Source organism: Gopherus evgoodei, chromosome 10 (assembly GCF_007399415.2).
Source record: "Gopherus evgoodei ecotype Sinaloan lineage chromosome 10, rGopEvg1_v1.p, whole genome shotgun sequence".
NCBI lineage: Eukaryota > Metazoa > Chordata > Testudines > Testudinidae > Gopherus > Gopherus evgoodei.
Genome location: NC_044331.1, coordinates 17,415,779 through 17,487,867, shown reverse-complemented (window position 1 = coordinate 17,487,867; position 72,089 = coordinate 17,415,779).

Genomic DNA, 72,089 nt, shown 5'->3' with positions numbered 1-72,089 from the left:
ACCAAAGAGAAGATGAAACAGTTGTACAATTTGTAGTAACTTTAAAAAGACTTGCGGCACACTGTGAATTTAAGGAGATATTAAATGGTGCCCTACGTGACAGTTTAGTGTGTGGCCTACACAGTGAAGCTACATGGAAGCGCCTATTGACAGAAGCTCAGCTTGCCTTACAGAAGGCTGTTGATATTGCAGTCTCCGTGGAACTGGCTACAAAGGAGGCGCAATACATCAGTGCATCCCGTAAGATGCATAAGGTGTCACAAGAACCTACCCACAAAACTATGCGGAGTCAGGAATGTTACCGCTGTGGTAAGCCGGGTCACCATGCATCAGAATGCTGGTGTAAGGACCTGGTGTGTTGACACTGTGGCAAAAAGGGACCCATTGAGTGTGTCTGTAACCAAAAGAAGAGAGGCCTGTGGTCTGGCCGACCAAAAATACCCTAGAGCAGACCCAGGATGACCAAGGAGACACCTCATTGCAAGAAGTGCCACTGTACGTTTTGTCTTTGGCAGTGGGCTCACATGAATACTGGGTAACCCCGTTGTTGGATGGCAAATCTGTACGCATGGAACTGGACACTGGTGCAGCCATCTCACTGGTCTCCAAGACTGTGTATAAAGAAAAGCTACAGCATCTTCTGCTTAAGGCAACAAAAACTGTTCTGAAGACGTATATGAGAGAAGCTGTGCCAATGTTGGGCACTATTGATGTTAAGGTGCAGCTCAGTGAACAGGCTGCTAAATTGCCACTGTTTGTGGTGAGAGGTAATTACCCAGTCTTAATGGGTAGGTCTTGGTTTAGGAAGATTCAGCTGAACTGGGCAGAAGTGCATCGAATGACTAAGGAAGAAACCAGTCTGACTGCTATACTAAGGAAACATGCTGCTGTTTTTGGAGAGGATCTGGGAAGTATGAAGGGAATCACTGTGACATTGAACATTAAACCTGACAGTCAGCCAAAATCTCTGAAAGCCAGAACTGTGCCATATGTCATCAGTCTGAAAGTAGAAGTGGACCTGGAGCCCCTGGTCACAAACGGAGTCCTAATGCCAGTTACCCATAGCCCATGGGTAATTCCTATCATTCCAATAGTGAAGAAAGATGGCTTCCTCTGGATTTACAGTGATTTTTAAAGTCACTGTCAACCTGGTGTTGTGTGCAGAACAATACTTGCTTCCCCACATAGATGACCTCTTCACGAGCCTGGCTGGGGGGCAAAAGTTCAGTAAAATCAATCTGAGTCAAGCATATTTACAGATGCATGTCGATTAAAAGTCCCAAGAGCTGTTGACCATTGTGATGCATAAAGGGCTTTATTGATACTGTTGCCTACCCTTCAGAATAACGTCTGCTCCCGCCCTGTTCCAGAGGGCTATGGACCCAATCTTGGGTGGCTTGTCAGGAGTCCAGTGCTATCTGGACAATATCCTGGTCACTGGAAGGAATGAGGAGGATCACCTAAAGAATTTAGAGGCTACCCTACAAAGACTGGAAGAGTATGGCCTACGAGTCCGCAAAGACAAGTGTGAATTCTTCCAACCCTCTTTTGAATATTTAGAACATATCATTGATACTATGGGTCTTCGTAAGGCCCTTGCAAAAGTTAAGGCTATTGTGGAGGCACCCCCTTCTCAAAATGTTACCCAGCTTCACTCATTTCTAGGACTATTGAACTATTATGGAAAGTTGATCTCACAGTTAGTCACACTACTAAAACCACTTCACAAAGTCCTTGGGCATAACAAGGCCTGGAAGTAGTCCGAAGCCTGTGATGTTGCATTTAACAAAGCTAAGGGTGCATTGCTAAATTCTGAAGTTCTGACACACTTTGATACCCTACAGTTGGCCTGCGATGCCTCCCCTTATGGAATGGGAGCGGTCATGTCACACATTATGCCTTTGGGAGAAGAGAGACCTATTGCTTTTGCTTCATTCACTCTAAGCAATGCAGAAACTAACTATGCCCAAATCGAACGTGAGGCACTGGGCATTGTTTTCGGAATTTGGAAGTTTCATCAGTACCTGTTCTGGCGGAAGTTTACTCTTCTCACAGACCATCGACCTCTGACTTTAATTTTTGGACTCCACACAGGCATTCCCCCATTAGCGGCTAGATATATGCAATGTTGGGCATTGTTGCTTTCAGCACACACACATGAAATCAAATATCGGAAATCCACTCTGCATGGCAATGCGGATGGTATCTCAAGGTTGCCTTTGCCAGTCAAACATCATGATGTTGCTCAGAAGGAAATCTTTTACTTTGAACAGGTAGAGAATACATCCATCACTGCTATTCAGGTAAAGAAGGCAACTTGCATTGACCCAGTATTGTCCCAAGTTATGGACCTGGTGATGCATAGGACATCTTGACAAACCTCTCTGGTGTCACTCAACCTTGTTACCTACATGTCCAGTAGGACAAAGTTATTGATCCAATCTGGTTGGTTGTTGTGGGGGAGCTGTGTCATTATCCTGCCACCACTGAGATCACAGATGTTAGAACAGCTATATTCCGGTCACTGTGGAATTGGGCACATGAAAGAAATTGCGCAAAGCAATTTTTGGTGGCCTGGATTGGACAGTGCTATTGAAGAGAAGGCAATGTCAGGGTGTGAGGAATGCATCCCAGTAGGCACCCCTACACCTATGGGACTGGCCTGAAAACCCGTGGCAACATATTCACGTTGACTTCGCTGGCCCCCTTGAAGGAAATATGTTCTTGGTGGTGGTAGATGCCCATTCTAAATGGCCAGAAGTCTCTCTAATGCAGTCTACTACTGCAGAGAGTACTATCCAAAAACTACGGGGACTCTTTAGTCATTTTGGTCTGCCAGAGCAACTTGTGACAATGGACTGCAGTTCGGTTTTTCAGGACTTTCAAATTTTATGAAGACAAATGGGATACACCACATCACTTGAGCACCATATCATCCATCCACCAATGAATTAGTTGAAAGACTTGTGCAGACAACAAAACAAGGTTTGAAATTGGCAAGGGGACAATTATCCATTCAAAAGCATTTGGACACCTTCTTTCTATCCTACAGAAACACACATTATGCTATGACCAAGGCATCCCTGGCCTTTCTAATGATGGGAGAGCAGCGCACACTTGCTTTGATCTGCTGAAACCTTCTGAACCCCAACAAACTGTGCAACATCAGCAGCAAGATCAAGTCATCAGGCGTGCACCCAGAGCAAAAGACTGAACCTTTAGCTCGGGACAGCCAGTTTTGGCTCAGAGTTATACTTCTGGAGCTAAATGGGTCCTGCCACTGTCATCGCTCAAACAAGACATGTTTCCTACACAGGCCGGACTACACAGGCCAGACAAGATCTACATGTCACCGGACTGGTGGTGACATGTAGATCAGCTGTTGCCAAGTCATACCAGGACACATCCTCATCCTCAGGACACATCTTCAGTTGAGTTGCCTGACTTCACCATTTCTGTCGAGACACCAAATCAAGAGTCACCTGTTCCAGACTGTCCCCCTCCATTACTGCAAGCGGCTGAGATACCCCCCTGCCCGGAATGAGCTGATACCACATCCTCCCCCATTTGCACTACAAACCCTGAGCCATTATCAGCCTGCGCCCAAGACAGTTTCAGGTGCAACAACACCAGAAGTCCACAGTAAAACACTTAGAGACAGAGGGCCTCTGGCTGGAACTTTAGCTACAGCAAGCCCATTGTTATGGGGCAAAATAATCCCCAGGGTTTAGCTAGGAACGGAGGCAGTCTACCCTCCTTCTCTAGTTAAGCGTTTGTTTTATTTAGGGGATGTTCTTATTAAGAGGGGAGGAATACGCTGTGTATTTGGTTGTCATGGTAATAGAACCTTGTTGTTGCTATGGCAACTAAATTAGATTATTAGGGGATAGCCCAGCCAGTTTTGGCTGGTTTGATTAGTTCATTGTTGCTGCTTTTAACGTTTACAGTTCTCTGTGTCTCAAGTGATTTTTTCCTAAAACTGCGGCCCCCAAGGATACAACAGGAAAAAACTACGTTGTTGGTGTCCCTTTAAGACAAGCATAAGGAAATTTCAGTTCATTTTCTGGCTAGGAGATGTCATTTTATGAAATCCAACTAACGAAAATAAATATAGGTGAATGGATGGAGGTTATCTTCCCAAAACACTTGGATTAGGGCTAGCTCAGATGAAACTGTGCTGGTTACACGAGTTATAATCTGTTTCTAAATTAAATAGAAAATGTTGTTTAGCACAGAGGAGATAAGGCTTCATTTATGTGGAAAATAAAATCTAGAGATGGCCCAGATGTAAATTGTATTATATTTCAACAAAGTTCAAGGTGGGAATTGTTAGATAGAAGGTTCTGGATTGGGTACATATCTAGAAGAAAGATTAACAAGAAATTCAAACAAGTGTACCGAGTCAGTTCAAAGCAAGTAAAATAAAATCTCTCCCAGCAGTCTTGACTGTAGATAGTTATTGAGATTAGATATTGCTGTAGTTTGCAGCAGTCATACCCATGGTGATGTTTTCAAAGACTTTGGCCTTACTATCTCAGTTGTCTATATTATGTGTTTCTCACAGGTGCAGCAAAAGTAGTGTAGCACAATTTGTTTAGGTGGTACAGAAAGCAAAAACTCTTAAATGTTTGTTTAGATGATATCTCTAATTTTAAAATTGTCTTCACTGCTACGAATTAAATTGTTTTTCTTAACAAACTAACAGAGAAATCTTGGCATCATACTAAACCACAACACTTAACATAATTAAACTCAGTGGATTAGCAAAATGGTGTAGTTAGCACAGCATAAATATGTAATTTGGCCTGGGCTGTGCAAAGGAGTATAGTATAAAGAATCCTTCTCTCCTCCCCCGAGCAAAACAGCAACAAAAAGAGAGTGTGTCTCAAAAGTACATTTTGTATAGTTTGAACAAAAATTGCTGATTGATAGATGAAATTTAATATTCCCAGTTTTTGGCTCACTATCTTTGTAGTAAAGCCAAGCTCTTAGAAATAGTTAATTATAGGTTCAATAAAAATATTTAGATGACAGCTGCAAGCATTCATCATTTCCATGCATAATATGTTACAGAATTCTTTTGTTGTTTCAGTATGTATAAAGGAAAAAGTTAAGATGAACAAGTAGGAACAGACCTGAAATCTTTTAAAGTTTCTATCAGCAAAAGCTCTTGAAATATAGGACACTTTTTTCTTTTAAATTTAACGATCAAATGTGAATTAGGGCTTCATTGCACATCGGTCAGCATTAATTTCTACAAAGCGGCACTAATTTTGTGTGTGGGGATCATCTGAGGTATGATTAAGAGTAGAAAATGTATCTTCCTTGCTTTACTTAGCAACCAAATCTGGCTATTGATTAAGTTTTTAAATATTTTTGAACTACACTGCAGTATAATTGACAGTGTTTTATCAGAAAAATCCAGATTTTTATTTAACCACAAAAAGGTATTTCATGGATTAGAATTCAGACACTAAAATTAACATTAGGCCCTGTGTGACTGACTATTCCAGATGTTTAAGCTTGCAACAAATCATTACCATGTTGTCTGTGAGCAGCATGTTGCAAAATCACTTTTGAATCTGCTTGCCACAATTAACTAAATATTATCAGTATCCCGCAGGTGCTTTGCAAACCTTCAAATCAGAATTTATCTTTACAGCTTCTCAGGTAGCTTCTCAGTTGCCACATGTTAGTGCGTGCTGAGATACTGATGTGGCTGGCTTCAGACGGAAACAGCTGGCGAGGATTACCTTCCTCCAGGCTGTCACGCAGGCTTTTACAATTGATTTCTGGCAGGGTGAGGGACTGTGTTACACTGTGCAGTGAGGAAAGATGCTGACATGGCTAATTCCTTTCCTTTTGTGGCTTTGCTCGCTCAGTGCCAAATGGCTGGAGTTGTAAAGAGCTGCACTGTATGTAGAGGAAATTATTCCATTCAAGCCTACGGGTTGCTGGGGATTTCTAGGGACAGTAGATACTTATTGAGCAGTGGTGGAAGGCAGGTTCTGTTTGGAAGTATAATTTAACATGTTTATTTTCATAAGATGTGTTAACAGATGTGCATTTGGGAAAACAGGCAAGAAAATAACTTGCCCTCAGCTATCAAAAATGACCCATTTCTTGACAATGCTTTAGATTTTTCTTATCCAAGAATTTTTAGCTCACATGTTTGCAGCCCAGGCCTGTTACTGTCCACCAAAAATATTGTTTTGGCAGAGCTCTTGCTCTATATACTTTGTCAGCAATATAATAATGGAGTACTGCAAACAATTTCAAAGAGGTTAAAGCATGTGATTGGGCCATCTACATATGTTGTAGAATGAAAAAATATGGGCTACCAATTGGGGAATTTTAAGGAATTTTCCTTGAGAATATTGATATGATTCCAATCTACCCCTATGCATCAGGTATGTATAAGAGATTGTGTACGTAGGATGGAAATTTGAGTATTTGAGTGCCCAACTGTCAACATTTATCATCTCAATGCATACTAGTCATAGTCATTTTGTTCCTAATCTTCTTATAGGGTATAATTTTGCAGCATTTGCCATAAAGAGGTGTTTAAAGTAGATCTGGAGAAATGGTTACAAACACTTGTGAAGAGATGTCTCAAAATGTATCAGCATACTGTATGGTGAGGAGGAAGTAACCTTGTATGGAATTTATATGATGAGGTGGAAGTTGGGATCTCCGCCACAACCTGGACTCAAACACACAGCTCCAACTTTGGGGACATTCTGATCTTATCTGGTAAAAAAAGGATAGTCAAAAGTCTCAGATCTCATTGTGTTCAGAAAAAAGTATATAACTCCTTCTAATTTACCTTAGGCTAAAGAATGTATTTTCTGGAAAACTACTTGCGTTTCTCCTGTTGACCCATATCCCCTAAAAAAATGACTCTGGCCTGCTGTTCCCTTATGTTTTGGGCTCAGCTGACCCAGAATTTCCTAATTTGGAAATCAGAACTGATGATACATAAACCCACTCTTCTCTCTTCCCCCACCCTTCAGTCCATGATTGCTGCAATCCTGACTCATTTAGGATTAGAGCTGGTCATGAATTTTTCAATGAAATGTTTTTTGGTTGGGAAAGTCCAGTTTTAATTAAACTTTCCTCAGGTCCAAGATTTGCGGTGGTGGAGGTTGAAAGAGAGACAAATCTGCTGTGGGGGTTAAGGCTCTCATATGAGATATAGGAGACCTCTGGGGGGAGGGATAGCTCAGTGGTTTGAGCATTGGCTCGCTAAACCCAGGGTTGTGAGGTCAGCCCTTGAGGGGGCCACTTAGGAATATGGGGCAAAAATTGGTCCTGCTAGTGAAGGCAGGGGACTGGACTCAATGACCTTTCAAGGTCCCTTCCAGTTCTAGGAGATTGGTATATCTCCAATTATTATAAGTCTCTGCTCTGAATCAGGACAGGGAACATGCAAGACTCTGCAGGCACCTCAGTTCCAAGCAAAAGAGCAGGAATTCTATGTTTCTATATATTGATTGCCATTTGCCTGCTAGGCTCATTCTTTAGCCCATGCTTGGATGTGCTTGTTTGGCTCAGAGTTAAAAGCAAGCATTAAAATAAATAATATGAAAACACCCCAAAAGCATACACTGACACATTAGTAGTAAATTTAAAGTGCACCCAGTGTGAGAGCCAGGGAGTTGCTGGAATGAAAGGTAACGTTCGAAACAGGAGTCTAGCTTCATGATTTCATCCTAAACATAACTTTGGGTTTGTGTGTGTGTGTGATTCAAGCCTGGGGCTGGCTGGATGACATGCTTCAGTGAGGGGAGACTGAGAAAGGAAGAGAAATGGGGGAAGGAACATGCACTGAACATCAAGCCACTTAAAAATTCCTTTGATCTGGAGGGGTGGGGGAAGAGCACTTATGAGAGTGTGAGGTGGGGAGAACAACTACATCTTATAACCCCAAATAACCAACTCTTTCAAACTTTGTGGTTATGGTTACCTAAGAACATACATTTTCCAAGTGTTCTACAAATATAAATTATTTTTACTATTAATTTACCACACTTTGTTTTATAAGCCTTCAAATTAGCACTTGTAAGTTATATTTCTCCTCTCCACTTTCATTAGTTATCTTAAGTGTGATGAATTTGGAAATCTTTAAAAGAAATCAGTTATAAAACCAATCTTGGTTATTAAGGTGAGTTTTCACTGCCCTAGATAATTCCCTCATTAAAAGATACAAGCTACCCTTTACCAAAGTATTTGGATTCATTTCAACACATTTTTCAGAAAACCTCCATTTCTTTTATGCTTTTAGATCCTTTGCAACAATAGGTTGTGTCACCCAACCCATATCATGTATAATGGCATATTACTTAGTGTGACAAGGCCAACATAATACAAAGGAACATGCCACCGTATGGTATGTTGCAGAGGAAATGCGGGGAAACTTACTGTTCACTGTCAAAATAACTCCGGGTTCCTTCCTGAAACCTGTACTTATTGAGGTTCTGGCACTATATGAACATTGCACTTTTTAAAGGGTAAAAAGTGTTACAGTGGAACAACATTTATTTCAGTTAACAGGCTCTTTTTAAAAATACAAATGATTAAATTAGGTGCTGCCTATTTTGTCCATGCAAATCAAGCAGTTATATGTCCGATGGCATGATTTGTGCATAGCAGTGCCTGTTTATTTGTGTATATGCTTCTAGAGGATCAATCAGTAGCGCACACAAAAGTGAGTGTGCAAAGCCTGAAAATGTGACTTAAAAAGTTAGCATAAATCTTCATTTAACTGCAGATAAATGATTTAATCCAATTAGCCATAAAAAGGGGCCTGGTTGTGTAATAGATTCTGTGTTACTGTAGGACTAAATGTAGGTCTACTGTGGGTATAAATGTGACTAAGATCATTCACAAGCAAAATGAATTAGGTTACCTCAGCCTAATGGATTTTTGCCCACCCATAAAGGCATCAGGCATGTTAGCAGAATTGAAAGTTTCTGCTGAGGAGAATCCTGGAAGTGGCATGGTGTTGCAAATAAACTGCCGTTATAAACGCTGTGCTTGGCAACTTGAGGTATGCTTCCCTCATTACTGTTTGTCTGGCAGTACCAGTCTCTCTTGCTTTCTAGATTAGTAACAATGTATTCAAATCACTAAATAAAAAAAAAATCAATAATCAGGCTCTGGATTAGACTTTGCAATAATTTTTTTCTAATTCGCTCAGAAAATATTTTCAGTTACTTAAATGTCCATTAAGATCATAGAGTGCTTTCAACAGAGGGCATATGTACATTCTCGCTCCTCTTCCTAGTCCTTTCTTCACACTGTATGGATGCTGTGGAGTAAGAGAAGACTGCATATCAAAGTTGTGAAAGAGACTGAGCCTCTCTTGGCTCTATGCAAAATGTTATCCTGTGACATTTGAGCACAACATAGTGCATCTTGTTGTCATTAAGCTGCAGGTTTGGTTCAATGGTCCTATCTAAATATACATCTCTCTCCCTAGAAAATTAACTGGGTTGGGCCCAGATGGGGATAGGTGTTTATTTAAATAGCTCCAGACTATAATGTATATTGTATTCTCTCTGGAAGACTTGGCTTTGATCCCAAGAAGTGTACAGTTTTCACATTTGGAGAGAGGAACAGAATTTGGCTACAGGAACTGTTAAAAATGAAAAGCAACCTAACCATTATTTATAACTAAAGATAATTATTTTGTGTAACTGTAGCGGCAAAGCATATGAAGGTAGTCTCCCTTGTGCTATGGCTTGATCACAAGCATCTGCCTCGCTCAGTCAATGACTTCCAGTGTGCTGAGCCAACTTGTTTGGATTTCACCTATTGCTTTATTCTGGCCTATCATTTTATTTCTTCATCATGTTCTGTTCCTTTGGAGCAGCTGTAATTGTGCACATTCTGCTACTAGGGGATGCACGACACTGCTGCTCTATGCCTCGAGACTGAGAGCATTCCTGGTACAATTTGCACACCCTCTGAAGAGAGCCACAGCTCGCTTTGAACCCAGCGACGCTTCTCAATGATGCTGCTTCTCGGCAGCATTTCGGTGGCTGGTCATCTGGCGCCCGCCACACTCTTCTGGGAATGTGAATATGCTATTGCAACAGAAAAGTTGGGGACCACTGCTCTAGTGCCTATCGACAACCACCACAAATGCATTCTTGATGTGATGAGGACATAAGATCGTAAGAGGAAATGCTGACTGATGAAAATTCTGTTTTATAACTGTTACATTTTTTATTACAGGATTTTTTTGTTTAAAAACAAAACAAAACAACTCCTTATTACAAAAGCAATTATCACTGAGAAGAATTAGGGCTATTTCAAGAATATTATTTCAGTGCTGCTTGCTAGTGGGTGACTTAGGGAGGGGCTTGGGAGCATACAGTGGCTAGACAGGCCATTAAATTGGTACTGAACACTTTTCCATATGAAGGAAGTCCCCTTCTGCCAAAATCCAGGAGCAGGGGGATCAATTTCCATGCAAATGCAGCTAGGATAGTGCTAGATAAACTTTGAAAAATTGAAAGGTCACTGGGGTCAGGGTGCAGGCTTCAGAACTTGTCTGGCTCGCTTCCTTGTAGACTCATGGAGAGTTGGCACACTATAGCTGCATGACGTCCTGCATAAACATTCAATCCTACTGACCATTTTTTTCCATAGCACTAACTCACTTAACAGGAAAATATATAAAATGGACCAAAGCTGTTTTATATCACTTTTCATCATACAGAGCTGCAAAAGGATTCCTGTAGTGTATTTTAAAAAGAGGGGAAAGAGGGTGATGGCTGATTGCCAAAGTACTTGCATAGACTCTAATTTCAGTTTATTTCCTAAAATAGTGTTGAACACAATTAGGTACACCTCTGAGTCTTGATAAAGCACAATACACTGCGTTTATTTTCAGCTGGGTGATCTCATGGAAAAAATAAATAATGTGAATCCTCCAAATCTGGTAGAGATGGAAAGAAATGTTAAAGGATTGACTTAAAACCCCAAATCAAAGAAATATTAAAGGGCTGGCTAAGCCCCCAAAGCAAAGAAAGTCTGAATTAAATAGGACTGTCAAGTTGGAGATGATTGGTGTAGAATCTCAGTAACACTGGTGCTTGGCTGAGCTAGAGGGAGAGCACATAGCCACTTTTCCACACTCCATGACTCCCCTCTTGGTGTCACTGGTCCATTTCAGGTTCCAGAAAAACTTAGAGCAACCTCAGGACTGCTTTAAACTGCATATGGCTGCAAAAACCACCGTGGATATATTCTGTCTGTTGGGGATTGCTGGAGCACAACAGCATTCCAGCCACGCCCCCTACCTTATTGGCTGGGAATCGGGGGGAGGGCATAAGGGTGGCTATATCTTCTCCAAACCACCCTGGGATTTCCCTGTGGTGGCAGAAGTCCCAGCTGGTTGGATGCTGTAGCTCTTTGCTTGCTGAATTAAATAGTGACCAAATTCTATATACGGTAGCTGTTGTAAGTCTCTTCACCTCCGTTTCACATACGTAAGGTATTGTATTTAGGTTTGGTTTTTATTTTTATTTTATTTTTTTGGTCTTGTTTAGTACAGATCCTAAACTAAGGAGTTGAATGAATCATGTTCATTTTTCGTGGGTGGAGTGTGAGTCTAAGTTTCTGCATGAAGATCAGTACAAGCTTAGGCTCCAAACTTGCACTGGGATCTGCCAGTACAGAGCCCTCTGTTCAGACAGATCACCACTGATTTCATTGGGAGGGATTCGCCTTAGCCAATAGTATTGCATAATCAGGGCTTTAATCCAAAAGAGAATTTGGAGCCATACACACTGTAACACTGCACCCCATATTAGTCATAGTGATATTATATGATATAATTATGATGCATTTTGTACAAGACGGGTCATGTAAGAGGTCATTAGAAAAGTTATGATTTGCTAAATATGATTATCCTATTTGTATGCATATATCATTTTTATATCTAAAGTTATAAATATTGACTATGCATATGTATTTCAAATGTAGTTACACCTGGGTAACACCCACTGGGCAAAATGCTTTCAGTCTGAATAGCTGGTTGTGAAGGGCCTATTCAAGGTAACGGGCCATTAGGAAGAATAATAGGCCTTGGGAGAAGCTTATACCCCACCGGGTGAGCCTTCCTGAAAACACTCCAAACAGCCTGTAAGTATTGGTTGCTATGACTTGGCAAGGGCATGTGACCAGGCCACATGACTCTGGACTCCATCTTGGGACTCTTGTATTTTTCCACACATAGGTCTGGGAACCAAGTTTGTAAACAAAGGTTTCCCACCATTTGAAGAAGCTATATAAGGCAGGGAGTGACATCATCGGTGACTCTTCACTCCCCACACAAGAGGACTCCTGAAAACACCTGAAGGCTTAAGGAATAAAGCCTGACCTGGGGGAAGTGCGGGACCCACGCTAAAGGGATTTCTAGTCTGTGTATGAAAGACCTGGGGATTCCAAGCTGCAAAGCAAGTGCAGCTTGTACCTTGAGAATCTGCTGGCCTGTCTGTATCATCAGCCAGGGTGAGAATTTGCTAATTCATATCCTATCTTTCTAGTATTTTAGGCTTAGTTTGCGTTTTTGTTTATTTACTAGGTAATCTGCTTTGATCTGTTTATCACTTAGAATCACTTAAAATCGATCTTTTTGTAGTTAATAAACTTATTTTCTGTTTTAATCTAAACCAGTAAGTTTGGAGTGAAGTGCTTGGGAATCTCGGCTTAAGAGGCTGTTACATTTCCTCTTCACATTGATGGAGGGGCAAACTCTGAGTGTACGCTGTACGGTTCCCTGTGCAGCGTAAGATGGTATTATTTTGGGTTTATACTCCAGTGGGGTGGGGCCTGAGTGCCTGGGGAGCTGGTAGTTATCTTGGTTGGAGCCTCTCTATGGTTGGTTAATGCAGTGGTTGGTAGGAGAGCCTGCATGTAACTGCAGCTGGGCGTGTGTCTACCTATGTGAATGCTAGTGGAAGTGTAGGACCGAGAACGGGTCTGCAGCAGCAGTGTGAGAGGGAGCCCAGGCTGGTGAGTCACAGGGCACAGCAGTACCTCAGTTCCAGGTGGCGGTGGCACCCCAGGGGGAACTCATTACATGCACACTCAATGGAGCAGCACCAGAGTCCTCATTGTTATTACAGACCTTGATGACACTTCAAGAGCTGCCATTCTGTTGTTTAAACATGAATTCTACAATTACTTCACAAACTCTTTTAAACTTTTATCATCAACACAACGGACCATTGGGGCACATCATGGCTCCTGCAGAACCATTTGTATCAAGTCCTAGTTTAGTTGGGGACTTTTAGACCTTGTCTGCACTATGAACCAGCACCTCTACATTTTCTGCAGCACACTGGTGCTGAATTCTGTGGCAATTCTGCAGCAGGGTGAAAGGCCAAGAAACTTATTAAGAAACAAAGGCCCTCTGGATTTTAAAACTATCACAAGCCTCCATGATCTCCATTTTAAATCTAATCTAAATGACTGTACTTCTAACACTATGGTGTCTTCTAACATTGTGTTGGGACATTGGTTCTTCAGTTAATTAAGAGGAAGAGATTGATTCAGTAGGCGACTAACATCAGTTCCTGCATCACTGGGGTTTCTCTACAGATATCCCATCTGAGTCAAATGAAGTACTACTTAGCATGTGAGATCTGACTAGATCACAGCTCAAGGTGTGGTTATAGACCAGATACTGTACTAAGAATAGAAGAGAGACTAACAACACAAAATAACCAATGAATGTGGCCTTGGGGGGATCAGAGAGAGCAAAGAGGAATGACTGCAAGACTTGACAAAGGCAACCAGAAAAATTTTAGTACTTTGTACTGGAAATATGAAAATAACCTGGGGAGATAAGAGAACCCACAGTGCAGCAAAGAAATATGGATAGCAGAGTTCAGAGAAGAGGAGCTGAGACTGCAGAAGCTAGCAAAATGCTCAGAAATGGCCAGGAGCAATAGTCCATTCTTAATTTTAGAGGGAGCTGATGAATCAACTCAGTTCCAAAGTTTTTATTTATTTAAGAATGTGATGCGTTTCCTGCTGTTCTTACTGGAGATTGGATTGAAGATAACAGCCAGAGTAGGAAAAAAGATAAGCATGCGCATTTTGGAGAGAATCTCAGAGGAGAAAGAAGAGGTTTACCATTTGATTGTGAAGGAGAACAGAGTGGGGATTTGGGGAGAAGAGCCAACACAGAAAGAGAGGACTGGATCCATGTCTTATGGAAGTTCTGAAAGGGGAGGGGATAAGCAGAATAAATACAAGAATATAGTCAGTTTCCATTACAGCATAGAGAGAACTCATTTGAGCTAAAACCTACGTTTATTTATTATGAATTGTAGGTATAGAAAAATCACCCACTGGAATCCAGACCATTCCATCAGGTTGCCAAAAGGTCAATTGTCCAATGAGTTACAAATGTTAATTTCTTACATATTGGATAGGACATCTATGGTTAGAAGTAATTAGGTACTCTAAGATCCCCAGTTCTATTTATCTGATTTAGCTAAGGCAATTGTTTAAGGTGAACAAGTGAACTCCAGACAACAGCACTGGCAGTAGTGCTGGTTGGAGACTGACAGTTCCATTTTGCATTGCCTTTCAAGGTTTCAAAATTTGTTTTCAGTCTGATGCAGAATGAAAAACAACCCTTTTGAAACATCTGTTTTTTGGAGTAAAAGTGTCTCTCTCTTTCTCTCTCGAATTGACTAAATAGTCCACCTGGGACCTCAAGTACTTTTTGGTCAAAAATATCACTGAAGTTAATGTGTCTCCATGAAAATTTTCAGTTCACTTTCCATTGAAAATGTTCAGACCAGCTCTAATTGACAGCCAAGTCTATTGAAAAGGTGAAATATTAAATAATATGTAGCATACAAGTTGAATGCAAGTGACCATGTCGTCTTCAGCTCACTGGCTGGCCCCAGTGAGACAAAGAACCTGCTACTTAAAGCTAATAGTGTTACTTCCTTAGCTGAAGTAAGGTGTGCTTGTGGCTTTGAATTGAAGGCCCTGGGTTTGACCCGTATAAATGCAGGTTAGGTTTGTTACAAATATATGCTGCATTGGTATTAGTGGCATCTCAGGGTGATCCTCCCATGCTAAATGCAGTATTTAAAAATGCAGCACTACATTTCATTTTTCATTCACTATGTCTGCAAACATCCCCCTTTGGCTGTGTAAATTCAAAATGTCTAGAACCCATGCCCATATAAAACTAACTGTCCAGCTTTTTCTGTCCAGAATGAGATGGGCTGAAACAGATGCTGAATCCAATCAGCCTCCAGTTTCTGTAAAGTTTGGAATCAGAGTAAACCTTGTGGATCAGGCCAAACTATTGCTCAAGTATGTCTTCTTCTACCTACCTTATATAAAATATACATTATCCATACATTATTTAATATTTATGCATATTCTAGTTTTATAATTTCCTTAATTTCCCTCCCCTCCAACCCCTCACCTCCCTTCTTGCTGGCAAGTCTGTTTTTGAATTGGAGAGAGTTTCTCTTGGTTATTTAATAGTTCTCAATTTATTATTAATTACTCTAATTCCAAAATTAATTACTTCACATGGAGCAAACAACCTTAACAATGGAGTTGCTGGGATATTCTTCCCTAAGTATGTGTCCCTATTTTATAGTTAATTGAATTGCTTTCTAATCCTTTCAATAGGTATCTTTTAAAAATAGTGTTGTTGTATCATAGTTAACAACATTTGTTATAAATGAAAGTAAAGCCAAATCTGCTGTCCTGTTCTTACAAAAGATTGGTTTGTGAGAAATCTAACAGTTTATTTTGAGGATTTCAATCTAAAACTGCTCTGAAATAATTATTCTGCAGTAATTTGGGAACCAGCTGTAACAGAGAAGCTACTGCCTGCAGAGATGCTGAACCAGATTTAAGTACTATGTGCTTACATTCTCATTCCCAGCCTCTGCTTCATTAATATATTAATCTCTTGAAAATGCTTGAAAATACCCTAAAGTAGCAGTCTCTTCTTTGTTTATGTTTAAAAGCTTTGCATCCATTCTCATTAATACGATAATGGAGAAAATGCACCGTTCAGTAAATGAATTGAACAGAGGCTTCTACAAACCAGGAGCAGACTGCAGTTTTCCCATTTCTGTCTCCTTTGTTTTGTTTTTGCTTGTAAGGGATTTAAATCCCAGGAATAAATCCTAGGAATAAAGTTTTAATTTCCTTTCTACAGTATGTATGTTCCCTGCTAGAAAGCAACAAAATAGAGAGTTAGGTGAATATTTCAAAAGTTCTCATAAACCCCCAAATCATTTTGATGGAACTCATGACTGTTCTTAGTCCTTTTCCAAGAGCATTCATGAACAATATTTATAATTCCAAGACTGTTCGTAGAAAACAAAAGTCTTGTGAGGTCTTGAGCAAATATTTATCAGCCTGAAGATGTATGCTGGGAAGTGTTCACGTTGTCCTCTTGGAAACTCTAATTTTCCTTCCTCATAGAAGTTTCATTCATCCATCTAGAGAGTGCAGACAATACCAGGTGACTTACAATTGTACATTGCACAAATAGTTGACCTAATTCAAGCAAGAAGTAAGCAAACAGGTAATCAGATGAAATATGTTTGCATAAAGCATTTTGCAAACAATTCTAAACAGTACATGCATTGTAAAAATTAGTCAGTTTCTGGATCACTTAGGAACAGAAAGAAAAGCTGAATGTATCAAATAAGTTATTGCTATAGTTTGCCCTGCTTCAAAACCAGTCCTGTGAAAAATATACTATATAAAAAAATAAGACTGTATGACCTTCCAGACTAATCTGTGAAGAAGAGATCATGTTGCAGTGGAAGGTTATATGATTTTTTTTCTGTTTCAAGCATTGGTTTCTTCATTGGATAGTGATCCTAGTCATTTAACTTTTGCCTTTGTTTCGCCATATTTAAAAATAACACTTACCTAGCAGGGAGATTGTGAGGATAAATTCATATTTTAAAAGAATTTATAGGGGGGAAACCCTATACATGGACTAAGTAGAAATAGAAAAGAAACCAGGGTTTCAAAGTGCAAAGAAGAGAGACAATGGGAAATGGGGGATCAGAAAAATAAATCATAAGAAGAAAATGAATGAAGGGATTAGGAGAACATGGTACTTCTTTAGACTGAGGTTCCTAATATGCATTTAATTAAGAATTAATAAAATAGGATTTAAATGTATGTAAGCTAAGCACAGTAGAACCTCACTACTTTGCACTTCAATAATTTAAAAAATGAGGCTTCTCCCTGCTTCCCAGCAATAATTGAATGACAGATGCTGCAGTGAGATCTCCAATTACTAAGGATACATTTCTGCTGCGAAACATGCAACAGTGTGGTTACAAGTATATGAATTTACAGTATTATAAATAATGAAGACTGAGCTACCTTTATTAAAATATAAAAAGTACATTTTGTGTTATCTTCACATTCTTACTCTTCACTTAGGAGCTGAACAAGATCCCATGGAAGTCAATGGAAAGACCTCCACTGACTCTAATGGGAATTGATTAGGTCCGTTTTTTGGTAATGCAAAATTCAACAATTTACAGTCAGTGCCTTTTGTTTAAAAAAAAATGTCTAAGCATATCTGACTTCAGAAGCTAACTAAAGTGGATGGAAATACTTTGGAACGTTTCTTTATTCTTTTGGGGTAGGTTCTGGTCAGCCGTGATGGATAATTATTCATCAGAACAGAGGGCCCTGTCATAGAAATTCTTGCATGAGGTCAGTTCTATCGTTGTGGTTCACTTTGTATGTGAAACTGCTCAGAGAATTCATAAGGTGCTGTGACCTGAGGTATTAATGATAGGCTGTTCTGGATTACTGTTTCCTGGGTGACATTTTTCCAGGGTGAATCTCAAATTTACTTCCTGCACATATTTTTGATCTCTATAGGTCTTTTGGGGTGATTTTTTTTTTGTCCTTGCTGATGTGTACGATGTATCCCAACGTCATAATATATGGTGATTTAATGTATTGTTTACCCCTTCTGTATACCACTATATCTGATACTTCATTAACATTTGTTTACTACAGTCCTTCAGCCACTTTTCAGTCCATTTGTTCATACCTTTTTCTAAAATATTCTCAATTGTTTCTTGGAGGGAGATCTTTAGAGACTCCAGCAAATGTATTATTAAAACCTAGATATATCTATTGTGTCTACTCCATTCATTAATGCTGTAATTGGATCAAAGAGATATGAATGGCACACTTTCTCTTTATAAATCCAGGATATATATTGAACAAGTATTTAACTACATTTCTTTTCTCTTGATGTCAGTTTCATTATTTTACCTTGGGTCAAAGAGCCAGTCTGAGCATGGTTTTCGAAAACAGTTTTGAACATTGTCCATACTGGTGGCCAGTTTTGGTTCAAAACTGGTTTAGGGGCCAACCTGGGCTGTGTTTTTCAAGTGTCCTTAGACACAAGTCTGCCTTTCTCCAGTGACACAGTCATAGTGGGCAACCAAACGTCAGGCAAAATGGGGAGATGGCTAAAAAAAAAATCATGTGCCAGTCATGAAAAAATTGTCGAGATGAAGCAAGGGAATTCATTTAATTAAACAAGACCTTTCCTGTGTGTGATAAATACTGCATGGCTATGTCTGGCTACTAATCCTGTTCCACCATGCCTCCTAAATACACTGAGATTGCATATCCTGCAGTAATGCCCTGTGCACATTTTGAATTAAGCCTCTTGATAAGCACATCCTCTTCAGGATGTATTGGTTCATATCTAATCATTGGTGAGAAATTCCGATATTGAGAAAATCTAACATTGATTCCTCACAGGGGCATGCATCTTTCTTTTCTTGGATATTCAGTGTTTCTATATCTCAGTCACAGATTTCTGTGCTTCCCTTTGACTTCATACGTCTTGCTTGAAAACACATTGAATTTAATAACTACAGAGATGATGCTTAAGGCTTTTTAATGAGAAACAGCCTATTTCTGCATATGCATATCAAAACTAAGTAAACGGGACACTTTGTCTCAAATCAAGATGTCCCAGTTTGTATCAACCCCAATTCCCTGGCTATGTGTTTAGGAAAAGGTGTCTATTCAGATATATGAATTCCTAGAACACAGATCACTTGAGCCAAAATTTGTCATCTGTTGGGTGATTACACCCTATTTTTGTCCTCAGCAGGGAGTTACCCATGCAAAGCTCTGGGCAGAATGTGGCCTATACATATTTGTTCATCTCCTATAGTATTTTTTTCACATTTATTTAATCAAACAAATACTTATCTGCAGTTTTCATTCTAGATCTTGAAAGGCCATAGCAAGCTAGAGGAGCTGGCCTTTGCATTGTGCTTCCAATTAAACAGAAATTAGCATGAACTTATGCTCCGTGGCTGATGTTTAATGTATGTGAAATGAAATGGTATTTTGATAAACTGACTCCGAGGATTGTTATGACATTCCTTGTCTGCATCTTGCAATGTGATTAAACTACTGTAAGGCTGCATGATTAACAGTTTGTTCTAGCTTTTACTGTACCTTTCTGGCACTGTTGAACTATCCTAGTTAGATTTCATTTTAAAGAGAAACCTGTAGTTAAAAAAACCCAAATCTAAACAAACAAAAACAAACCTGACATCTACAGTCCAACATAGTTTAGCCAGTGGTGGAAAAGTAACAGGGGTGATTGACATCATCCCATTACATATTGGTAAATTATCTTTTTTAAAATTTTAATTAATGTTGCACTTTTATTTAAGCAAGGGAGCTATTCAATATAGATGGGACCAAACCCTATACCTGAGTCCCGCCCCCAAATTTTGGAACAGTTTGGATTCATTTTCAAACTTTGACTGTATTTCTGTAATGCTGCCAAAAACAAAGCAAGCCCAATACAACAACAAATCACAAACAGTACCTAGACAACTCCAGACGTGGATTAGATTAATCTCTAAATGCTACATGCAGAACAAGGCTACCAGGTATTCTTGAGTATTGATCTTTTAATTCTTTGCTACTAATTCCAGCAGGTTCTAAACATGTAAACTTGCAAAGAGAGTTGTCTTGCTTTCCTGTAATGTAGAGCAGGTCGCCATAATGTAGAACTAGTCAGAAAGTTTTTGACAAAATCTTTTGTGTCAGAAAATGCTGATTCACTTAAATCAAAACTTTTAGCAGTTCAACAAATTATTCAACTAAAAAAATGGAAAAAGTTTCATTTTTCAGTTTTCCATCTCAAAACAATTTTTGTTCAAATAGTTAAGATAATTATATTTTATTAACAAAAGAATAATAAATTGTCAAAATCAAAACAAAAGGCTTCAAACAAAAGTTTCCATTGACTTAAGCAAATTTTTTTCCGATTTTTGATTCACAGAAATTTTTAAGATTTTTGGCTTTTTGCCCTGATTTGGGATGGAAAAATATTTCAAAATCTCAAATTTCTACAGGATGGGGAAACGGTTGTTGTCCAGATCTGCTGTGATGATGTTTACATGCGATCATAGCACTATACCTGAGGCAACATGGAGTTAATTTTTTACTGCATAACATATAATCAGATAAATAGTGGTTTTGCCTTTGGTTTTATATCTTCAGTTTATCAGGGAAAAATAATCAAGTGGGTCCTTTCATGTCAGGTGGGCTTTGTTTCCATTGGGTTATCAGCCTCCTGTGTAGCTGCACCCATGCAAACCCCTACTGTAGACACAGTTTATGCCAGTGCAGTACATTTCATACCAGTGCCATTTACACTGTTTTCAAACCCAGCAGATGTCCGACAACTTTCAAACGTTGCTGCTGTTTTTGGATGCCTTCAGTTGGAAATTCAAAACTCTAGTAAATTGCACTGATACAAATCATTTCTGTGCTAGGGGCTCACACCGATGCAACTACGACAGTAAATTAAAATCCCTGTCTCAATAAGGCTTTGAACCAAATTTTCAGAAGTGGCTACTGATTTTGGGTGCTCAACTGGAGATACATTGAACCTGGTTTTTCTGAGGTCCTGAATGCCCATAACGTCACTTGCGGGTCAAAGGAGCTGCCGGTGCTCAGCACCTCTGAATATTAAGACTGCATATCTCAAGTTGAACACCTTCATAATTAAGGCATCCAAAAATCAGTGGCCATCTTTGAAAATTTGATTCTGAAGTGAGTTAACTGGGCACTGTATTCATGAAGGCAGTGTCATCTAATGATAACAGCACAGGCCCAGCAATTCTGAGATTTCCCCGTCCTGTCACTGATTTACTGTGTGATATTAGGCAAATCAATTCCACTTTGACCTAGTCCCCCATTTATGAAATAGGGATAGAGCTTCCCTGCCCCAGCAAGGGGCAGAAACGTTTGAGGTTTCTTAACTGCTTTGAGATCCTCTGATAAAAGGTGTTGTATACATTGAACATAACTCCTTGCTCTGATCAATACCAGGAAATATCCAGTTGTTGTTGCTTAAGTTAAGACACATTTGAATATTTTATACAATGTGAAAGTCTGTCTTTCTCTTGCTCGTGCTCTCTCTCTCTCTCTCTCTCTCTCTCTCTCTCTCTCTCTCTCTCTCTCTCTCTCAAAATAAGAAACCACAGAAACTGAGAAGAAATCTTGTATGCATCTGTGCTTTGTATCCTGGGAAAATAATGTTCAGAAGGCTGGTGTGAGTGTATTAATGCAAAAATCAGAATAAATGTTTTAATCTTAGGTGATACAGAAAATGAGGGGAGATTCAGCCAAGACTGACAAAGTAATTTATCCTATTTTACTCAATATTTCTTCTTTTTTACCACAAGGTTTCCGACAGACTTTTATAGCTTATCACAGATAATTTAACTTGCATCTTGAAAACTTTTAAAAAACTCCTAATGCCTGACAGAAGCGTGTCTGTGGTTATGGTCTTTTACAGACTTAGTTTCAAACTGTAATTAAACCGTGGTGCTAGTTCACTAGCTCAGTAATCAGGACTTCTGTTTTTTATTCTTTCTTTTTTCATTTCCAGGATTGATCTTGAAATAAATTACTTTGCATTGTTGACAAATTCATGGGTAAATAAAAGTTTCAGATTCCTTGCCACCAATTTTCAAATGCCTTATAATTAAAAAAGCAGAAGTGCTTGTAATGTCAACGATTAAACAAAGATTGGTGGACATGTCAGCATAAATAGTACAGTCTGTGCATGCAAGCAGTGCAAGGAAACATAATTTAATTCCATGAAATCAGAATTCTTGATCCAAAATAATTTGATTTTTAATTTCAACTCCTATTGATGTTTTTCTTGGCTCTGCTTAAAAAAAAAGGTGGTGGGGGGAGGAGGGCACTATGAAAATGTTTATCACGTTTTATTGGCATATAGCCCTAAAATGGCATCACTTATTTTATTCCTGATTCAATAGAGATGTGTGAGGTAGCTAATACCAAAATTGTTCACACATATTCTAAAAGGATGCCTGGAGAGCTACTGCTAAGCTTATTATAGTATGCAGAATGACTGCATCTTTACTCCTGGTGCAAATAGTTTGAATTTGTTGTTTTCGACTTTCCAGAATTTCTTTCTCTTTACGAGCAGCAAAGAATCCTGTGGCACCTTATAGACTAACAGACGTTTTGGAGCATGAGCTTTCGTGGGTGAATACCCACTTCCTCAGATGCATCTGAGGAAGTGGGTATTCACCCACGAAAGCTCATGCTCCAAAACGTCTGTTAGTCTATAAGGTGCCACAGGATTCTTTGCTGCTTTTACAGATCCAGACTAACACGGCTACCCTCTGATACTTTCTCTTTACGGAATATCCTGCTTCATACAAGCTGGAAACTCATTGCAGTCATGGAGTTTTCTCTCCCTTGATGTTGCAACTGTAGATAGGTCTTTTCCTAAGTACGGTACATGTTGTGAAATACTGCATCTTTTGCTGTGCTAAGCACAATCAGAGTATCCCTAGGTGCTAAACATGTTGCCTGACTGAAAGGGGAGCTATTAAATCCAATCTCTGTTTATTGCAAATGAGGGAGTTTGGGGACCTCAAAAAAGCCTCTGGCTCTTTTCCAGGTGATTAAATCCATTTTGTTTCATTCTAGATGCCAAATTAATCTTTGGTAAAACTAAATACTCACCACAGGGAACCAGAGTTTCATAAAATTCAAATCCTATATGGTATTCTTCAATCTGCAACAAAGAAAAGGTAAGCACTCTTCATTAATGACGAGCAAAATCTCCATTCGTGATTTTATAGACCTCTATTATATCCTCATTTAGTCATCTCTTTTCCAAGCTGAAACGTCCCAGTTTTATTAATCTCTCCTCATATGAAAGCTGTTCCATAGCCCTAATAATTTTTGTTGTCCTTTTCTGTACCATTTCCAATTCCTATATATATATGGGTGACCAGATCTGCATGAAGTATTCAAGATGTCATACCATGGATTTATATAGAAACAATATGCTATTTTCTGTCTTATTATCTATCGCTTTCCTAGTGACTCCCAACATTCTATTAGCTTTTTTGACTGTCGCTGCACATTGAGTGGGTGTTTTCAGAGAACTATCTACAGTGACTCCAAGATCTCTTTCTGGAGGGATAACAGCTAATTTAAATCCCATCATTTTATATGTATAGCTGGGATTATGTTTTCCAATGTCCATTACTATGCATTTATCAAGATTGCAATTTCATCTGCCATTTTGATGCCCAGTCACCAGTTTCGTGAGATCCCTTTGTGACTCTTCACAGTCTGCTTTGGACTTAACTATCTTGAGTAGTTTTTTATCATCTGCAGATTTTGCCACCTCACTGTTTACCCCTTTTTCCAGATCATTTATGAATATGTTGGACAGTACTGACCCCTGAGGGACAACACTAGTTACCTCTCTCACTTCTGAAAACTGCTCATTTATTCCTACCCTTTGTTCCCTATTTGTTAACCAGTTACTGATCCATGTGAGGACCTTCCCTCTTGTCCCATGACAGCTTACTTTGCTTAAGAGCCTTTGGTGAGGGACCTTGTCAAAGGTTTTCTGAAAATCTAAGTGCACTATATCCACTGGATCACCCTTGTCCATATGCTTGTTGACCCCCTCAAAGAATTCCAGTAGATTGACGAGGCATGATTTTCCTTTACAAATATCATGTTGCGTCTTCCCCCAACAGATTGTGTTCATCTATGTGTCTGATAATTCTGTTATCATTTGCCGGGTACTGAAGTTAGACTTACTCGCCTATAATTGCCGGGATCATCTCTGGAACCTTTTTTTTAGTAATCTTGAGGATATTTTACCTCTGTAGAAAATATTTCCTTATTTTTACTCCACAGTCACAAGTCCTGGTACTTATCATTGGTTCAGATCATTTTCTTTATCTACAGAACTTTTGAATTAACACCTGGGAGATGACTAAACTTCTTTTCTGCATGCAGTAAAACTCCTCTTTTCACAAAAGTTGATATTCTTTGCCCTTTCATTATTATTGTTACCCTTGCTGTACCTTTTCTCCTCTGTGTAACTGGGTGTATTAGTCTGAAGTTGACCTATGATGATAAATCCCTTGGAGAATAATAAAATATTATTTTTTGATTTGTGTTGTGTGTCCATAAGTTGAAGCACATGCCAACATTCTATTTGCCGTTCTTGATGGCAAGCAGACTGCTTTATGAAGCGCTGTACCACACTTAGCCTCTTTAGTATACTTTCTCTCTCCATAGTCCAGATTCTCTTATCCAAATGGGGGTAGAGAGAAAAGCTGACTTTAAACCATTTTTATGTTCCTTCAAACCCATGGGCCCGTCCAGTCTGTGGTATAAGATAGAGAAGCCTAAAAGTTGCTCCAGCATATGTCTGGCTACTTGGGTTGCTCCCAGCACCTAGGGATCAGCTGGGGACTGGAATGCCCTTCTACATCTCTCTTCACCCAGTCACGTTCCCTGTACCAGTAGCCAGATGGAGGCTAGTGTAGGAGCTGCTAATGCAGCCACATGCCACTCTGATTCCCCTCCATGTGGAGAATTGTCAGAGCAGTTAATCTGATTTTGAGACTGCTTTGTTCTACTGGAGCAGGGCAAAGAAGTTGCATCATGTAAGTGAGTTAGGCCCATTATGTTTTGCAAAAACTGTTGGCACTCACATTTGTTCAAATGCATGAATCTATCTTCCAGTCTTAACCTGCCAGGAAATTTGGAATCGATCTTTTTTCCTTCACATAATTTGCTGTTCCACTCAGTTTAGCATCCTCTACAAGCTTGCATACCCGTGTCAAATGATGTACACACTGAAGAGTATTATTATTTATTCAGTGCCCTAAGTTAGCTAGGCAGGTCACAGAAAAATAACATACATATGTCCCTGCCTTGAAGAGTTTCTAATCTAATTGTGACATGATGTACAGGTAGGTAAACAGAGAGGCAGTGCTGTCTAATAGATAGGGCACTGAATTGAGACTTGGGTGACCTGGCTTCTGTTCCTAGCTCCACCACTGACCTGCTATGTGCCCTTGGGTATGTCACTTTTTTTCTTTGTCTCTCTTTTCCTTCCTATCTTTTGAATGTCTGGTCTATTTAGACTAAGCTTTTTGGGGCAGGGCCTTACTATGATTTGTAAGTGCAGGATAGGTACGTCTACCCAGCAAAGAAAAGTCCATAGCTGGTCCATGCCAGCTGACTCAGGCTTGCCAGGCTCTGGCTGTGGGACTATTTCATTGCTGTGTAGACTTCCAGGCTCATGCTGGAGCAGAGCTCTGGGACCCCCTGCACTATGCCTGGAAGTCTACACAGCAATTAAACCACCCCATCGCTCGAGCCAGCTGGCACGGGCCAGCTGTGGGTTTTTAGTTACTGTGTAGACATATGCAATGACTCCTTCAATCTCAGTTGGCACCTACAGGCACTACAATTATACAAATAATGGGAGCAGCAGGAAATGAGAGAGAGAGGCTGGTAGGGAGGGCACAGGTTATAATAATAAGGTAATGTAGTTACTCAGCTTTATGGGCCTGTCTTGATGTTTTAGCAATATATGTATGGTATTTTACACCACACATTTTAACTATGTGTACATTTTTCTCTCAAGTTTAAACCCACAAATCTCAGTCAAACTGTTTCATCTCCATGCCATATTCCACCCCAAACCTCTCTTCCTCCAAACACCTCCCTACCCTAATCAGTTACTCTTCGTTCAACAAGCAAGAAGCTCACTCCTGTCATTCCTGACCCCGGGAACACTCTCAGGGTTGCCTGCTACTCCAGTAGTCACAGGTCAAGTCTTTCTCTTCCTGGGTCTGGCTCTGCCCCCGGACAGGTGGACTCTTTCTCCATGTGATATCTAGGGAGCTGAGGGCAGGGGCGTCTGGAGCCTGGTGCCCTGGGTAGCTTTCCTGCTGGTGTCTTAAGTGTGGGGGGAGGCCTGTGTGCTGGCTTTATCACCCCCAAAGGAGGACTCCTGCTGTGTTTGGTGTCCATTGTGGTTGTTGTCGGATGGCATGAAGCCTGGTGTCCTGAAGATTCTCCTCTCACTGATGTAGTCTTATGTTTCATTTTCCTCCTTAACTGCAAACTGCTTTCTGTCTGCTAGCTCAAGCACTAGCCATTCAAGAGTTAGCCAGACATCTTCCATGTCTTCCTAACATTCTGTATGGTATTAATCTCTTTACAGTAATGTTTCAAATGCCATTTTGTAATCCAAGAAGATTATGTTCTCATTGCTTTACTTGTGCTTCTTCTGAGTTATCTCGTCAAAAATTCCATCACATTTGTGGGAAGATTTTTTTTTTCTTAAACAGTTTGAAGCTAATTTTATCAGCTCATATTTCTCCAGATGGTTTGTGATCTCATCCTTTATTAATGTGTCTATAACCTTGCCTATCACCAAGGTCAGATTTACTAGTCTGCAATTTCCTAGATTCTCTTTCTCAGTAATTAGAGCTATGTTTGCTTCCCTCCTCCTTGGTACCTCTTTCCTGTCCAAAGTGTCATCAGGAACCACTGTTCTTCTATTTGTCATTCATTCTACTCTGAGTTTTAGGAATCTAAATTGAAATAATTTCATCTCTGGAGCTTGGTTTGTCTGATTTTTAATTCACACATTCTCTGGTATGTCTGCTCTTGCCCTTAACTTTTCACTCTTCCTCCCCTCCATCTTATACTCTTACTATCTTGTGCAATGATCCTTTAGGACCATACAAGTTAAACAGGCTCAAGCTGGATCAGTACTTTAAACGAGAGACCTCCAAAGCACATCTTGGTGCTGTGGTAAGCAATGCTGGAGAATCACTAAGTGATACTCTCCTTCCTGAATTAGTATTGAATCTGTGCCCTGGCAAAGAGCGAAGAGGCACCATGTGCCATCTTTCAGATGATGGTTTCCACAATCTATAGTTTAAGATCCCAAGTCTCTTTTCATGAGAGATGGGGTGTTAACCTAGTGTCCTGGTTAAATTCCAACTGAGGTAATTAAAATCTTCCTGCTTAAATTCTCCTTGGATTTTTCTGTTGGACACAGTATTCTTCTCTCTGTCCTAAACTTATATATAGTGCTGCTGTACATTGAAAAACTGCTTCCATGTTCCCCCCTATTTCATCAGAAGCTTAGAAGTAAAGGTACAGGGTGAACCCCTGCACCGAGGGGTAAATATTTTGTATTTTTCACTGAAGCCTGACTTACATAGGAAGGGGAGGAGAGTTTTGGTTTAGCCAGGAGCTAAACTACTCATTCGCAGAGTTAATCACCCTCTATCTTTAATTTATATCTGTCATTTTCAATCCAGGCATGGAGAAGCTGAGACCTGCATTTTTTACTACAGGTCTGAGCTTCCTTAGGCCCAGATCTAAACAGGGTTGCAAATACTGGTTTTACTTCTCCAGCCCCAATCAATCAACTTTGGAAGGTGATTCCTTTCTGGTCAGGATGCCATATCTCTCTTTAGTAAAGCATCAGTTGTTATTACACAAGAGGTTAAGCACACTCCGATTTCACTTTCCTCCCTTTTGGAGGATCTATCTCTGTCTTAGGATTCAGTCAGTTATCCTTCCTTGTTACCATTGGGACAAATAATTCATTTATCTTCTCTGCAATGTCTGTCTCTTCTGTCGGTAGCTACCTGTGCTTTCTCTTACTGCTTCAACTGACCCTTTATTCCTTAACTGCTGAAAAACTGAGTGGCACTCCTGTGGCATGGCAGCCTTCTCTGTTTCACTCTCTGCCTCTCCTTATTTACCATTCTTTCTGTCTCATGTTAATTCTATAAACTGTACTGTCCCCTTTATATCACATTTGTCTTCTACCTCATACTTATTCCTTATTCTTTTTCCAATTTCCCTTCTTCCTCTTCCTGTTGCTGCTGTATTTATAGATGGATGGCACATATAACCTTAGGCTATGCAGCCATTGCCTCTCTTCTCTTGTCTACAACTTGAAAAATGTACTTTGCTGAAATGCATTGGGATAGCTCTTTCTGTGCACTTCAGGGCAAATTTGAGACACAAATCCCATTACCATTAATGAGGGGCACATCTAATGTGCCATTCAACCCATTCAACATATATCCCATTTTGTTCCTCATTTTAGGTCACAAATTATCCCAGATTATATTATGCTCCCTGTTATATAAATGCTGTTCCACTTTTATTGCTCTTAGCAAATCCTCTGTGTTGCAGGCAACTCAAATAAAGGCTCAGCTTTATTCTCTTTAAAGTCCAATGCAAAGCTTACATAGACATCGATGGGAGCTGGATTGTGCCACAAAGTTTCCTCTTTTTAGCCTGCATCTTCCCCGCCTTTTTAGGTGGAATGCATCTGTATGTGGATGGGGTGAGGCTCTGGTGGTTTTGCAGGTTTTTGGAGCATTGTTAGGGCTGTTGTCACATTGTATTACCAGCTCTCGTTTCCAAATACTGCACTTCGGGTGCGTCAAAAGCTTAACCCCCCCAACACCAAATCCCCACTAGTAAGATATAAAAATGCTGCTAATTGCCTTCTCACTGCCACAGTTCTGCAGCTTAGCACGTGGTGTCGCAATACAGGGGGAACAAAAGTCATCCATAAATCTTCAAGAATAGATACAATAAGAGCATCTGAGCCAGCAAAGAGTTACCACTCCACAAGGCAGTAGCTAGATGCATGGTCATAACTCTTTGTGGGATTGGACCCACTCTTTGCACTCTCATAGTATTTTTCATCTTCAAAATGCCTTTCTAAACACTGACTCTTAAATACTCCGGCTCCTAAATGTTCTCTAACATCCCAGCCACAGAATGTGTTTATCCACTTCTCTGGGGTTTACCTTGGCTGCAGCTTTGAGACCCTTGAATGGCTTCCTACTCTGTAGATATTTCAGAGCTGTCTCTGCCCATGAGTAAAAATCAGCAAAACAAAAACAAAGGAAACCACCACCAACAGCAACATAAAAAAAGGCAAAACATCCTCCCCTGTATTTTCAAATACACTTTGTATGTGGCAAAAAGAAGATTGAGCAAATGCTGCTATTCTTTTTAAAAACCACAAAGGCCAAATTCTACTCTCAATTGCAGTGGTGTAAATCCAGAGTAAGTCCACTGATTTCAGTGATGCTACTCCAAATTTACACCAGTGTAAGTGGAAAGAGAATTTGGCCCAAGATTTTAAACATGACAGTGTATCTTGGCCTATGGAGGAGGTGTTAGTGTTCTGTAGCATCTTTGATTGTTACTTAAAAATTTCTAATGTGAAATAGTTCTGTTGTTATATTACATACCACACTTGCTTCAGTAAAATAACATTCAAGCTACACTTACTTTGAAGTGCCACCTGGCATCTGGTAGCTGAATCTGGTGCAGGGTGGGGTGGGGGACAACTGGATAAGTGTTCCTCATTTTCACACCTGTCCTCCTTCAAGTATATCTCCTACTGCTGCAGCGAGAGATGTAACCCTGGAAATGAGGACATAATTTTCCTGCAGTTTTTTGTTTCTGTTGCCAATTTCTGTACCTCTCCCTCATCCTCTTCTGTGTTCCTTCTCTCCGCTGAGTCCTCCTTTCCCTTTCTCCAAATCCAGTGCCCAACCTCACCTGGTTTGCCAAGTGGCACAGCCACAGCAGACAATTTTTGTCTCACAGACAGTATGGGAACAGGTGGGTAGATTTATTTTGCGCCCAGTTCAGTTCCTTGCAGGAACATAGGGAAAAGAGGACACAGGAAAAAAACAGGTGTGTAAATAGAGATAGCCCAGGCCCAGTAGTGGTGTAGGATGGGTGAATGTAGTAGCAAGAAGGATGAGGGATACAGTAGTAGGGGAAGTGTGCTGAGTTGGCCCTGCATGTACCAACCTGGAAGGTGCAGATGTAGCTGCTTGAGCTCTACAGCTCATAATATGCATGCAGGACAGGCAGCTGGCTATGGAAGGGTCAAAGAAACACCCCAGAGATGGTGAGGTAGGTGAGTTGCACCACCCCTACCAAATGCATCAAAGTTTGTTGCATCCCACATAACATTGGATGCTGGACAGAGATGGCTTCAAGTATCTCTTCCAGCTTCTTCTTTTAACTGTGGCTTGGGGCAGAGAATAAGGAAATGATGATGTCACCAAACAAAAAATTTTTCTACAATAGTGCCACCAGCTTCTTGTATCATTTAAATGAGCATGAGATTGTAGGAGTATGGGACCATTCCCATGCATGCCTGATTTCCGTGGCTAATGGCCTGCCTTAACTTGTTGATTACTGTCCTCTTCCCAGCACCAGCTTAGAAGGCATTCGCTGTTCTGCTGGGGATACTGTCAGCTCCTGGCCTTCTGTAAAGCAATTGACTTTTTTTTTTTACTTTTTCTTTTTTTAGAGGGCTTTAGTATTGACTTTTCAATAAGATTACAGGTGTTACTCTTGAGAGCAAGAGAGAAATAAAACAGTACAGTAATAACTCTGATAGGGGGGAGAGAAGCCTAGTTTATCAGAAGAAAAATATCCCTGTGGTTCAACAATAACCTATCTCTGAATAATTTCACCTCTTGATCATGGGGCCACACCTCCCCTTGCCCACCGATGACTCTTCAGAAATACTGTGCAGCCCCAACATCATAGTTTGTGGTGGTCAATTTATTTTCTCTTTCTCATTTCCTGCAGTGGAGGCTGGGGTTGGAAAATGGGTCTACACAACTCACCATATTTGGAAGTAGTTGACGTCTTTCAGTCACCAAAGTGAACCCTCAGTGGCATTCGTTCTTTTTTTGAATCACAGTGGTTATCTTCATCACACCTGCCTCTCAAACATTAAATTACTATGCCACTAACCCTTCTTCATGGCATCCTATCAAGATACTTGATTTCAGTTAAATTATTAATTACCAGACATGCCATATTAAATATTTAGACATTTGAGTAACTGTGGCCTTCAAATCCTATCTCATTCTTTTACTAGTGTTTCACTCTTAAATACTCTGTTTCAAGTTGTCTTCACCCTTGGTTGTTTTTGCAGATACCTTTGACGTGGGTTGATTATTAATCCAACCTGACTTTGAATGCAGAAAAATATGTCCTCTTAAAGCAACCGGTTGGATGGTGTGAAGAGTCTGAAAAGGTTGCTACGATAATGGTTATGTTATAAACTGCTTCTGTCTGTTATTGGAATGTATGCTACTCAAGGACCCGTAACCCAGGGAATATATGACATGACTAGTTTCTTTGGCTGATGCTGTTTATTGTGTTACGGCCTACTCAGACATTTTGTTGTGAGCAGTATTGGCTTGATTGACTTTAATGGCTCTTTCTGTCATATCAGTGGTTGCTTGTGAGGATTTGCTGTATTATGTGCATGCTACTATGTGTGCAAACAGTACTTCTCATGTTCAACAGCTGGTGTTAAAACCTCAGTATTGTAGCCTCTTTAATTTACATTTTAAAAAGTAAATAAACTTACTCAAAGGCACAATGGACTAATATATATTAAAATTTTACACACAGAATATGTTAAAAGAACAGAAGTTGCAAAGTGTAGCATTCAAAAGTTAAAAAATGCCAGAATTAAGGATGGCTATGCAACCTTAATTTGCTCCCCTGGTACATTGTAATATCGTCTTTAATTACATGATCACATGCTATTTTATAAAGTATGCTTGCCTTATTCAGTGCACAGGATGGATGGAGTCTGTGGCCAGGATGGTAAAAGAGTATGTATAAACATCAAGAAATAATTGAAGAATCAGTACTGTGATCACTTCTCATGACTGTGTTCTCTGTAGAGAGGTAGAGGCCCCCTCTCTAAGACCCCAATTTTGCGAAGACTGAGTAGTCCCACTGACATGTGTAAAGTGTAAGCACCTGTGTACATTTTTGCAGGATCAGGGTGTAATTATGCATAACTCCCAGGTGTATCAAAAAGCAAAGCTCTTCTACTTTTGCAGATGACCCACAGAGAGCATGATTAGTCTAAATTCAATGCTACAATTTTCTCAGTAAAGTGTGACTTTCCCTCATTCCTTGATACTGAACCAAGTTCTCTTCACACTTGATAGATTTAATTTAAGAAGTCTTAAGTAGCATTGTGTTCTTCATATCAAATATTACTTCTAGAAGTTGCTAAAGGCTGAGGTTGTACAGTAATACAACTGTGTTACAAGGTAAGTAATTAAGAAAGTGAAAAAATAGACTGTCTATTTTTGTGCTGTCACCAAAATATTCACACTTATAATTATGAGGTATGAATTTACATTCAATTTAGACTGAAATTAACACTGAAAAGTTGTAGATATTGTAGGTATTTAATCTGCACCTGGTATCAAGAAAATCTGTGATTTATTGCTTGCTGACACAATTCATTTCCATCTACACTTTTCTAGTTGTGTTTGGTAAGTGTTTGAGTGACTAGTGATTGCGGAAAAGAAGGTACGGTACCTTCTGCAGCACAGTGAAGAATTATGAAAAGAAATTTAAAAGATTTTTATATGAGTGTGATGGATCCATTCCCTCGCTCTCCCGGGGGTGCCACCTGGAACAGAGGTACAGCTAAACCCTTTGTCTCACCAATCTGGGTTCCCTCTTGCACTGTGATGTTGTGACAAGCTGCAAAACTCTCCAAGCTTTCACTCACATCAACATCCACATGCAGGGGCCACACCCAGCTGTGTTCATGAATGCTCTGACCAGCCACTCATGAAAGTATAGCAGCTACAGCCAAAATACTCCCAGCTCCCCAGCCTAAGACCCCAGGGCTATACTGTCCTGCCTTGGTCAGAACCCAACCAGTATGAATTTATTGCCCAGTCCACCACCTCCACAAAGGAAAGTGGACGTGCACCGTCTCTTGTTCATGAGCTGAGATTTATCCCTTTTGTACTTCAAACAACATATTATATTATTATATTTAGGTAAAATATAAAATAGATTAACTTTTAGCTTTTTAGTGATTATAAGTGATAGCAAACAGATCAAAGTAGTTTACCATAAGAAATAAAACAAAACCAGTCTAAGCCTAATGTACTAGTTAGTATTTGAATCAAAAAAATCACCCAGTTAGATAGTACAAGCAGTTTAGCGTTTGCATACACACACAGGCAGGCTTCCTTCTTTCCTGCCTGGGACCAGCACTTTCCCCCCAGTTCAGTCGTTTTCCTCTGGTACTTTCAGGTGTGTTGTAAGGAGAGTGAGGTTCAGTCATGATGTCATTTCCCTTTGTTATGTTCTTCCAGCTTGCTGGAAAGCTCTTTTGCTGTGACCTGGGTCAAACAATTCCTATTGCATGGCGCTATCTCTGAAAGGGTTCTATTGTACACAGTTCCTGAGATAATTTTTGTGCTTGTGTGCATTTCCTCAATAAACCATTAACACTGGCCTTTTTATTGTTCAGCCTGAAAGGTTGCTTGTGGGTGTTCTCAATCTCATAACTTTTCTGTAGCACATACATAGCCAAATTCATAATTCCACATGCGACGATGGCACATACAATCCAACGAGATATTAAAGTCTAGCAGATCAAGACTTTTAGAATGATATCTCACAAGGCATACTTTGCACAAAACATACCGTAATCATATAACGGTAGTGAATGTGGGAGTACCAGGGTGTCACAATGGGCTACTCCACAATTTGTGATTGTGTAAAATACCAAATGGGATAGCTTAGTGATCTAAGCAACATTTTAATTTCCTAGAGTTCTTTCTTCGAGCTACAGGTTCAATTTCTGGCTAAGTCAATCCTCCCTTCTAAAATAGATAGCAGCTTTCAGCATTTACTATGTGTGGGCTTTTCAGATAAGACTTTGGAAGCTGAGGTCCTATCTCCCCTACCTGAACATTAAAGAGCCCGGAGAACTGTTCTGTAGCCAATAGGTATAGGTATTTGCTTGGGAAAGCATTAGGTATAAGCTAGGTCAGTAATGCAATGAGCCTAGAAGTCTCAGGCCTGCAGGACAATGGCTAAGCTAAACAAGGCATAAGGCCCAAAAGGCCTTAGCATAAATAGCTAGCCAGGAGTAACCCTAAATCATAAGATATCACAAGATACAATATTGTAATGACTGAACTGCTGACAGGTAGTCACAAGATGCTAGTTTATACTAGCTTGGAATAGTTTAAGTTAGGAACATCAGCAGATGTCTGACCACAAGAGTTCCATGGTAATTAATTGCTGTATATGCTAATAAGCGTGAGTTAAAAGGACTAATAGCCTTTGGTAGAAGGGCATCCCAACAATGGTAGAGTGTAAAGAAAAGAGGCTTAAACCATTACTGAATATACACTAGGCATAGTGGCATTAGTATAAAACATTATAAAAGTTGTATCCTGACCTGCGTGCCTTGGGAGATGCAAGTCTTAGGAGATACCATGTTGATGACCATTGTTGATAGTGAAGAGAAAGATGTTTAACACTTCAGGTTGTTCTGCAGGGGATGATGTGAGTATATAGATGCTCATTCTATATTATCTTTATCTACCTTGCTGGGCTGGAGTGTTTGTAACTTTGCTAAATACACCTCTACCCCGATATAACGCTGTCCTCGGGAGCCAAAAAATCTTACCATGTTATAGCTGAAACCGCTTTATATCGAACTTGCTTTGATCCGCCGGAGCGCGCAGCCCTGCCCCCTGGAGCGCTGCTTTATCACGTTATATCTGAATTCGTGTTCTATCGGGTCGTGTTATATCGGGGTAAAGGTGTAGGTTATAAAACGATTACTGTATCTGTGTTACTAATACTAAGGTTTTTTCTAAGTGTTGTAACTATGCACATTGGGGTTCCCAGCCATAATTCTAATAATACTGGGCCTGATCTTTGAGAAGAACTTTCTAAACCTCAGTGTTAATGGGAAATTCTTAAGTAATCAATATAAACAATACATAATCAGTAGATCAGGCAACAGTTTGTAAGGGTAGAGCTTTGCTCCATTGTCATTGACCAAAATTTCCCTTTCCTCCCTCCATTGTGTCTAGTGCTGTGCATTGCATGGCTGCTGTGCTGGTTTGAGTGGATGTTCTAGCTTGAGAATAGCTTTGAGATCTTCTGGGATAAAAGGGTATCTATATTCTAGCGGCAGCTAATTCAGAAGGAAATTTCTGCCCCATTCTTGTCACCACTGAGCTGAACTCCTTTATCTCAATGACCAAGTTTCCTTCAGTAACTAGGAAGGAAAACTCAAGTCATAGCAATACTGTTTCCATCCAGGCAGCAAACCATTTGCTTTTGAACTCTTTCTGGAATTGAAGTTATCACCCTCCTTAATTTCTATCCATGAGACTCAGAAGAAATCCTTTAAGGAAACAGACAGTTACAGCACTTGAGTGTTTCAGACATTTATTTAGCAGTAGGAATAAAAGTTCCTTAGTTAAGCTTTACAAGAATTCATCTATTAAATTTCTCTTGAGGTTTAACAAAAATGCCTCCATAAAGTTTTTCCCCTTTTCATTTGTTTCTTATAGAAGCAACAGAAGATATGGAAGGGGCTAAGATACTATGGCATGGGTGTAGTATAAGAATACAGAGGGAGTGAGTCTCATTAGTCATGTTTCAGACCTCTGAACGAAAGGGTGACAAAGATTAAAATCCTACCCAGTTAGAGACCTCCTCATTCCCTGTTCTATAACATATAATTATACTATAGAAGTAATTCTAGGATAATGTACTTTACAGGCAAACAATATGATTAGTCATAAATTACAGTACACAGGATTTGCCAGAATATGCCAAGTTGGTTGTTACTACTCAAAACATAACGTAAAAAGTGAAAAATGGGGAGAATTTTCTCTTTTGAAATTTTCTTCCTTTTGTGAGTATCCTCAACAAAAGAGAATAAGGAGGATACAAAGGGGATTGTTGTGTCTTGTTTTATCATTGGAGCAATGATATTTACTATAGACAAAATCTGAAGTTATCTAGCACTTAATATATCTGTAGCTAGGTACTAAGTAGTATTGTCCCCATTTCAAAGATTAGGCTATTGAGGTTCAGAAAGCTTGTTTCCTTCCTGGGAGGCATATTGGTATTCTAGCATAGACTTTGGCCTTGGCGCCATGATATGTGAGGTTTAATGCTGACACTAGGTTGCCATGTGATTTTGGATGTATCACTTCACCTCACCGAGTCTGTTTGCCCACCTGTAAAATGGGTCTAATGATAATGACTTTCCAAAACTTGCTAATGCTTGAGAACTGCAAAGTACAGTGGTCATACTTATGCATTTTTCATTTTTCCCAGAGTCAACTTTCTCACTTTACTTAGTATATAGAACACTACAAATGTTACACTAATGTTGTTGTTTGGTTATCTAAAGCAACTGAGGTTTTTAAGCGTAACCACTATACAATTAATACCAGTCAATGGCAGAGGAGGAGGAAAACTCTGTCCTCCTGGTTCCTAGCTTCTTGTTTAATTCTCTAGAGTACGTGTCATTTAGATGTCATCATTAATCCTTGCACAGTGTGACTTTTTGAACAAAAATGGCTCTTGGAATTTTCATGCTTGCAAATTTTCCCACAGAAGTGTGTGTTTCCTTTTTATTTATAGGCCTCCTTTTGAATAATTTTCAGCTCTATCCCATCTCAAATTTCATGAAAACTGAAATTTTAGGATTGCTAAATCAAATCAAATTGGTAAAAAAAAGCCAACCTCCCCCCCAACATGAATTAAAAAATAAGATGCACAACTTCTGGTATTTTATATCACACCAACTTTTGTCCAGTTCTACCAAAACCTTGTTGAAATATCATCAGGCTCTTAGATAATTTTAGTAGGAGAAGAATTAATTCATTAATGACCTGTTTGTGAAGTCTTTCACAGGTACACAATTGAGTGATACAGGGCCCAAACCTACATACACTGCTCAATCTAGTACTTACTATTGTGACTGAAATCAGCAGTGTTTGCACAACTGAGCTCTTTATGTTGTACAATTTATAGTTCTAGTTGGCCCAGTTCATTATAGTTTGTTTCCCTTACCAAACTAATATTGGGTTCAAATGTTCACTGTAATGTCAGGGTCTAATATTTTTACTCTCCCCTTCTCTTAATTTTACTAGTTTTCAAAGCTAAGCATTCCATAAATTAGTTATAGTAAGAGGGATTATTATGGAATGTGATATAATTGGCAATTTATTGCCGATGTAGGAGATTCATGTTAGTCCTATAGAAATAGTTTCTTATAATTGGAAACACATGTGTTTTCTGGTGTCTAGACTTGGGAACTTTCCCAGGAAGAACTTCCAGGTTTTTATCTAAGTGTAAAAGACCATATGACTACCTATAAAAGCTTTAGACATGGGAAATAAGTAAATGTTGCTGGCAAACATAACAGTTTTGTAAATTTAACTTTTTGAATTATAGTATAGGCCGTAAATATCTTAGAAATTATTAGACCAATTTTAATTTGGTTTTTCTGGCTAGTATTTTACCAATACATTTCAAGCCTGCATTTTAAGCATTGTTTGTCTTTATCTTCTCCAGGGTTGCTCCTTACTGTGAAAATAATTTAATACAGATATGGGCAGAGAGTTCCAGATTGGGCCTGTATGTCTAACAACTTTAGCTATTTAGTGTGCCTAATTTAATTACAATAATGCATTATTGTTTAACTAAAACACAAAAACAGTTAGACCCTAATACCTTTATTAAACAGACTTTTGTGGAATCTGGCTTGGTATAAGAAGTTACATAGCATCAGTATCTTATCCATCCATGGCCAGCAGACTGATTTCTGAAAGGATCTCGGAAAGGAAATAGGGCTGGAAGTTGTATACCCTATCAAAACATGCTGTGATCTGACACTGTCCTGGTCCCCCAGTTTGCCGTTGAGCATGCTTCTCATGTTAAAATACCCCTGGAGAAGGAAAGCACAGTTGGCTATCCCAGCATGAGTGCTTTGCAAATATTGTTCTGGAATGGGCTCAGCCTATGACTCACAATGAATATTTTCAGCTTTGGCTCTCACTATACAATAGGAAACACAAAAGAAATTCAGTTATTCACTAGAGCCTAACAGAATATGACTTAATCATCAGACTTCAGACAGCAAGTGTAGAACAGCTACATTAAAGGTTGTCAGAAATCTTGTGAATTCAGATCTCATGTACCATAAGGTCTTTTTTTCATCCTACCTGTTATGATAGCAAAAAATGACATACGTTATCTGGCTTCTGCAGCCAAGTGTGTGGTTCAAACTATTTTAGCAAAATGCCTTGCAAAATCTGCTTCCGTGCCTGTCTCAATCATTTTCTTAACTAATTAGGAAAGTCTGCCAAGCCTTGTTGGGCTAAGGTACTAATTGTTCTCAAGCAAATGTTTCTATTTTACACCAGGTTAGGAAGTGTCTGTATTTTAAGTGACTACATGCCAAGATTCCAATGCAGTCGGACCTGCTTAGTTTATCTGGACGTCTAAAAGACCAAGGAGATAACAAACTTAAAGGCATTATTTTCCAGCAAATGAGAACCTGCAGCTCCCGTTTACTCTTAAAGGGAATAGTAGTCTGATATTTCTCCAGTTCAATTTCCAGATCAGAACAAGAGGAGTTGTAATGCTATAGGAAATACTATTTCTCACAATATTTCTGGTTATGATGGTTCCTTGATCCTGTCTCTATGAAATTCACAAAACTCCCTTGACTCAGTCATGCAAGATCTATCTGTCAAATCTTATCTAGGTTTTTATGCCATACTCATCACCATGCTATCTGAGCATTTAAAGGAGGCCACCTGAAAACAAAGGCACTGGAAATCTTTCAAGAAAGCTTGTTTTAGTAACAGTTCTAGTCTAATTTTGCAAACTGAAGAAGTTTGGAAGATTTGGGTTAATTACTGTACGTGGATCCTTCTCCAAACCAAAGCACTATGCCTACTTCTGCAAACTACTCTTCCCTACTCATAAATAGTTCTAACACTCTGTTGTTTGATGCTGTTAACAATAATTTAATACGTATGGTAGGAAGTCTGTTCCATTTCAGTGTGTGTTGCACAGCAGAATTCTGAAACATTGGTGCTGCATTGATTTATTCCTGACAGTAGATTGCAGGCAGGACCAGTGCTAGGGGTTTTAGTGCCCTAGGCCCATGGCAATTTCGCCGCCCTGCGCCCTGGTCTCGCGTCTCCAGTGGAGCTGCCACAGTGGTGCCTGCGGGAGGTCCACTGGAACTGCGGGAGCAGCCAACAGTCTGCAGGCATGACTGCGGCAGCTCCACCGGAGCCGCCTGCCGCCCCCTCCAGCAAAATGCCGCCCACCAATAATCCTGGCAGCCTAGGCGATTGCCTAGGCCACCTAAGTGGAAGCGCCGGCCCTGATTGCAGGTTGGTCATTCAATTTGTACATAATATAAGACATGCGCCCATCAACTCTCTCTCCTTTTTACTTGAATGTTGTATTTCTTTTCCTGACCCTTCATCAGTCTTTGGTCTCAATCCACAAGTTGTTCCATATGGGCAGATCACTGAGTCTGTGCAGAGCCTTGAATTGGGGTCCATGGGCACTTGGGTACAGGGATCTGTCAAAGTAGGAAAGCAAGATCAAAATCTTTGTCAAGAACTGTCTTTGGAAAGTGAGTAGCTCATTCTTGGTGTTAACAAATATAAATAAATAAATACCATCTTTTTGTTTTGTTCCCCAAGTGACATGAACTGTGCCAGGACTCATTTAACAGGGACAATTGCAACAATTTACTCATGACGTTAAGCCTAGATTCTGCTTCACAGAAATGTGTTTATTTCAGAATGCCAGACCAAGTTTTGTTTTATACAGAAAATTAGAATTAATTAACCAAAATCACAGCAGAACTTGAGATGTTTTATTGCTAGATCAGTTTCAAACAGCCATCTGTGCTATGTAAGAGAATGTGCCTAAATATAATGGCATTTGTCTACTTGAATATTCAGCTGCAGAAGAGGAACTGGACATGTATGTGTGTTTTTCTTTGAAAATACCCCACTTGTGGTAAATACCAAACTCAGTGCTTGTATTTTTTGTCACCAATTGCTTGCTGCCTTGGTTTACACATATTGTTTTAATCACAATCAGTCTCTGCATTGTGCAGTGTGACTTTTTTCATGAAATTTACATCTTGGCTAAATTATTTGTAAGGATGAGATGTACTGTATGATAAAAAATATAGGAGCCAATTTATTTTGGAGTGGGTGCTCTGGTGAATAGTCTCTATAAGAACATGTCGCTTGAGGAATCTTCAGAAATGACAGCTTGGGCAGAACATCTGGTTAGTGGGTTTGGCTGAAGGAAGCACATTACACCACCACTCCAAAGACTAGCTGGGCTCCCTATTCATTAGGGGGTACCGTTCCAGATGATGATATTGATCTGAAAGAGCAAGATTAGTTTGGGTCATAACTATTAAAGTGATGACGTCTCTCCCCATGTTCTACTGTGTCGCTTCAAATAAGATGCTGCATGTAAGCTGGACTCTGGCATGGGACAGATATGCTGGCTTTAATGCACTTTGTGTATCAGAGCAGCAGAATTCCAGCCCAGGATCTAGGACTAGACCACATTTGTACTTTGATTCATGCTTAAAGTGCAATTTTTGTATCTTCAACTTATTTTTTTTAATTAATATGGTGACTGGCTATATTGCAGCAGTCTTAGTACAATGTTTATAGTATGTAATTTCTTGTCAGTTAAATAGTCTATCAAAAATCTACCCCAGTTATAGATTAAATATTACAATGAGCACCATAGACTTACCAATATGCTCATTAGATTTTCTAAAATGGATTCTGCTCTGGTGCACTGGTGTAGATATGCAGTAGCTCCACTGAAGCCAAAGGACGCCAGACTTTGGTCCTTGTATCTATACTAACGCCTTTCCCTTTTTATGGAAATGATCATAAATGACTCAATTCTTCTTTCTGTGGCTGGAAATTAAATTTTATGGATGATCCCTGTGAGAATAATAGATCCAGCTGCATATTTTCCTTCTATGTTCCTTAGCCTTTCTACTTTTCAGTATCTTGGGTTTTACAGGCAACAGCAATGTAAACACACTCTCATCTCTTTAAATGAAAAGACATAAATTTAGTCCAAGAATCCTTCCTATTTTGTTGTATCCATTCGCACAAGTTTTTGCAATGCCAATCCGGTGGGAGTTACACGCATAATACTCTAATGTATCTACATGAGCTTTGCAGCAATTCACAGCATTTTAACTGAGCAAATGTGATATAAAACCAGATGCTTTTCTTTTTTTATGATTCATGATGACAATTGTGTCTCCTTCTCTGTAGATTAATTTTTATTTTACTGTGTGGATTTCTTTAGGAAATCTCTGCAAAATTATTTCCTGCTGCATTTTTCACATCGGGAACCAAAATGTGTATAGTTAAAATGATTTTGAAAAGGTTTCCATTTGATAGTCATGCTTCAAATGCAGTAAATTAACCCAAGCATTTCACAGTGGTTTGGTTGGTTTTTTTAATATGCTCCTATTACTAGCATAAAAGCACATTTCATTTATTTATGAAATCACTCAATAAGGTTAATCATTTATTCTAACCTGAGCTGTACATCCTCGTGAACAAACACTCTGAAGTGTGCTTAATCAAAAGCACTGTTCCAAATGTTGTCCTAATTTGCACCAATGCAGCCCCATTCAGAAGTGCTGGAACCATTTGTGTAATGGGGATGCTGAGACCCACTGAACCAAACTGTAAACCCTATATATGATGGAAACTGGGGTGGGGGTTGTAGCATCCCAGCACCCCTAGTTCCAGCACCTATGGCCCCATTGAAATCAGGTCAGAATGGGGCCTACTGAGGCAGTTATATGTCAGCTCTTGAAAGCAAGACGTGTATCTTATTCTGCTTAGCAAAAGGCCATATAAATGTGAGGAGCTACATACATTGATTTCTTGCTAAAGGTATGCAGGAAAGTGCACAGAAATGATTCTATAGGCAGACATTTCTATACTTGGTGCTTTGATTTTAACTGTAACTAAGCCTTTTGTGAATGTCATTGCAAAATAAAGTTTCTCCTAAATGATGTAAATTTACTCATGGCAGTGCTTAAAACAGTGTTGCAGAGAAACAAGCTGGTGCATTGTCCTTAAAGAAGGGGGGGGGAACTTAACTCCAATCTCTACCTGGCAAAAGACTGGATTAGTTGATCTGTTTGTTTGTTTTTTTTCTATAATAGCTATCCATCGCTAATGGTATCTTGGTGGGCAGGAGCAGCAGAAATTTCTTAAAAGTGGGGGGACTGCTGGTGCCCAAACTGTGGCCCTACCCACCTTTGTGCCCCTCTTCCCCGAAAGCCCTGCCCCCCCTTTTCTCTTCTCCACCTCCCCACCGCTCACCCTTACGGTCTGTAGAAAGTGGGAGGGCCCATACGTGCCGACTTCCCCTCTTTCCCCTGGGTGCTCAACCCCCAACCCTGCCTCTGGCCCTGCCCCCACTCCACCCCTTCCATGAGCCCCCCTCCATTCCGACCCCTTCCCCAAAGTCCCTGCCCCAACTCTGCCCCCTCCCTGTCCCTATTCCAGCTCCTTCTCCAAATTCCTGCCGCGGCCCCGCCTCTTCCCCACCTCCTCTCCTGAGTGTGCCACATTCCCCCTTCCCCCCCTTTCCCAGAGCATGCCAGACCCCAGCTTTGGTGCCTAAAATGGATATTTGGTTACTGATAGAAATTCCCAAACATGGAACTGGCAGTTAAATTTGAAAGCTGGTTGTGTGCATGAACATGTGTGAGAAAGACTTTAACAGGAAGTGGTGCCATTTCTTCTGTTGGACTTTTTGTTGGTTTCTCCTTTTATATGGGGCTATGTTTTGAAATTCATTTTTGATTAATCATGGTTTATTTGGAAAAAAAACATACAGCAGTCCTTTTTGGATTCAGGATCATCAAGAACTTCAATATTAATTTGTGCATGTGGGCAAGGCACTTCACAGTTTATGGCAAAATTAGGTTAGCTTTATCAGTATTGTGTATGTCACAGCTATGGAATACCCAACTAAATCTGATTTGCTAAACTTCCAGCCAACAGTCATTTTTTTCAAAATCATATATGTTTTTGTGGATTTTATGTTACTTAGGAACTAGTTTATGCTTCTGTCATTAACCTAACTAGTAGGGATGCTTCTTGCAAGCACTTCTTAGGCCAATTTCTTCCACATGCATTAGTTCTCCTAACACTTGCTGCCAATTATGGTGCAATTAAAGCATATTGCACATACACATTTAGGCTGTCATTTAACTTCAGATTAACAGATTTTCATACATATGAAGTAGAAATAATGCTCCAATGATATGTAAAATAATCTTCTTTAAAACGTCAATTAATTCTAAAAAGGAGAAAACTTCTTATAAGCTTTTTAATGTAAATTTGAAGTGAATTTAAATGCAAAATCTGTAACTTTTAAATAATGAGATATCACACAAGATGAGCCAAGCAAATTATATTTAGTGCTGCTGTCTCTTCAGGGCAGCTACTTAGCTAATGTAAACTGGTGTAGTTCCATTGAAATCTGTGGAGCTGTCTGATTTACAATAACTGAAAGTGTGACCCTCCATTCTTAACTTTCCTCTCCACTTGTCTGTTTGACAGTTTGAGGGTTCTGTGTGTTTGTGAGTGTTTCCTGCCTTTTGTTGCTAGGTGTGACACCCCATTTGAAGCATAATATTAAAGTAAATAGGTGCAGTGGTAAAATATAAGCTAAATCATCTTAAGTTAACTACATTGAATTCATGCTGAAATGATCTCAAAATCAATAACTGGCAGAGGGAAAGCAAAGCTACTATATAAAGCAGCCTTTCTTGTTTCATAGAATCCCTTACTCAGCGCTGCAGTTGCAGAAAGCATCTGGATCGCAAGGCTATGGCTTGAGAATATCTGGCGCTCTTGTTAAATGTTCATATACTCCTGAGGCTCCTGAGATGCTCAGTTAGATGCTACTATCTGATGTAAAACTGCTTGATGCATGAAGTAAATAAGACTTTTATGTAGGCATAATTAACTATAGTAGGCTACACTTTGGTAACCATAGGCTCAGATATGGGGATGCATCGTCACTTGTTGACAGTACATCTCTTAATCGAGCACTTGATGGACTGAGTTAAAACTAAAACTTGAATTCAAAGTGATGCCAGGACTGTAAATTGTTATATCCCAGGAACCCTAGTCAGTTAAATTTTTAAATCTCTAGGTTTGGGGGGGCGTGGGGTGGAGAGGACCCACGGTCTTAATCCATGTGACTCAGGAAAACTTGCAGTCCCAGTCACCACAGGTAAATTAGGGGAAACATTGATTTAGAAAACATGTGCTGTGCTCCACTGTAGAAATCTGGGTTTCATACATAATTTTTTTAACACACTTAAGTTGATGCTGACTACTGCCAACTAAAAGATTTAATAAAGAGTTTAACTTTATGCAACTCAAGCCAGCTCTGCAAACACATGCTTTCCTGCTGAGATCAGAATGAATATCAAGTGCAGTATGCAAGAGCCAGACTGTACAAGCAAGCTTGTCTACATGGATCTCTCAACTGACTTCACTTATTGTTGTGATGGGCAGAGTTCCATGACTATAATCACTGCAAAGAGTATTCACCCAGAACTCTGTTCCAAACCCCATCATACTTTTTACAATGTCAATTATTTTAACACACCTCTTCATCTGCAAGCTGGTCTGTTAGTAAATTGCTACATTTACCTTCCAATAAACCTCTTGCATACAATAAGATGGTCAACACATCTTGCATATGATTTCATATATTTTACTTGGGATTTAGCCACAACCAGCCATAAAACAGCCTCTTAATAAAAAGAGTGCAAATTAACAGATTATGTAAGAGTCTTGTATTATGCATCAATTCCCTTTCAGGATGCTTTCTAAAATCTATATTTGGACAGTTTGGGCTAATACAGAATGAGTTGAATATGATGAGGGAGTTGGAAATATGCTTCTTTATTTTGAGCCAAGAGTCTTTCTAACTTTTTTATCTAGTGCTGTATGTTGATGAGAGAGGACTGAGTAATGGCAGAACAATACATCCTCCTGCAGCATATTGAAGCCAACTAAGTCCTTTGTTCCTAGCCCAGCAGGGACTGGGAGCCCCATGAAGACAGTTTGCTGGCCTCCTGGAGGGGAGGGCGTGCCTCCTGTGGGTCTGGGTGGTTCCAAAGCTGCAATGACATGCTCTTGTGGGAGCCATATCCACATCTGTTTAGCCAGAGAAACTGTGTGAAGTCCATAAAAGATGAGGAGCCTCCCATAACCATGGCCATGCAGCAGCCACTTGCTAAACCCAAGGAAATCTTCCTCCATTCCCAAATAAATATGACAAGGAAAAAGAGCTTCTGTTGTTTCTGAAGAGGCACATGGAGTGAAAAAGTATCTGGCTTGGAGCACTTGGTCAAGAAGATGTTGGGGAAGAAGTCCATTCCCAAGGTGCTACTGTAAAGGGAACAGGGGAAGCCTGGCGATAGCAAGTAATGGCAGAAATAGGGGTATCTCAGGTTACAAATATTCTAAAGGGTTGAGAGAGGAGAAGAGGTTAAAAGAAAAGGGACCATCACTGACCATGACAATATGAGAGGATACATACACAATGTAGCATGCTATAATATTTTGGATAACTCTACCAAGTCTGATAGAGCTTTCTATGTTGGAATAAAAGAGGTCCTGATTCAGGGTTGTTGGGTTTTTTTTTGTTTTTTTTTTTTTTGGTTTTTTTTGCTGCTAGTATGTTTTCATCTTTACTCATTAAGATGAATTATTAAACAATTCAGAAATGGTCAGACCATGCCTGCCTAACCAACAGGCCTGAAGGTAACAGATCCAAGGTAGTCCCACTGCACATTACAAAGGCTGGGTATCAGGAACCTGCCCGGGAGTTCTCATAGTGAGGACTCATTTGCAGAGTTACTGGAATAGAAGAATGAGAGTGGGGTGTCAATTTGTGTGCAAATCATTTAGTTCCCCCCTGCAGAGGGGGATTGTACCTCATCTGTGAGCTACTTCAGACTCCAGGCTCTAGCAGTGTTTGTAGAACGGCTCAGTGTCTTTTTCATGGCTGTGGAATGTGATCTGTCCCCCAAGTCCTGCACATTTCCTCTGTCATCTGTGTTACACAGATTTGGAACAGGGACTAGGATTTGGCCACAAAAGAGGATTTTGATATATCTTTCCAAGATGTCATGACATTTTACTGGAAAACTGTTTTAAAAATGCCTACCCATTTCTTTTCATCGTTCTCCCTCCAGGTGAAAAAGTTAACTTCACAGTTTCCTGTAAGAAGGTCCAGAAGATTGACTGTGAAATCTCAGATTTGTGAACCACATTTTGAGTTCTGTGATAAAGCAATAACTTCATATTCAGCAGTATACTTTTACTGTACTTTATATAAGCCCTTGTATGTTTACTTCTTTAGTTAATCTGTTCACCATACAGATAAATGCAGAATACGTCTGGCATTGGCTTTGCAGCCCTCTTTTCCGGTCATCTTTGCTAATCTAAAATAAATACAGAGTGGACAATGGTGTGCTTAGCAAACCAAGTACACTCCATTCAAAATGATGAATAATGCAACCTCTTTAATATTTGATGATACACAATTACTAATACGATATAGGTTTGGTTTGTCTGACCTCTTAGATATAAAACCTTTCTGTTCTCCAGCAGTATTATGTAATTGACGTGTTCTTGGCCTTGTCACATCTGTGCTAAAAGCTCCACTTTAGAATAGTGGAAGTTCATGCAAGAATATCACGAGGCTGTATAAATAAGTCTTTGCTAAAAATGTTAATAACCTGAACAATTCCCTTGGGAAAGAAGAGGAGGCACTAAGGCTGAATGAGGCGAACTCTCCCAAATGAAATGTCCCAAAGAGAATTCTCTGGTATACAGTTGGAACTCAATAGGTATAGAATAAATATATTCTAATCCAGTTTTTTAAACATGTCCATCACATGTATCTGAGTTCCAAGAAATCAGGGCTGAAATGCTTACACATAGACATTGCAAAACACTCTGATATTTAAACAAAACATTGTTATGGAAGGCCTGATGCCTTGGGGTTATGATAAAGGAATACAGAGCCCTTCACTTATACATCACTTGTCTGAATCTGGCCCTCATTTGGGAGGAGCCAAATATCATTAATGGCAGGCAGTTTTTTGGTCACCTATATGGCTTGAATTAGTTATTTGGATTAAATTCTAGTGGACTCTGTTGTATGGGTATTGATCTCAAAAGCCCAGACAGTTAAAGGTGTTTGTAAACTTTCTCACTGTCCAGAATCAAACAGTGATAAATAGGCTTGGGGTTATTTTTAAACAGAGCCCTTGGTTTTCCTCAGTTACATGGCAAACACTCAAAAACATTCATTCAAATTAAAAGTTTGATTAAACACAAGAAAGAACAAGAAATCAAAACAGGCATTTGTATGGAAAGTTGGTTGAATGATTATGCAAAACAAACTTAGTCAAAGCCTTTCTCCTTTTGGAGGCAAAATACTGGAGTGTCTTGTCTTCAGAACAAGCTTTCTTTGAGGAAAAGTAAAGAGCTGCTTTTACTCTGTCCTGATGCATTTACTTATCCTGTAGCAGACAGACAGAAGGTGGAGGACAGACAGGGTAGAAAAGATGGGTGAAATATGGCTTTTATTGATGTTTTTGGAACCCCAGGCTGCTGGTTAGTTATGAGTGAATGCTTTGGCTGCCAAGTTAGCCATGACACCTGCTGCTTGGACCCTGGTTTACGATCTGGTCCAGGAGGTCATCTGACTGGATCTAGTCTTTTTAGACAAGGCAGGGTTGGGTGAATACAGCATAGTTCACTGCAGAATTTAATAAAAAGCTAGGAGGAGAGGAAGGGAGGCAGAAAATAACACAACTGCCAATTAGATATTCCCACGGATGGTCCAAGAGCAGGCTGTCATGATAATGTGATGACTTTCAGCACTCACAGGTGAAAACAAATTTCTTTGAACAAGAGCAGGGCCAGCTGGCCTTCCTCTTAAGAAGAAATGAGTCGAGAGATGAGTTGCAGGGCTGGCATTTCGGGAGAAGAGCAGCGATTCAAAGTGGGATGAGAGAAGAGAGAAAGAGCTGATGTGATCTGAACTGCATGTTTGTTTGTTTTTTAAAAAGTCTCTTTTTAAGGAACCCAAAAAGGAAAAAAATGGGCATCCTAGTTCATCTTCCTAATTATTTTGTTCACCAGTTAGTCCTAATAGCCATCACATCAATTTTGGTCTATCAACTTCTGGTTCCACATCTTTTTTTTACCAAGCATAATTTCAACCATTTTTTGGATTATATCAACATGGCCTTTTTGGTTTAAACTAATCCAGCTTCTTTGTCTGGTTCTTTTGTACTTGTTGCAGTGTTCAGTGTTGTAAATAACTTGACCTGTTTTTCATGGTTATTGTAACATCCTGTGAACTTGTACATACTTTTTACATTTGGGGTACACTTTGTAGGCCCAATAATCACTAGAACCACTATTTGCAGTTACAACCGGGGTTGGGGGAGGTGGGCAGAGGACTGAATGAGCTGTGGTAATGTCCATTCTTTACCCTTCAGGGAAGTCCCTTCTCATCTGGACTGAGTCACCACTGGAATGTTTGCATTGCTGTTGCCTGTTCTGAGGATGACCAAAGGAATTCAGTCTCCAGGACTGTCAAGTTGGCGTATTTCTAGTACTTAATTTATGTTATCATGAAACAATAATTCAGAGCAAAACTGATTAAATCCATTTGGGGAAGGGATGTGGGAAAACATTTGACTATGTTTAAACATGTCTAAATTTAGTTCGAGCTTCTGAGGAGCAAGGATAGGAACTCACAACCTCATACCTCAGCTTCCTGATTTTTCCTGGCTATTCTTTTTCTGAATGAAGTTTTAGGATGGATGTGACCAAATGCACTCCTGTATTCACACCCTACACACTATTATAATAACTTTTTTACAAACTATGCCTTGTGATGTATCATTTGAAAATTAATAACTCATTGGTTAATAATATGATGGTGATATATATATATATATATATCACCATCATATTAAATATATATATATATAGCAACATTATAAGTAAAGTTATAAACATAAGCTGAAATTAGGTCTGAAATATATTTACCAGACAAGTCGGGGTAAACCAGTTTCTCAAAGACAAAGGACAAACTGATGCATTTAGCCAGGTATCATTAAAGTTGATGGGCCATCGCCTGTCAAGTGACCATTCTTTGGCAAGAAAGGGGGGCAGGAACAAACAGATTTTAGCAACTAGCATGCAACCTTTTTCATCAGGAGACTCCTTAGCTCCATCCTCACAGTGGGAATGAACTTTATCTCACGGTAACTTTCAGGAAAATGCATTTCAAAGGGGGATTAGACTCTAAAGTGAGGGGCAAAAACACCCTGAGATCTCTCTCTCTCTTTCTCACCTAAGATGACAAAAGGAAGCAATCATTAGATTTTGGGAAAGATCCTGAGCTGAAATTTGGTCAGCCCTGTTATTGGGTAAGGTTTTTAGTCGTGAAACCCATCTAGTTTAAGTTTTAGCACTAGAAAGCATTGTATCTTTATTTCTTCTGTAATCATTTCTGACTTTAATGCATTCTCCTCACTTAAATGTATCTCTTTGTAGTTAAATAAAATTGTTTTACTCTTTAATCCAGTGTTGTGGTTAAACTGGGCTGTGTGGTAACTCCGTTTAAAGTAGAAAACCGGTGTCTATTGTTCCCTTATAGGGGCCACGAATCTAAAATATCTGAACTGTCCAGGAGAGGGCTGGACAGTGCAGAACATGTGTTACTGGGGGAAACTGGGAACTGGGAGTGTGTTGGGGTTACCTTGAAAGTGATAACCAAGGCTGGTGAAAACCAGAACATGACTGGAACGTGCTGGCAAGATATGGCTAAACACAAACACTCAGGGTACGACCTGCATGCTGGTAGGCTGATTGTAAGTGGCCCAGGTTGGGAGCCACAGCAGCAAAGCATTGTGAGGCACCCCAGGTTACAGGACAAGGGTGACACAGCCCCTCGTTACTCTGGATTGCAGCCCAGAATGTTATAGTGGATATTAAGTGCCTTTGAGTAAATCAAGTGAAACACATGGCAACAACAAGAAAAACTGCCAAACAGTCAAGTAACAGATGGATAACAATAGTTCTAGAGTGACTGTGAAAAAATTGGAAGATGCACCCTGATTATAATGTTGAAAGGGTAAAAAATCTCATGTTTCTCTAAATAATGAGGGTGGCATTTGTTTAGTGGTGCACTGACAAAAAGTGATTGTGATGATGAGCATGATAGTGCAGCTCAAGTTTCAATGTGAATTTCTATATCTTTAACTGGGTTTTGCTCATGCACAGAAATAGAAATGGTCAGAGTAACCTCAAAGGTTGTGTCACTGCTAATACATCTGATCAGTAAATAGAACAGGTATTTTGATAGCCCACGGATCAAGTGTCATATTTTCTAACCTAGGGACCAACAGATATGTGAGTTTACTGGCATAATGGTGTTATTCTTATACATTCTATTCTGTGTTCATACGACTTACATCTGTTCCCTTGACCAGTCACTTTAGTCATATTGCCCTGTATTGTGGTTGGGTCAGATCTCTCAAGACAAAGTGGTTTGAGCAGGATCCATATTTTGATGGTAGACCTCCAAGCGATGCCTGGGCATTGCAGGAAGTGGTGTTGGTGATTCAAGATGTAACACTCTTTCTATTGGGTCATTACTGAACTAGTGCCCTGGAATGCTGTCAGATGGCTGGGTTGTTGGAGGCATACTCTTTCAGATGAGATATACACAAATTTGTTTCTGACCACTTGTGATCACTGATGATCCTATTGCACTTTTTGTAAGAGTTAAGGAGATCATCCATGGTTTCTTGGCAAATTCCAGCTTAGATGATAAATAGCAGAAGGGTAAGTGTGTTAGTCTGGATCTGTAAAAAGCAACAAAGAGTCCTGTGGCACCTTATAGACTAACAGATGTATTGGAGCATCAGCTTTTGTGGGTGAATACCCACTTTGTCAGATGCTTTTTTCTCCTCTCTGCAGTTTCAATTGTATAAGATACTCTTCATATGCTGTCTAAACCATTGTGTAGTTAGTGTTAAACAGTTGTTATGTTTCATCCCACTGGTGTGTGAAGTAGATTCTGCTTGTATATCCCTTACTCAGTCTCAATGGAGTGTTCTGATTGAAGTTCGTTTAATGCTTGCAAAGAGATTTGAGATCCTCTGATGGAAAGTGTCATGGTATTTTATTACTTTGGGGAATTGAGCCACACTGCAGCAGGTTACCAGGTGTCGGCTGCATATTCAAGAAAGACATAGCCATTGTGTGGTGACTGGCCAAATATTAAAGCAGATTTAAGCAGTTAACAGCATTTCTAATCCTATAGTTGTTCTCTCTAGATGTACCTTTCCTGCATATTACACAGCTGAGACTCAAACTAGGATCCATTTTGAGTTGTGCTAAGCCAATTTGGGTCAGCTTGGAATCATGCTTTGCCCCAGAACATAAAATCACAATAACTCCATAGACTTTTGAGAAACTTCTTCCAATACAACTGTGTTTTCTGCTATTTTCTAACTAGGGCTGGCTCACAACAAAATTTTGGTCAGCAGCTAAACTTCCTGAAAATTTGTGGGTGTTACAATCTGGGGCTTTTGTTTAGGCCCATCTCTTTTAATGAACGTGCTATCTTGTTATCCACAGCAAATGTGAAATAAACCAACGTGAAGGTAGACCCTCCCCAGGTCATTCTAGGAGTTACAGCTCTCCAGAACCTTCTGAAAATTCCTGTTAGCAAATCCCTCAATTTAAGAAACAAAGAAATGAGGAACTGCAGGTCTCCCTGCCCTGTAAATCTGAATTTTATTGGTTTTGTAGATTTAAGTCAGCGCCTCATGTGAACTTTACAGTTTGTGGTTTAGCTCCCTTTGTTTGGTTTATTTTGGTTTACAGTCAGTATTATTTTTTTTTAAAAGAAAGCATTAACCAAACCCAATTGGTATGCACATATTTGTGTGTGAGAGAGTGTTTTGAGGTTTTTGTGTTTTACTGTGACAATTTGAAGCATGAGATTAGTTGGCAATGAGTGTTCTGCTAACATATAAACAGCTGTATTAAAATAACATTAGGAGACTTTTGACAAAGCAAGAAAAGGAATATGATTCAAATGCAAGACTTGCAAAACACACCAGAAAGAAAGCAGAATGTCTGACGCTGGTGGCTACAATGTGTTTTTTCCCCTTAAGTCAAACTCTATCACTACAAGGAAATAGTTACAGTGGAAGAACATTCTTGGTACTTATTTGCTAGTTCTCACACACAATCCTTGCAGCCTTGTGGAGTGCTTGGAGAAGCTTCATAGTTGAGGTTGAAACTAGTTTTTCATTATAAAGCCAATTTTTAATGTCCCCAGCTGGTAGCTTTTTCACAGAAGAAAACAATCTCCCTGAAATTTTACTGGTACTTCTCATCTAGTGCTGAGTTTCTGATTTTTACCAAACTTCCCAGAACAAGATTTTGTTATGCTGTTTTCAACTTTAGCTGTAGTTAGTTAAACACTTTTATAGCTCCTCCTTGTATCCCTAAAATGGCTTGACCTCAAAACACTAGGTGTATTTTGCATAGATGTCTTCACAGAGGGAAAAGTGCCTTGTAGTGTTTGGGGAAGGGATAAAATGGTATGTAAAAAGTTTTTAACTGTATAAAGAGTAGATTTGACAGTAAAAATATTTATAAACTATAAACTGAACTACTTCTGACTTCAGCTTGTAGGGTGAGCCAGATGTTGGAAAGGTGAGGAGATAAGAGGACAGGGAGCAGATGAGTCTAGGAATGGGCATAGGGGTTGGGCACGGAGAAGAAAACATGGACTGGGAGATTCATGGAACTGTGCTTTCTGGTGTTTGCAGATCTCTCCCTCATTCTGAGGCACGTGGAGAGATTTGTGACAATGGTGGAGCGTTGATGGAGGGTTTACAAAGGTTGTTTGTGGTCCCAGGAGCATAGGAAAGGGGAGCATGTGAAGGCAAGAGAGAGAAGGCATGGAAGGAATATATGGCATGAATAAAAGGGCTACATCCTTTCTACATGTGGAATGAATTCAGACTACGAAGTAAAGCTCTGCAGTGCAATCTGGAGAAAACTTTGCTCTTACAATTCACATTTTTTATTGAATGATATTCTTATTTCATTTACAATATTGATTAATCACATGCCAAAAAAACCTGTTGGACTAAGTCCACTGATACAGTTACACTTTTTTCTACAGACTGTCTCCTATTTGCAACCCTCCTACCAGCTATTCACATGTTGAGGCTTCTCCATACGAATCATCTTTCTCTTTTCCACTCCAGTTATATTAATGTTACTAGGCTTATCAATCTTTGTTGATTACACCCAATTATCTATAATGCTTATTGTTGGCATTAGTGTATATCATGGGCTTTTAGTCTGTAAAATCAGTAACCAATATGCAACTCCTATTACTACTTAATAAATGAAACAATTTATAAATGCTACTACCCTGCTGGAATTATGAGTCATCTAATTTAAAATAAATTTTAAAAAATCCTTTTTGATCCCATGACTTTAACTTCTCTGCAATAGCTCTGTACGGCTGTAAGAGCCAGGACTAAGTGGTAAACACAATGGGTCAACTCAACGTCTTCTGTTAAGGGGTTTCACTAAGATGTTTTCATACAGATGTGTCAGTTACTAACGTGGCAGGAAACTTGTGTTTAGCATTCGGGATGCAGTCTGACCTTTAGCAGGGGTTAGGGAATGGTATTTCCCTTGAAGATGTTTTACTCTGGGGTTTTCTGCTCTTACATACTGAGTATTTAGAATGCCCCACTAATGTAAAAATAAATTAGACTAGTCAGTACCTTTCATGGTTTATTATATTACCGGCAGGCCTTGTGAATCATTTGGGAGAATTGTTCAGACAGACCTGCAGTTATACAGGTAAATCTTCCAAAGCCTACGGCATGTCTAAGTTTAACAGGTTTTGTTTTTTTCCTGACAAGCACTTTCAGATATCAGTGAGTTTACACACTTTTCAAAATGGAGCTGTCACCACCTCCTTCTGTCTTCTCTTACCCTCTGGCTTTTTCTCTTTAACCTCTTTCCTCTGAAAGGAAGTGATGTGAAATGATGATGCTAAAGGGTGCATTGATTCTGATGTCTCTGCCATCATAAGTCTCTGTCCTTATCCTATAAAAGGAATTGCCAGTGACTTCTAGGGATTCAATAAGAAAAAGTGACTAAGTCTAGATTACTACATTGAACCTTGATTGTGATTGGGCTTTTCACCAAATGCTGTTTCCTGACTGTTTCTCTACTGTTCCTTATATTCTGAGTTGATGAAGAAAAGGGGCTTGGTGAAGGAGGAAGGGCCTTCTCAGGCAGATGTGTTTTGCAGGATCCAGCCCTCATAGGAGAAGTTATATTTTCTTCAGCACTCTCTCGAGGTAAATAATTCTAAAAGGGTCCCACCTGGATATTAGTTAATATACACACTCAACTTTTTCAGCATAAAAAAATCTGGCAGCCTTCCAACTCAAAGCAAACTGCTTGCTTGTAGTGTTTTCACTGGGCATAGAGGAAAACCTTGCACAGGCTTTTCAGTCATGCAGCACTACAAATATCAGTCCTATAGTCTGGTTTTATTTAACATCTTAATTAATAATCTAGAAGGAAAAATAAACAGCACTGTAATGGAATTTCACAAAATACATTAAACTTAGAGGTAGGGCCGGCTTCAGGCACCAGCGCAGCAAGCAGGTGCTTGGGGCAACCAACGGAAAGGGGCAGCATGTCCGGCTCTTTGGCAGCAATTCGGCGGCGGGTCCTTCCTTCCCTTTGGGAGGGAAAGACCCGCCGCCGAATTGCCGCCAAAGAATGAAGCAGCGGCGGTAAAGCTGCAGCCTTTTTTTTCCCCCCCCCTGCTGCTTGGGGCGGCAAGAACACCAGAGCCAGCCCTGCAAGGAGGAGTTGCAAATATCTATTTGGACAATGTCTAATAGAAAGGATCAAGAGAGACATTCGAATCAGTTTTAATGCATATGGCAAATATTATTCAACCAGCTATAGAGGTAATGGAATACTACAAATAAGTTGTTAGAAGAAAAGCGGTAACAGATGTCAAATAACACATTCATTTATTTCTGTATGGCCAGCTATAGAGACAGATGACCTATGAAAGAGACACCTAAAAAGTGTTGCTAGAGAAGTGTAGGGTTTAGGTGGGAATGAGAAACTGGTTTCTGGCCAGAGAAGGATACTTTTGGAGGTGCAGGAAAAGAGCAGATTTTGCAACATGCCAAATTAATTTTCTTTTTTGTGGCTAAATGTATATCAAATTATTTGTATTCCTATTCAGTGCAAATTATCATGTGTCTATCTAGACATCACCGTAGACTTCACAGTGTTTTGCAAAGGTGGGTAATATCCAGTTGTGAAGATGGGGAAATTGAAGCACAGAAAGAGTAAGTGATTTCCCAATGTTGTTTTTTTTTCCCAAAGGCAAGCCATTGATAGAGCTGGGAGTATGCTGCCTTTATTACGAAGGTGAAAATACATACAAAAAATAAGAATGGTGCTATTCTTGATCTCCTACAATATTGCAATGATTAAATATTATTCTCCCAATGGAGCAACTTCAAGGACTGTAGCAAAAACAATTAGTTTCAAATAACTGTTTTGCCAAAGCCCCCCAACTAGCAACAGCGAACAACCCTTAGTCTGTTTCCAGTCTGATAACAAGTCTCACCAGTTGGCAGTTTATTTTTTTTCCTGCAGTCTAGCCTGACTGAAAGAGCACTTGATTATTTAGAAGGCAGTAGCAGGCATAAGCATGTAGCTGCTGCTGCTTCCACTTTCTTTTCAACAGAAAAATAGAAAAGCAGTTGGAAAAGAAGTGGTGGGGTTTCCCTTGTCTGCATTCTCTGTGTACTTCAAATTTCTAATGGGCTTGTTTAAATGACAGAGAATCAATGCATTTGCTACTTATCCAGGGCAGTATTCATCCTAAAATCCACAGAGAGAGAGAAAAAGAAATTCCCCTTTCCCAGTCCTTCTTTTTTTCTCCCCAGTGGCCTTTAGCTATAGGTATTAATAATAATAGTTGTTATTGTTCATTTTCTTGTGAGGTCCAAGAGGAGGGAAGGAGAGGAACCAACAAGACAGGCGCCAAACCTAAATAATCTAATTTGCATAACTTTTTTATTATGTCCAGTGAAGGCAAGGAAAGTTGAGGGACCTCAGTATCTCACAGGGACAGCCCTTATGAAGCTTTTTAGGGCAGGGAATTTATCATCTTGTATTTGTTTATAAAGTGCTGTGTACACGTATGGAATTCTGGAAATAAGCCATCATTTAAAAAACAGGTTGGATCATCTGGTTCGTGTCCCTGCCAGCAGGTATATGGGATCTTGGGGAGCAATTACCACACAGGTGGGGTGTCAATTCATTTCTTTATTAGAAGAAAAAGGAAGTGGTCGGAATTTAACAATGAAATACGATGGGATGGGGTGTATAGGGTGTTTACAATAGACAATGATGGGGGGGTTCTTACTGAACAGTGTAGGGAGTTCTAACAGTGGGGTAGAGTAAGTGGGGTTCAGCACAATGGGGTACAGTACAGTCAATAAGCGTATCAAAAAGAAATGCAAAATAAAATGGTAGCTTCTATATAAAACGGTCAACAATCTTAGATAGAATGTATTAAGTGGTTGGTGGCCTTATACACAATGTAACACAATGGTATCAATGCAAATACAAAGTATATTAGAAAAGTGGAAGCAACCAATGGGGTGTTATAATTACAAGTAAAATGTGAATATAAGTGAACTTATGCAATGTAACGGTATAAAAGAAAGTTAATGACTTAATTTGTGCTGGGTCAAGGAACAGGAGGGTGGGTGAATGATTAGTGGCAACTAATGAGAGGAGAGTGCGGCTGGAAGCAGCAAGAGACTCTAAAGCCCTGCAGGGTAAGGACAACGGAGCAGTGTGATGGTGATCTTCGGTAGGGGAGGGGCAGCGGAGAAGTGTAAAGAAGGGCTGGAGAGAGGTTTAAGCAACAAGCGGACACCAAAAACAAAGGGAAAAAAGCGGCAAAGGGTTTAGGAAGTTTCACAGGGGGAGAAGCAGCAAGGGGTTTGGGGAGTTCGGAGGGTGATGCAGATGCGGCGGGGGGAAGCAGCAAGGAGTCATAACGGAGACACGGAGAAGTACACAGAGGGGGAGATTGGAGCGAGGGAAAAACGGACACAAATTCAAGCGGCAAAAACCTTGTCTATAGACACGGAGGAGCACACAGAGGGGGAGATTGGAGCGGGGAAAAACAGACACGGGAAAGTTCAGGGAGAGATCGGGACAGTGGGAAGACGAATTTAAGCAGCAAAAACCTTATCTATCTTAACCAACGACTAGGCAAAACAACAAATATCATAATTCTAAGCAAAACTATAACAAGCAACTATACGGAGCAACAAAACAGTAAACTATAACAAGGCAGGTGAACTTACAAGCTCTATAATCTTAACAAACTATGACTTATTAAACTAAAAAAACAAAACCTATGGTGCACCTTATGCTATGGGGAAGTCACAGAGGGCAGAGTGGTATGTGCGCAGGATACAGCTCCCAAGGAAGCCAAGGGATGGTGGCTGAAGCCAAGGGATACAGCTGAAAGCAGGGAGCCCCGAGGCAAAGCCCACAGGAGCAGAGCTTAGCAGCGGCACAAACTTATTTTTAGCAGCAAAGTGCCGCGGAGTTTAATAGGTTTTAAGACACAGACCAAGGTTTAGCTTGAGTCTGTGTGCTAGGGAAACAGATCCAGCAGCTAAAATAATAAAATAAAAGTAGGGAAAGTTTCACAGAGGGATTCTTACCAGTCCCCAAGGCAGCAGCAAAGGCAGAAGCAGCAGCAACATCAGAAGAAGCAAGGAGGGCTCAGTGCAGTCTCAATAGTCAGGAGATCTCTCAGGTAGCAATTTGTTCTTGGGAGGGGGTGTTCAAAAAACTGGGGTACACTCAAAAACAAAACGAGAGCGGAGAAAGGCCCCCCCAGAACCCCTGGCTGATCAGACCAGGCAACAATGCAGGAACCTTTCTGATGTTGGTTTCAAAAATGTCTGTTTTTAAAGGCAAACTCAGGCAGTTTCCCGCCAGTAATCCTGATAGGCTCCCTCTGTCACAGGGGAGGAGGCACAGGGAAAAACCAGGCAGGTGAGCACAGAAACATGTTTGGGCAGAATCCTGTGCAATAGGTGACTCAAAAGCACATGAGGCCTATGACTCATGCCCAGGATCTTAAAAACACAATAGGTCTTGTAGCTCTGGACATTGCCTGCCCTACACCGAGCCCAGGTTCAACAAGGTGATAACAGGACTAACCCTTTGAACAGGGCAGTGGTCCCATTTAGCACGCAGCACAAGTGGCCATCCCTTTGAGAAGGGCAATGGCTCTTGTTAAACAACTTAAGGGGCCCTCCCTTTGAGAAGGGCAGTGGCCTTGGTAAGCAACTTAACAGCCAGGGAAGGGTGGCCACAGGAGGAGAACAAAAACAAAATGGAGTATGGGGACAGCTGTAAGAACAGACAGTTCGGTGCAAATGAGTGCTGACACAATACCAAGAGTCTTCCCATTTCTAGAACCAAACTCAAAATATCTGTGAAATGAGGATAATATTTAGATTTGGAGTGAAATCTTTGGGGCAGGAATTGTCTTATTTGTTTGTTGTCCATGCAGCTTCTAGCACAGTGGGGGCCCTGATCCTTGACTGGAGTTCCTTGGCAGGGGCCTGCCTCACAGAAGTAGTGTGAAGTTGACTCAGTGGTAAAGGGCTATGGAAGTGCTAAGAGGTGTTATGAGATGCTGCTGCTGTGTTCTTACAGAGAGAGAACTGCCAAAATATTTGAGGAGAGTCCGTGTGGTATTTTCAGGAATCAGAAAGCACCAAAATTCTTGAGGAAGCTTCATTTCTTGAAATTATTCTCCAAACTATGCAGATTCAGTAGTTTTCAGAAAAGTTTTAAGGAAATATCAACTATAGCCTGATTCTCAACCGGTATAAATCAGAATGGCTTCAATTAGTTCAGGTGAGCTATGCCTATTTACATCAACCCCATAATTTTTTCTGTTTGTCTGATTCTTAACCAAACTATTCACAACTCTCCTTTCACGATTATCAGGTTTGTTTTCCAGTCTGTTAGCCTATATGACAGGCAGTGTCTTCAGTGAATGATCTAGGCTTAGCTTCTCTGCCCTCTTTATAATATCCTTAAAATCCAAAATCAAAAGTTCTCCTTTTACAGATGTTTTCTAGCATCTCTGTAGTTTTTGTGCAAAATTCCCTCCCTCTCCAGCATAATACGGACTTTATCTGGGCAATGCATTTTAGCAATGGTTTAAATCAAAGGTACAAGCTTTTTTAACTTGCTCCTACAGAATCTATTTTAGCTCCTCTACTGCTGGTTCTCAGTGTGAAAGAATCTGTTTGACTGTCCATTTCTTGGAGAGCTTTTAATGTTGTTTTTAGATTTATACCAGGAGTATTTTACCAATAAACCTCTTCATCTTCACCACTAGAATGATTTTCAATGGACATCCAGTGGTTTTAAACTAAATAGTTTCCTTTAGCTTTTTTCTCCCTAGCGAAGAGTGCATTGAACGGCTGGAAGTGTTGGTAACTGCATTAGCTGAAACCATTTTAGTTGCTGTGCCCGTAGGCATATATTGCCCTTACTCATTTTCCTCTTCCTCACTGCTTCTCCAAAAGTCAGGGAGCCAAAGAAAATTCCTATAGCCAAGTAGGTCATAAAACAGATTACAGACTAATATTCTGCTAGTGTAAAATGGGCACATTTCCATAGATGTCAGTGGGGTGTCACCATTTAAAGCAGCAGAAAATTTGGCCCCATATACGCACAATAAACAGAACTGAAAGAGAACAGTGAAGCCAAGAAAAGGAAGGGAAACTCTTGGGTCTAAGTGCATTTGTGGCATCCTACATTGTTTTAGCATAATTGCACTCCAGTTGAAAAGAACAAGAAGCAGGGCCCTGGCTAGATGCAGACATGGGTAATAAGTGGTCCTATAAGCATCTCAACTCCAGAAGCTCCTCAATTAATCCAGTAAATCAATATCTAACTAATAAAGACAAGGATGAGGCCAAACATGGGGGGCAAATTATTCCATGTCAACCTACTGAGGATTTCTTATCTTCCACTGAAGTATCTGATATTGACCACTGTCAGAGACAGGTACTGAATTAGATGGACCTTGGGTCTAACCCAGGGTGGCAATACAAATTGCCATGTGCTGGACAAAGCTGTCACTCCTGATGATCATATTAAGGAATTTGCTAATATGTTTGCCTGGAAATGTGAAGAACCAGTCTTTCTCCAGGAAATGGACAAAGCTGATAGTAACTGGTCACCAATTTCTTGTTACTGTTTAGTTCATTTTTCGTTCTTTAATATAGATTTGTGCAGTGTCTAAAAACATATTAATCAGTTGGTGAGAGACATTTTGCCACACAATACCAATTTTGTCAATTAGTTGAAGCATAATAAATGACTAGTTAGGGAGAATCCATACCCTTTTGTTCTGGTGTGTTTTTCAGGTTGTGTGATTATTTAAATTCAGAGCAGTGGATGCACAACTCACCATGTTACACAAAAGGTATCACAGGTTATTCTTTGAGGTACATGTGCTGCTTTTGTTCCCCTACCCAGCCCCTACTACCTTGAAGAAAAGAAAATCAAGCTTTTAAAAATTTGAATTATATCAAACATGATGGGATACTTGGTAGGTAGAGTGATGTAGACTTAAACCCTTGCTGGTCTTGAACATAAGATACTTTAATACTGAGACCAATGTACCTAACGGATGTGCAGACCTTTTCTAATTCACAGCCCAGGAAATATAATCTATCAGCACAGATCATCTTCTCAGTAAAGTTAGTTATTTAATGCCAGGGATAATGGGTTATCTGTCTACAGAGTTACTTTCATAACTGGTGATTTTACTGCTTCCTGGGAATAAAAGAACAAAAAGTGATATAATCCAAAAATGTGAGGTCATGCAATTCTGTGGTGACTATTTTATTGAAGAGAGTAGTGGGAAGTTTTCCAAAAAAATATTGTAGCCATATTCCTCTTTTCATGCTGTGTTGAAATGTGCCTTGCTATTGTATGGACCATTCCTAAGAAAACAGAACTCTTCTGTATCAGACTGTTTAGAGGTGGAGCACTATCCTTCAGTATATTCTCTGTGACTCTAAGAACCAGTTTGTAATGGAAAGTATCTATTCATTTTTTTCTGAGTTTAACATTTGTAATCTTCATTTAGTCTAGGAGGCGGGGGGTTTCCTTCAATTTGACAAAAATGTTGTTGCTTATTCCACTGGGCAGTGAAATGATAAGCAGGAGAATATGACTCACAGATACATCATGACACAATTTCTTCCCAGCTTCTTCCTTGCTCCTGTGGAGTAGTAATTCCCCTTCCCCTCCCATCTGCTGTGAGGAGGAAGTATTACTCATGCTCCATGACCCAATGTCTGAGTAACTCACTTAGGAGATACGGGGAGGGGAGAAGGGCAGAGGAAGGGTTCTTATTCCCTCATAGTGGTGCGCTGGCCAAATATCAGTCTAAATCTAGGTCGCTTCTTAGTTAGTTATTCCTGTATGTAGTGTATTCAGGTGCAATTTCTATATAGTAGTATGAAACTGAGTTTCTCTTAAGTTAATAAAAATTAAATCCTTAGCTAGATGCAAATATAAAATAATGTTCCTTTGGTGTACTAGCTCAGGGCAGATCCTTCCATCCTTATCCACACTGAGTAATACCCTACTCCATGAGTAGTTTTATTGGAATCAGTGGAGCAAATTGTGAGTAAAGTATGCTAGACAGCAAGAGAAAGGGCAGCAGAATCTGACCCTGTGTTTGTAAAATGCAAGTTATTTTAGAACGGGGTTCTCAAACTGGGGATTGTCACCCCTCAGGGCGTCTTGAGGTTATTAGGTGGGGGGTCACAAGTTGTCAGCTTCCACCCCCAAGCTCCACTTCGCCTCCAGCATTTATAATAGTGTTAAATGTAAAAAAGTGTTTTTCATTTTTAAGGGGGGGGGGGTCGCACTCAAAGACTTGCTGTGTGAAAGGGGTCACCAGTACAATAGTTTGAGAACCACTGTTTTAGAAGAAAAGAGAACCTGTGTAGTGCTATCTGCATACTTATTTCAATGAATAAATGGTTGTTTAAAATAAATATGAGTTTCAGCATGATTTAGCCAGTGAAATAAACAGGACTGAAGTTTTAAAGGTTCAAAAAATGGTGTTTCTACCAGGTAAAGATTTTAAGTTGCCATTCATTGTTTATGAATACCAAGTCTATTTCAATATAATTTCTGCCATCAGCATTGTGTTGCTTTTTGTGTCCCCTGGGCTACCTTCCCTCATTAACTTATGTCCTAAAATTCATTCATCTCTGTAGGGCAAGCTGTCAAATGGTTATGTAAACTCCAGAAGGTAGAACAAGTCTTTTAGTGGCACTCGTGACTCTGCAGATAGGATGTCATCTTGCTTATCTGCAACCTGAGGCAAGCTAAAAGGCCACACATTTGCAGCAGCAAAAACGAAGATTCAAAATTGCTTTTCCACAGCAGACTTAAGTAGAGATAGACCAGGATGCTGCAGAATGAAGTTCTGCTGCTTCCAAGCATACTTCTGGATAATGTATTTGGGGAATATCAGATTTGTAATAACCTGGAGCCATTAAGAAGGATTCATGCACATTCAGGCATGAATACATAATTCATACTAATACATTTATGTGCACACTCATAGAATGGTATCAGGTTGCAAGTTGTTAGTGGAATAAATGAAATTCGTGCTTATACCATGTGTTGTCGGCTTCTCTATAATTTAAAGCTAGAACATTAATGTACAAAACTGGTTGATATTTGCTATAAATATTGATAAAATGCTTGTATTCTCCAGCATGCATGTAATCTTCCTTGTCTGTCTGGAATCTTTCATCATGTCAAATGATGATTTAAAGTTTACAATTCATGGCTTAATGGCTTCTGAATGGAGATTGGATCTAGACTGGCAAAGTTGGCTTGAGACAGAGATTCAGTGGAAGGACTGAATCCATTTCAGTGTTGCTATTGGTTATTGCTGAATTCCTGCAACATTAGACAGTTTTACAAATGTTTCATTACTGCAGGCTTAAAACAAAAAGTAGGCCTGTCAAGCGATTAAAAAAATGAATTGAAATTAATTGTGTGATTAGTCATGCTGTTAAACAATAATAGAATACCACTTATTTAAATATTTTGAAAATGTAGACATCCAAAATATATTGATTTCAATTATACCACAGAATACAAAGTGTATAGTGCTCGCTTTATATTTATGTTTATTACAAATATTTGCACTGTAAAAAACAAAATAAATTGTATTTTTCATTTCACCTAATACAAATACTGTAGTGCAATCTCTTTATCATGGAAGTTGAACTTACAAATGTACGATTGTGTACAAAAAAAACCCTGAATTCAAAAATAAAAAAATATAAAACTTTAGATCCTACAAGTCCAATCAATCCTACTTCTTGTTCAGCCAGTTGCTCAGAGAAACAAGTTTGTTTACATTTGCAGAAGGTAATGCTACCCATTTCTTGTTTGCAATGTCAGCTGAAAGTGAGAACAGGCATTTGCATGGCACTGTTGTAGCCAGCGTCGCAAGATATTTACATGCCAGGTGCACTAAAGATTCATATGTGCCTTCATGCTTCAGCCACCATTCCAAAGGACATGCATTCATGCTGATTATGGGTTCTGCTCAATAACTATCTGAAGCAGAGCAGATTGACGCTTGTTCATTTTCATCACCTGAGTCATATGCTACCAACAGAAGGTTGATTTTCTTTTTTAGTGGTTTGGATTCTGTAGTTTCTACATCAGAGTGTTGCTCTTTTAAGATTTCTGAACGCATGCTCCACACCTCATCCTCTCAGATTTTGGAAGGCTCTTCAGGTTCTTAAATCTTGGGTCGAGTGCTGTAGCTATTTTTAGAAATTTCAGAGTGATGTCTTCTTGCATTCTGTCAAATTTGCAGTGAAAGTGTTCTTAAAATGAACAACATGTGCCGGGTCATCATCTGAGACTGCTATAACAGGAAATATATGGCAGAATGGGGCTAAAACAGAGCAGGACACATACAGTTCTCCTCCAAGGAGTTCAGTCACAAATTTAATTAATGCATTATTTTTTAAATGAGCGTCTTCGGCATGGAAGCATGTCCTCTGGAATGATTGCCAAAGCATGAACAGGCAAATGAATCTTTAGCGCATCTGGCACATAAATATCTTGCGACACCAGCTACAACAGTGCCATGAGAACACCTGTTCTCACTTTCTGGTGATGTAATTAAGAAGTGGACAGCATTATCTCCTGTAAATGTAAACAAACTTGTTTCTCTTATTGATTGTCTGAACAAGAAATGGGACTGAGTGGACTTGTAGGCTCTAAAGTTTTACATTATTTTGTTTTTGAGTGCAGTTATGTAACAAAAAAAGGACATTTGTAAACTGCACTTTCATGATCAAGAGATTGCACTACAGTACTAGTATGAGGTGAATTGGAAAATACTGTTTCTTTTGTTTATCATTTTTACAGTTCAAATATTTGTAATAAAAATATGAAGTGAACACTGTACACTTTATATTCTGTGTTGTAACTGAAATAGATATATTTGAAAATGTAGGAAAACATCCAAAATATTTAATAAATTTCAATTGGTAGTCTCTTGTTTAACAGTGCTAAATCATGATTTATTTTTTTAATCACAATTAATTTTTTTGAGTTAATTGCATGAGTTAACTGCAATTTATCGACAGCCTTAACAAAACCCCTTTTCCTTCCAATTCAATGTTGCAGAGGGGAAGCTGAAGTAGTATTGTGGTTTTTCTGCATAAATGTTTCTGTATTTTAAAATCTAACACCTAAAAAGGTCTCTTTCAAAATCACACTCATTTATCTCCATGACGTGATGGAGAAGTTTCAAGACAGGTAACATTCAGCTTGTCAGAATGGCCATATGCAACAACTCTTCTCAAGGATATATGATGATCTTTTGAATGTTCTTTGTTTTCATGATATCTCAGTTAGAGATCATTATATAATTACAGTTGTGGCGTTACCATGTAGTCAAAGTTTCACCCTTTCCACTGTGGTCACTGGAGAACGTAGATCTCTACCATCTTATTTCCCATAGGACTCATGGGCTGATCAATGAAGTCTTTTTACTTAAAAGACCTAATATAGTCCAGAGCACACCTGTTTAAAAATGCTCCGTAATACACTGAAAATAGGTTTTGATCTTACTGTCATATAGGTAATCTCCTACAGCTTTTGCAAACTTCTTTCTCTGTTTCTTTAATGCTGGCTGGTAATGAGACTGCTCCCCAGATATGTTGGACAGGAGGCTGGTAATGAGACTCTTACTCAAGACCCGTTGAACTTACTCTGAAGGTCAAACAGGCCACAAAGTATAATTCCCAATCATTCAAGTATTTCTTTGTCAGATTTGTTACTAATAGCCCAGCAACTATGTGACCATGAGTCTGATTATCAGGAATGGTTAAAACTTTAATTCCCTTATTTTAATCTTTTTGATGTATGACATGAGCAACACTGGCAAATACGGCCTGCAGCTGTCAGATTACATATGCACTATGAATGTAGTCAGTTTAAGTGCAGGACTGCATCTCTCTGAAGATCTTAGCATCATGTATTCCAATTCAATTTATTTTTATATCTCATCTTTCACACACAGTTTCTGAAATGCTCAACAGTGAGAGATAGAATAATGAGATAATGCTTTACAGAATTGGGGAAAGTGACTTGCATACAGATAGCAAGGCAGAATGAGAAAGGTGGAGATGGACTTGAGCAAAGGAAGACAGAACTGTACCTTAAAAGCAGCAGTAATATAAGTAAGCATTCTTGCAAACTGATTACATAATTATGCAAGAAAGAGAAGAGAAAATGTGAGAAGGGTGTATTGGTTTATTCTCAGTCATGGGCTAAATCAAAGAATATTGTTAAAGGTGGGCTTCAAAGAGAAAGAGGTTGAGTAAGTGACTTGAAGGAATGGGGAAATAAAAGAAAGCACAAATGGGGATGGGAGCGGGTAAAGGGAATTTCAGTAGCCAAGTTGAAAAGGGATAGAAGCATGAATAAGAATTTCTGCAATGTTCTGGAAATAGTGGTAAACTGACTTTCAGACACGGGAGGGGAAAGGGAAATGCAGGGTTAAGGGTGTCTTAGGCTTCTGGTATCTGGAAGTATAAAATTGAGGTCTTAATTGAGGAGAGTGACAACAGAATTTGAGAGATGGGCAGAGAACTTTTCACCCAGAATTCAGAGTAGCAGCCGTGTTAGCCTGTATCCACAAAAAGAACAGGAGTACTTGAGACATCCTAGAGACTAATAAGAGCTTATGCTCAAATAAATTTGTTAGTCTCTAAGGTGCCACAAGTACGCCTGTTCTTTTCACCCAGAAAAAAATAAAAAACCTTCAGTCTTTGAACCAGTCTGTAGTAAAACCAATATTCTGTACCCAGGTGCCAATAGAGTCAAGACAGTGCAATATACCGGGGATCGAGAGATAAGATAGTGAGTCAGAGAACTGCAAAGCTGTATGTTAATTGCATAAAAGTAACACGAGAAGTTGCAACTACAGTAATAGTGAGAAGATATCCTAGAGGAAGAAGACAGATGGAGAAGAAAATAAAGCCAAATAAAGTAAAGGGCACAGAGTCTCAAGCAGTGAGGAGCAGAGAAGATATAAAGCCTGAAAGGTATGAAAAAAGTTTAAGTTGGGAGAGGAGGATCACCAAAGAAGCTGCCTCCTTGGTTGCAGTGTTCAGGAAGGAGAGAATAAATAATCAGTATTGTCATACAGATAAATTTAGCTGAAGAGAGAATGATTCAAGCCCACTATAAAAAAAATAGAAGGTCCTTGATCACCTGAAGAAGAGCAGAAATGTGAGAGTCAAAAGCTCGTTTGAGTGAAGTCAGAGAGGTTGAGCTAGGGGAGAGAGTTAGAAAGCTGGAGAGGCACCTTCCCTAGAACGTACCAAGGAATAATCCTTGAGAGGAGATGGTGAGCAGCAAGCAAAGAAGGGTGTTTTCAGGTGGTTGTGATTTCTCTTCTCATCACATGGAGATGACTATGGCAATAATGTAAGAAACAAAGTTAGGAAAGCAAGAAATGATGTGTGAAATTGGGGAGGGGAGTTTAACGAGGAGGTCAGACCTGCGGTAGGAGTAAGTAGGGGAAGGAATTGATTCAAAACGATAGTGACAATTCTTAATACCTTAAGGTATGAAAATTAAAAAAAATTAAGCACTGCCCCCCCAAAATCCTTAATGTGCTAAATTCATCCCTACTGTAACTCTATTAATTTAATGAATGAATGAAGTTATTGATGAATGACCCAAGGTATAAACGTTTTATACTGGTGAAGTCGCATCTGATTTGGCCTAAAGCAGGAAAAGTAAAAAGTTGTTTCTCTTCTAATGTAGCATAATTGAATATTTGATGTATCTTCTAGTAGAAGACTATATCCTAATGGGTGCAATTGATAAACTAGGAAGTCTTTGTCTACCTCTTGCCATTAAGATTCATACCATCTCTATCCATGATGGTTCCCCTTTCACTTTGTCAACTGACTCTCAGGTTCTTTCTACACTAGTGTGTATTGTGTGTTTGTTTCTGGCAGAATTTTACCACCACTGCTAACTCTAGAGCAATTCTGTTGATGGCAACAATGAACAATGACAGCCAAACAGTAGAATAGGCTCCACCACCAGCATGTTATTTGGATCTGCTTGGATTTGCACAAATTCTTGCAAAAAATCTTAGTGTTTGGCAGAACAGAAAAATTATCTGTAAAGGTTTTGTGCTATTGAACAAGGCACTGGTAAACACCATTTGCAATACTATGTACTGTTCTGGTCACCCATGTTCAAAAAAGATGAATTCAAATGGGAAGAGGTGCAGAGAAGAGCTACTAGAATGATCAGGGGAATGGAGGGCCTCTCTTGTGAGAGGAGACTGGAAGAGCTTTGCTTGTTTAGTCTAGCAAAAGGAAGACTGAGGTGCATATGATTGCTTTCTGTAAATAAATGAGGGGAATAAATACCAGATAGGACAAAGAGCTATTTAAGTTAAAGGACATTGTTGGCACAAGAACAAATGGATATGAACTGGCCATGGAACAAATTCAGGCCAGAAATTAGAAGAAGGTTTCTAACCATCAGAGGGGAGAGGTTCTGGAGCAGCCTCACAAATTGGAGTTGTGCGGGCAAACAACTTAATTCATTTTAAGAGACAGCTGGACAAATTTATGAATGTGATTGTATAACAGGGATGCTTGTGATGGTGGTGGGCAAGGCTCAACAACCCTGGGCTCACTTCTGGTTTATGTCTTATGTACCTAAAGCTCATGCTTCAGGGTTTCATACAACCACTGGCAGGGGTCAGGAAGAGATTCTCTCCCCCACTCCTGCATGTATTTTGGGAGTGCTTTTTTTTAATCTCCTTCCACTGAAGCATCAGTGATATTGGGAAGGGTGGGCTGAGGCTGTGAGGTGATATGGGCCATTTTCTCTCTCAGGTGCTGGGTTGTCTGGTTCTTGCTCAGATACTCAGGATCTAATTGATTGTTATATGTGGGGCTGGAAAGGAATTTTCTTCCAAGTCATAGTGGTAGTTACCTTGGGTTGGGGATTACTTTCCTCTGCAGTGCATGGGTGTGGAATACATGCCAGTATTTTCTGGACATATTTCACTAAATCATTTCCTTGCCATTGTGGGGAACCTGGAGTATTGGTGCACCTCGGTCCTTCATATTCTCTGTGGGTGGCAAATAGTAGTCTAACCTCTTGTGGGCAATTTCAGTTGTTGGGTTTAGTGTGCAGGTGCTGGGTGGTCTGTGGTATCCAGCAGTCAGACTAGATGATCTGGTGGTCCGTTATGTCCTTAAACTCTGACTTGATAAGCCCATCTCAGCTGTGAAGTGCATACAATCCCTGGCTCACACTGATGCATAAACCATTCATTTACTTAATACAATATGGTCTCCCAAAGATACTGCAGAATGTTGTCCTGTCATACACTCATATTTGCTTCCTGCACCATAAGCTTTATTTTCTTTCAGTTAAGCACTTTGATTTGCTCATCAAGTCTCTCCAGGGAGGACATCCTTCAGTATTTCACATAAGCAAAAGATAAGCCTGCCTTTTTTTCATATGAGACTTTTTGAAGCTGCCCCTGGCTATCTGTGAAATCTTTCAGCCACTAAGTATCAGTTATACCTCATTGCTGGCCAGTGAGGTGGATTTCACCCATCAGAGGGGTTTGGCTAAGGATGTCTTCATAAAAAGGTCCATATAACAACCTTTGCTCAGCTGCCTCTCTTCTCTCCTGTGTGTGTCACATCTATCATGCTGCAATGAGAAGTGACTGTGAAAATTAATAGGCTTTGATATTGTTTCCCCTGACTGGCATATTGCTATATTGGTATAAGCCCAATATGGAACTCCATCTACACTGTGCTTTTACCAGCATAGTTCTGTCAGTGAAAAATCACATCCCTAACTGATATAGCTGTGCCAGTAAAACTTTTAAGTGCAGACCAAGCCATAGATGTAAGCGTGCTTAATATCTTTTTGGCAACAACAGCAATTGCTCTAATGGAAAATGTTAGAGAGATTATTCCTTCACTCTCCCACTTCCCTGGTCCTCCTCGCATGAACAGAGAGCAACAATATCCAAAGTCCGAAGGTGCAAACAATTCGATGTTTATTGGGGTGAACTTCCAGCAAGCTTAAATCCGAGATCCTTTTTCCTTATTTTCGAATCCCAACTTACTTCCTGTTTGCCCCTAATTTATATAGTAATATTCTTAGCTATACCTTAACCAATCATTCTACTGAAATTTACCTAACCAATCCTAACATATTGTAACATGATTAGCTAACCAATTATATCCCACCACTTTAATTAGTTTACACCCAGCAAAATTAATTATACAGCAGACAGAAACAATCGCAGACCCAGACAGAGACCTTGCAAATAAACAATAGTAAAGTGGTAACAATAATGACAAAACAATACAGAAGTGAGGATTTCGCAACTACATCTATAAAGACATAAGTGTTTCCCAGCTGTGTCTATTGATAAGTGAGTTCTTACCAAACAGAAAACTATCAAACTAAATTTCCTTTTACATCTTCTAGGCTCTTCCCTTTGTCTGGAGGTGATAGATCGGATCACCTTTCTAACAGTCCCAGTTTGCCTTATTTTACTATGTGTGAGGATGTGACCACATGCTTCCCAGATTATGGCTCCTCCCACTTTTTAGCCAAAGGCCTTAGTTTAAAAACAGGATCTCAAGCTGTCAGAGTGAGAGAAGGCCTTTACACCGATTCTTTCTTTTATACCTCTATAACTAGCTAAATGATAGACATGAGCCTAAATTCTTTAAGTATAGGCCTTTACAGACAGGCCTGAATATCTATAACTTAACAGAAAATAATACTAAGAAAATAATTATGGCTACATATTCAAAAGTGATGTTGGGTGTCCCCTTTTTTGGGTACCAAACTCAAGACACCTTAAGGGGGCCTGATGTTTAGCGGGGTGGATATTCAGCCCTTACTGAAAATTAGGATCCTTTAAGTGTCAAGTTGGATACTCAAAATTTGAAGCAACTAGAATCACTTGTGGCTTCTGAATATATGGGCTTTAATGTACTTTAACTGTCTTTAATTGGATGCATATTTTGTCCTTTTGGGGGGGTTGAGGGGGAAAGATTGTCTAGTTTTGCTCTGCATTTCCTTTTCCTATCTGTTCTGTTTCTCTCAGCTAGAAACAGACCCAGCACCACATGACCAGAAAAGTCTCTATGGACTACCACCAAAGCTCTGTAAAATGCAGTTTTGGGACCCCTGCACTTTTCTAACAATTTGATTGGACAACACAAGACATGCAGGTAATGGTCATATGTTACCTCACTAATTGACCAAGACTTTTTCATAGACAGTGGTAGTGATTCCAGGCAGATGATAGTTTGAAGGCTTCAGAGATGGCTTAGATGATTTAGTTGGGGATTGATCCTGCTTTGAGCAGGGGGTTGGACTAGATAACCTCCTGAAGTCCCTTCCAATCCTGATATTCTATGAGATTTATTCAGTTGTTGATTTTGGATAAAAAGCAGATGTCAAGTAATGAAATTTCATGTAATCTCTGTTCAAAAGCTAGCCAGCAAAGATGCAGCAATTCACAGGAAGTGCACAAGTAGGAGCGGGAAATAAGTCAAGCTACAATACATGGACCTCTCAGGTCCAGGTGTCTGTGCAAGCAAAGGAAGAATATGGAAATCCCATTCAAAAAAATTGGTATATGTTGCTTTGTCCTGTTATCTGTTCAGAGTTGGATTTCAAGAGTGCCTTTATGTAGTTGTGGAGAGATGTGTAACATGTTCACCATACATTGCCTTTACTACACATCCTAAAACATGCCCGTGTATTTTGAATACACACTTTAACATTGAGAATAAAATGTTACAGTATCTAATTACAGCAAAAGGCATTATATTCCTAACATGCCTT